The sequence below is a fragment of the Lemur catta genome, chromosome 10 (assembly GCF_020740605.2).
Source record: "Lemur catta isolate mLemCat1 chromosome 10, mLemCat1.pri, whole genome shotgun sequence".
Classification (NCBI taxonomy): domain Eukaryota; kingdom Metazoa; phylum Chordata; class Mammalia; order Primates; family Lemuridae; genus Lemur; species Lemur catta.
In genome coordinates this window covers 83,647,303-83,719,391 of record NC_059137.1, presented here as the reverse complement: position 1 = coordinate 83,719,391, position 72,089 = coordinate 83,647,303, and the positions used below count along the sequence as shown (strand labels likewise).

General features: G+C 41.5%; 1 protein-coding gene across 1 annotated transcript; it reads right to left on the bottom strand.

Annotated features, from left to right (window-relative positions):
• Nucleotides 1–32,758: 32,758 nt before the first annotated feature.
• On the bottom strand, nucleotides 32,759–53,634 carry LOC123645721 (snRNA-activating protein complex subunit 3-like). The gene is given in 8 exon segments (XM_045562152.1): nucleotides 32,759–33,901; nucleotides 35,611–35,775; nucleotides 36,659–36,672; nucleotides 36,674–36,742; nucleotides 41,856–42,002; nucleotides 43,439–43,562; nucleotides 53,298–53,442; nucleotides 53,445–53,634. Coding segments are annotated over 8 exon segments (1,104 nt in total). The 3' UTR covers nucleotides 32,759–33,651.
• Nucleotides 53,635–72,089: the final 18,455 nt, after the last annotated feature.

Genomic DNA, 72,089 nt, shown 5'->3' with positions numbered 1-72,089 from the left:
GTGTAGTCCCCAATTCCATGTCCCCTGTAAGAATGACAGGATTCTCACGCTGGCTTTCTCTATAGAAGCTGGAAACTATTCCTTTTATTATATTTTCATTAAGTTTTTCTTAACTTTTAGAAGTTTTCTGGTTTTTTAAGGTTACTTAAAAGGATAGGGCGTGGGGGAGGTGTACAGTGTTTCGGTTTGTGCTCCAAACTCCAGCGCGATGTTACGCCCTGTCTACACCTACAGCCCCGAGCCTCAGCTGGCACACGGTATTTGTCAGATCCTCCTGCATGAACCTTCCATGTCACTGGCTATAAATTTCAAAATGCTCCACAGAAAACTTCAGTAAACCAGGGTCACATTCTCAGAACAGAAGCACCCTCCTAGCAGTCACATGAAATGAACATCAAAGTCCCAGATGCTCCTACGCACCCCTGAGTCACTTTCTATTAGAGGAATAATCACCATTTGCCTTCCTTGATGTCTGAATTCATTTATATTATAATGTCACTTATCTACTCACTTCACAGGTGTGGATGAGTCACAAATGGCAGTTAGGATCTCAACTGACTGCTTCCCACTGATGAATAACATGGCAAGCTTTCGTAGGTTGAGCAAGGATATTTGCGAGAGAAGTAACTTGTTTCTGTATGAGAGAAATGCATGCAGTTCTTCCCGCCTAAGAGAAATTGAGGAAACCAAACATTTAGCTCCAAAGCAGAGGAAATAATTATGAATTATTAGTTAATTCTGGTATGAAAACCTCATTTAGCTTATTATATAGGTGTCATCATTATGACAGCAGACTCAGTTTTAAAAGTCTTTATAGCAATTTTATTCAAAAGAGCCCAAAACTGCAAACAACCCAAATATCTATCAAACTTGGATGGAATACTATACAGACATGAAAAATAATGGGTTATTGCTATACACAAGAATATGGATGAGTCTCACAGACATAATGCTGAGCAAAATAATACAGACCTAAAGAGCACATGCAATTACCTCTGCATACAGGATGAGAAAGCGGGTCACACATGCAAAGGGACCGTAGGGAATTCCTAGGTGCTAGAAATGCTCCATGTCTTCATCTGGGAGGTGGTTACATGCTGTGCATATATGTAAAAATTCACTGGGTTGTGCACTTAAGATTGGTATACTCTTCACCCTTTGTGTCTGTTCTACCTCAGTGATAATAATAATAATGCCAATCCTTGAGGAAATGGATAATCAAGGTCTGGACAATGAAAGTGGAAGGTAAACAGTTAATTTGTTGTGCCAGAAATCAAGGCAGCACTGAAAGACAAAGGGGGTCATGCCAGAACAACATGGGAGGGGTTCACACCAGTTACATATGGGACACTCAAAAATCAATACTCAAAATTACCTTAATTAAAAACAGGTTGAATCAATAAAAAGCCATGAGCTCATGGATTTTTCTCAGAGAGCAAGGGAGAGGGATAACTATCCTTTACAGAAAATACTAGGCCCTCTGAGAGGTCTTCCCTGACACCCACAATCACCTACCACTCTCCATCCTGTCACCCAGCCTCCGTTTCCCTCACAGCACTGGCCACTGGTGTTATGCTAATATCTACTTTTGTTAGTGTCCTAATTTGTCTTAATTGTCTCTCTCTCCAAATAGAATACGAGCTCCATGACGGCAGGGACTTTGTCCAGTTCTCCAATGCATCCATGACACAATAAGCACTTGATAAATATTTGCTCAATTGATAACAGCACAAAAGAAAAAGAAGCCAAAGCCACAGCACCACATGCACAAGATGTTTACCTAAAAGTTGACCCTTGCACGATTTGCAATTTACATCCGATCCTAGATTATTTGCTACTGTCTGTGTTCTCGTTTCCCTTCATCTCCTCTGCCCAGTGAGTCTATCAGCTCCGGAGAGCAGGCCCCAGCACTGCAATTATCCCGCACCCTGCACTGCGCCTGGCAAAGTGGTTCTAAACCAGGGGCAGTTTTGCTCCAGGGGAACATGTGGCAATGTCTGGAGACCTTTTCTGTTGTCCCAGCTGGAGGTGGAGGTTGCTCCCGGTCCTAGGTAGGTGAGGCCACAGATGCTACAAAGCACCTGCGACCAACAGGGCAGTGCCCTGCAGCCCAGTATTCCCCAGCCCAAAACGGAAACAGTGCTGAGCCTGAGAAACCTGCTCCCAGACCAACACAAGACCATGTGGACACGTAAGTAGCTGCTAATCGCCTAATAGAGTCTACTTTAATATCTTTAACTTAACAATTTTCCTTTCATCTTTCGAAATAAGCAGCAATGTATTCAAGAGTCATGAATCTGATGTTCTTTGCAGAACCAGAGTCCTAAAACTGTATGTTTCATTTGGAACATCAGAGAAACTAAAACACTACCTATTAGGCCTCATGATTTCATCTTACATGTGTTCAAATAACAAGTTTATTACTTCTTGGAATGCACCCTGATATTTTCCAACTCCAACAGTAACTACCACCTCCTTACTTGCTCCTCCAGGGCCGAAACCTAATTCCCCGCGGGTGAAACATGCCCCGGTCACATCCGGCCAATTGTTTCCACAGGTCTGGGGGCAGCATAAGGATTAATTGTGCTTTTAAAATTCTGGATTAATTTTTATTTTAAAATATTTCCAGTAATTCTCTATTTTACCTGAATGGCATGAAAATAATAGTGATTGACCAAAGGAGGTAGAAGCACTGCCCACCGCTTTTCTAATCTGCTTGATACAAAATCTTAATTTCCCTCACAATGAGGACAAGGGCAGGTTGTCTGTCATTTTCTATAATTTTCACTCCTCCACTCCGCACCCCTAGCCTTGGATTGCTTTACAGCTGTGAAGCAAAGTTTAAAAAAATATATTGAAGAGCAGAAATAATTTGCAGCCCCTACAAGTGTGTTGTGCTATTTCAAGTGTGTTATGCTATTTCATTGAACTAAGTGTGTTGAAAAGTAAAATAATTTGCTTATAGCTAACGGCCAAATTCCGCTTCTGTGAACGGTGCTTGCTTACTCAAATGCTTGGTAAACAAGGCCCAGGCCCTGGGGGGGTGACTAGAAGCGGTGCTTGCTTACTCAAATGCTTGGTAAACAAGGCCCAGGCCCTGGGGGGGGTGACTACAAACAACTTACTGATAAAGGGGCCGAGGCATGATCAGCACGTAAACAGCCTAACAGCCAGGACAACGTTCCTAATCGCACGTAGACGGCTTGTGCAGGGGGTGTGTGTGTGGGTTTGGGCAATCAATATTGGACAATCTTTTGTAACAAGCTATAGCAAAAGTATAAAAGGGCATATGTCCCACTGAGCGGGGTCCTAGTTCGTAAAGAGACCACTGCGTTGGTGCTCTGGGACTTGGACCCTGGCTCGAGCCAGCCAATAAACTCCTTTGCCTTTTGCAGCCTTGGACTCTGCCATTCTGTTCCTGGGGCGGAACGGGGAACCGGTTCTAACAATATAACCTGAACCACTTTGTGAAAATTTAGCTGCGAAACAAAACATAGCTGAAAACCCTCTGGCTACTCCTGTGTTTATCTCTCTTGCTTTACTAGCAGACAGCCTCTGCAGCTGAGGCCTTCCCCTTTTATTTAGAGTCTCTCAGAGTTTACTCCTTCTCCGCCAGGAGAGGATCCTGACCTGAATTAACGTGGTGTGAAATGAGAGGGGAGAACCCGATTAGAATGCATTCGGAACTATTCATTCTAGTTGCCCACAGGAACTTTCTGTTAGGAAAGGATGAAGATATATTCAAAAAATTCCAGGCTAATAACTCCGGTGGCACCCAAGGAGCGCTGAAGATCAACTACTAAAAGCATTACAGAAAACAGCATTTCCCAAAATGATTCTAAGAACATTTCTGTTTATATACTATGATACCAATAAACAAAAATGCTACGCAGAGTGTCTTCGCCTGGGCCACTCAGCAGAATTTAAGGCAAAGGTTTATGTGTGGGTATTTTGTAACAGTGTGCAATCCTAGGCTGCAGAAGTCGGGGGTAAGGAGAGAGGGGGAAGGAAGGGGCCGTGCAAGGAGGACCCAGTCCTGAGCTGACCACCGCTCAGTGCCAGGGATGGATTCCTTGACCACGTGGGGCCTTTTCCTGAGAAGCCAATAAGCCCTGTGGGAACAGTGAGGAGAAGACAAGGGGAAGAGCACATTTGGCACCTTGCCCCTCGCGCAGGGTAAAGTCTTTGCTTAGGGGCTTTATCTCCCCCATGCTCCTAGATGACTCCCGCAGGGACACCGGGGGCCCTGCAGCATACAGGCCCCCAGCCAAGGGGGTGGCCGGTGTGGGCATTTGCTGGCGTGGACATTTTCAGTGATTCTCAGCGTACCTGGGTTTGCCCTCCCTCCACACCCCCTACCTCTCCCCACACTCCCTACCTTTCCCCACACACGGTACTGCAACCACATTTTAACTAGAAAATTTTCAAGCTGTCAAATGTCTGAAAAATCATCTACTCTGAACTTTCATTGTAGAAATGAGGAAACTCAGGCCCAGGCAAGATCTGTATCTGCAGATTCTAGATTTGCTGTTCAAGTAACTAAACATAATTTAGAAATCTTTGGAGAACTGGTTTTAAAAATATGCTATTATAATACAATAGTCATAATGCCGGGAAAAAAATAAGGAAAATGTATATATTCTGATTTTGAAAATACCATTAATAATGACAATAAAGGGATGGCATTTTTTAGTGCTTGCCATGGCTGGGGAACTCTTCTAAATGCTTTATGTGTATTCATTTAATTTTCGTGACAATCCACTTAGACAAGGACCCTCACAGGGAAGACAATGAGACTGCATGGTGTGCCCAAGGCCACACGTCTGGTAAGGGGAACAGCCGGAACAGGGACCCACGTCCATGTGATTAAAAACAATGCAAAGCAGAGAGTAATGAGTGTAGGATTATATTGTTTTTTGGAAAAAAAGTCAACAATTGTATTTATTAATAAATATATTATTGTTTGCTATGGACATAGAAATATATATTGGCATATAGATATATTTGGGTGAATTTACAATATTATTCTGAAGTTATACCCAAGAAACTGTGAACAGTTTCCAGTGAAGAGTGTCATAGGGGAGATTACATTTTCACTTTACAACTTTATGTAAGGTTTGAATTTGTTACCATGCACACGTACTAAATCTATGGAAATGACATCATGCCTATGAGAGTAACTTTAAGTCACCTTTTTAATACTCACAACCCAGTGAGGATGTACTATTTTTACTATCAATTCCACTTTCCAGATGAGGAAACTGAGGAACAGAGAGATTTAATAACCTGCTCGAGGTAATGAGATTCATCTCATTGGCCCTCCGAGGTTACATTCATTCCTGCCCTTCCTCTGGGGGAGATAAGAAATATTTTAGGCTTTGCAGACTGTACAGTCTCTGTACAATTACTCACCTCTGTCACTGTATGGCGAAGGCAGCCACAGACAAATATGTAAACAAATGATCCTCCGGGCCTTCTACCCACAAATTGTGAGATGGAGCTATAAAACTTACTTCTTTTCTTATACTACATCTGGATAGGCCAACATGAAGAATAACTTTGTATTCTCTTGTTAAAAGGAAGAAATGAACAACATAAATCATAAAATGAGGGAAAGTCTTCAAATTTCATATGTCAAAATGACAACTGGCAAAAATGAGCTCGACAAGGGCTTAACAATATACAGGAACAGTATTTTTAAAAATAAGAACGAAAACAACAAAAATGTTTAAGAACATCTTTCTTTCTTTTTTTTTTTTTTTGAGACAGAGTCTCACTCTGTTGCCCGGGCTAGAGTGAGTGCCGTGGCGTCAGCCTAGCTCACAGCAACCTCAAACTCCTGAGCTCAAGCAATCCTACTGCCTCAGCCTCCCGAGTAGCTGGGACTACAGGCATGCACCACCATGCCCGGCTCATTTTTTCTATATATATTTTTAGTTGTCCAGATAATTTATTTCTATTTTTTTAGTAGAGACAGGGTCTCGCTCTTGCTCAGGCTGGTCTCCAACTCCTGACCTCGAGCTATCCACCCGCCTGGGCCTCCCAGAGGGCTAGGATTACAGGCGTGAGCCACCGCGCCCAGCCAAGAACATCTTTCTACACTACAAGCAGTTAATGCTAGACCCTAGGAGGAGCAAGGGCTAGTTTCTACTTAGTTTGGCAAGAGGCCAGCTCCCTAGGGGCAGCAATGCGGGAAGCTGTTTGCGCAGTGTCTGCCCAACAGCACATCACTGTGCGGCCTACCACAGGAAGGTGCCAAGAAATTCCGGTAAGGAGATGTTAAATAGGTGTTTTGGCAGCTTCAGAATTCTCATAGCTAAAACAGCCTAATATATGAACAAATTGAGTTGAATCTCTCAGATGGGTCTAGATGGGTCTATCTTTACAAAATCTGGGACTTCCTAAAATAGGATTCAGTTATATACATCAGAACTGGTTTTTTATCTAACATGTTGGTTTTTAGTGGCAGTGAGTCCATGGCTAGATAAAATGGCATATTTTTTTCAAAGGCATTACAATTAATTACCAGCAGAACAGACATTTTTTTTTTAAGGGAGACTTTGGTTTCAGCGGCAACACATAAAGAGCTTGGAAGTCCTCACTCCTGTCCTTACAATAAGAAAAAAGCTGAACAAACTGGAAATCAATTACTTTTCTTAGACCCATCGGAGAACTGAGGTCACAAGACAAACCATAACCCCAGAATCTGGAGAGACCACGTCACCAAACCCCACCACAGAAAGGTGCCCAGAAATTCCGCCAGGTTTTCAGCTCCCAAGGAGCCATAAACTAACTGGTAGGAACACTGAAATGGTAACTTCGACAAACTGCTATCGGCCTATTGTAGACTAGAGAGGAAGGAAACCCTGAGGGCTGTAGCACTGAGGGGGCCTCACACTCTTGTGGGTTTCGCCTCCAGGAACCCACCGGGTTTTCACAGTGAAGAGCAAAGAAAAATCACATCCTGCCTCTGCCAGCGGGAGGAGAAAAGCAATAGTTTTGAAATATACCCCGGGGGTAGGAGGAGTGAACCCACAACTAATAGAGGTGGAGCGCACTGTATGGGGAGGGACACACTTGTAGCCCTGGCTTGGGCAAGACAAACGCATCACTTGCAACCAAAATGTTTGCACCCCCATGATATCCTGAGTAAATAAAAAAAAAAAAAAAAAGAAAGAAACATACCCAGAGCATTCTCCATAACAAAGGCCTCATCTCCAGCAACAAAAGATCACCAGAGCCTTATCTCATCCAGGAGGAAAGGCATTTCCCACGCCAGCCCCCTCTAGCTTGCTGTAGCTCCAATGCCCAGAGCCGGGAAACACTTGAAGGCCACACAGATCCTATGACACTTTCCCTTTCCCACGCTTCACCACCATCAACAAGGCTTCATTATAATAGTAGTGAATTCCAGCTGAAAAAGCTGCAAAGCACAATTCTTAGGAAAAACTAAAGACAACGGGGGAGAAAAACAACACCAAAAAAATTTGAAGCCTCAGCTGCAGGCACAGCAAGCATTAAGTCAGACAGCTCTTAGCCAGATTAATATAAAACCTCACACGAAGGCCTGTTTCCTTTAGTTCTTTTTACCCAATACATCAGATTTGGCTTTCAACAAAAAATTACACAGCATAGTAACAGTCAAGAAAAAATACGGTCTGAAGAGACAGAGTAAGCATCAGAACCAGACTCAGGAGACAAACTTTGAGATTATCAGACAGGGAATTCAAATCAACTGTGACTAATATGTTAAAGGCTCTGATGGGAAAAGTAGGCAACATACAAAAAAAGATGGGTATGTAATCAGAGAGGTGAAAAAGAGATTCTAGAAATAAAAATAACCACTAATAGAAAATGAAAATGCCTTTTGAGAAATAAAGATAAAATCCTAAACCCCTCAACCAACTGAATGGATCTCCTCTTGGCCAAAGGGACCCCAGAGACACCTTAAAAACTGAGTCCTCAAATTGGTACTAACTGATCAACACTATGGTGCTCACATGGTAGTAATATTCTCCAGGGATTAGGGGGTTGGGGGAGATAAACTCACAACTAAGGGTCACAGACACGGTGAGCATTGTAGAGGGGAAGGGCATGACTCTAAACCTCGCTTGGGTGAGGCAAAGACATAAAATGTAACCAGAAGATATTTGCACTTCAGTGTTTATTGCAGCATTATTCACAATGGCTAAAATATGGAATCAGCTTAAGGGTCTATCAAGGGACGAATGGATAAAAAAGATGTGGTGTATGTACACAAAGGAATATTATTTAGCCATGAAAAAGACGGAAATTTTGTCATTTGCAGAAACATGGGTAGATCTGGAGGACATTATTTTAAGTGAAATAAACCAGGCACAGAAAGACAAATATTTCATTTTCACACTCATATATGGGACCTAAAAAAAAAAATTGATCTCAAGGAAGTAGCAAGTAGAATGGTGGCTACTAGAGATTGGTAAGCATGGTGGGAAGGGGTAATGAAGAGATGTTGGTAAAGGGGTAATTCTGTTCAATAGAAGGAAGAAGTTCTGATGTTCAGTGGTACAATGGGGCAACTATAGTTGATGATAGTTTATTGTATTTCAGAATAGCTAGAAGTTTTCAAATGCACCCAACATAAAACAAAGATGAATGTTTCAGGTGAATCATGTCCTGGTTACCCTGTTTTGCTCATTGTATGTTGTGTGCTTGTATCAAGATGTAACATGTACTCCATGAATATGTACAATTATTATGTATCAATAAAAAAATTTTTTAAAAAACTGAGTCCTGTCTCAGAATCACAGTTGGGATAAACAACAAAAAAACCTGAGTTCCTGGCCAGGACATGAGGGAGGTCAGACATGCCTGATTATACCCTATTCCTCACTAACTGCCATTAGACTGTCTTTCCTAAGAGTTAATCAGAAACCAGCTACCTCAAAAGACTTACTCCACTTCTGATTTCAACCAACCGCCTGATGCTGCAGTTGCACTCCCCTCCCTTTCTGAGGCATAACACAAGTGGCCAGCATTCCTTCCTGTTAAGAAACCACTGATCATGGGCTGGTTCTGGCCAGTCTACAGAGGGTGCGTACACGGTGTCTCTGTGTTCTCTACTTCACCTTTTGACATATAGAGTCTAATTTTAATGCATTTAAATGTTAAACCTCCACCTCAGAGTGAACATGAGATGTATATGACATGCATGTTTGCTTAATATACATGTGAGCCCCCTAATGAATATTCATAGCTCCTCCTATAACCTGCTGAATATATACGCTTAACGAACCCATTCAGCATAAATTCCTGTCTCACTCTTCCTCTTTCCAAGTGTTTGCTTTTGGTCTCTGCCAGAGGCTATGCTTCCCAGCCTGCAGTGTGACCCCTGCAGGTTCAACCCTTTATAAGAAAGAAAGCTCTCATTTCCAAATTTGTAGATCTTGTGACTTTTAAGTTGACATTTTAGTGGGCACATCAGTAGACTGGACGTGGCCGAAGATAGACAGCTTGAAGATATGTCAATAAAAACTTCCCAAACTAAAATGAAAAGAGGAAAAAGAATGAAAAACAAAAAACAAAAAAAAAAGAAAAGAAAATGATATTTAAGAAGTATGAGACAATTTCAAAGGGTATAACATATGCATAATTAAAATAATAGGGCCAGGCATCATGGCTCATGCCTGTAATCCTTGCACTTTGGGAGGCTGAGGTAGGAGGATCACTTGAGGTCAGGAGTTTGAGATCAGCCTGAGCAATAGCAAGACCCCGTCTCTACAAAAAATAGAAAAATTAGCCAGGCATGGTGGTGCACGCCTATAGACCCAGCCACTCAGGAGGCTGAGGCAGAAGGATTGCTTGAGCCCAGGAGTGTGAGGTTGCAGTGAGCTATGACGATGCCACTTCACTCTAGCCAGGGTGACACAGCAACACTCTGTCTCAAAATAATAATAATAATAATACAAGAAGAAGAAAAAGAGAACATTTTCCAAACTTAATGACAGACACTAAATCATAGATCCAGGAAGGTCAGAGAACACTGAGCAGGGTAAATAATAACTTTAAAAAATTAGACCTAGGTATATCATATTCAAACTGAACTGCAGAAAACCAAACAGAGAAAATATTGAAAGATGCCAGAGGAAAAAACACCTGACCTATAGAAACACAGGATAAAAATTAGAGTGAACTCCTGCTCAAAAATCACGGTCAAAAAAAGAGTGGAGGTGAAATATTTAAATGGAAAAAGAAAAGAAAAGAAAACAATCTATAATTGTGTAGTTAGTGAAATTATCTTTTAACAGTGAAGGAGAAATAAAGACTTCCCCAGACAAGCAAAAACTAGGAGAATTTGTTTCCAGTAGATTTGCTTCACAAAAAGTGTTGGAACAAATTCTTTAGAGAGACTAAAATTAATATAGGTCAGAAACTTGGACTAACATAAAGAAAAGAAGAGTGTTAGAATGTATACATGAAGATAAAATAAAATCTTTTTTCTTATACTTTGTTTACATCATAGACAACTATTTATTCAAAGTAATAATAGTAACACTGTATTGGGTGACTATAGCATATACATAACATATATAAATGACAGGGAGAGAGTAACTGGGAATACTCTGTTATAAATTATACTATACATATTACCTGTAAAGCAGTATAGTGTTATTTGAAAGTAGATTTAGACTACTTATAAGTATATATTGCAAATTCTGGGGAAACCACTAAAAACTCTTTAAAAGAAGTGACACTGGTATGTTAAGAGAGGAGAGAAAATGAAATCATATGAAATGCCCAATTAAAGCCAAATATGGCGGAAAAAGGGGGGGAACAAGGACCAAATTCAATAAATAGAGAACAATTACAAACATGGTAGATATCAAACCAATTATATCAATAATGACTGTAAATGTGCATGATAAAAATACACCAATTTAAAAACACAGATACCCAACTATATGTCATCTACAACTGCACACCCCAAACCCTGGGCAACAGATCAGTATGGATCTGTGGTCTGTTAGAAACTTGGCCACACAGCAGGAGGAGAGTGGCAGGCAACAAGCGAAGCTTCATCTGTATTTGCAGCCGCTTCTCATCGCTCACATCACTGCCTGAGCTCCGCCTCCTGTCAGATCAGCGGCATTAGATTCTCATAGGAGCATGCACCCTACTGTAAACCACACGTGAAGGGTCTAGGTTGTGTGCTCTTTATGAGAATCTAATGCCTGATGATCTGAGGTAGAGCTGAAGCAGTGATGCTAGCACTGGGGAACAGCTGTAAATGTAATAAATATAATGCACTTGAATCATTCCAAAACCATCCCTCCTCCCCGCATGGAAGACAAGAAAAATTGTCTTCCATGAAACCAGTCCCAGGGGCCAGAAAGGTTGAGGACTGCTGATCTATAAGAAGCCCACTTTAAATATAAAGACAGATAAAGTAAAAGTAAAAAGATGGAAGACATATACCATGATAACACTAATCAAGAGAAAGCTGGAGCACCTATGTTAACTTCAGACAAAGCAGACTTTAGAATAAGAAAAATTATCAGGTTTAAAGAGAAGCATTACAAAACAATAAATGGATCAATCCCCCAAGGAGGCATACCAATGCTTAATTCATCTGCACCTAAAAACAAAATATAGAACAAATGAGTCAAAATATAGTAGAAACAACCAAATCCATTATTACAGTCAGAGACTTCAACAGCCCTCATTCAGTAATTGACAGATCCAGCACACAGGAAATCAGTAAGAATATAGTTGACCTGAACAGTATTATCAATAAATTTGGCCTAATTGACATTTATACAATAATCTATCCAACAACAGCAAAATACACAATCTTTTCAAGCTCATGTGGAACATTCACCAAGAACATTATCCATAAAACACATCTCAACAAATTTTAAAAAATAGAAATCATACAGTGTTTTTTCTCAGGCCACAATGGAATTAAACTAAAAATCAATTAACAGAAACATAGCTGGAATTCCCAAATACTTAGATATTGAACAACATGCTTTTAAAGAAAACAAAGGTCAAAGAAGAAATTTCAAGAGAAATCCAAAAATATTTTGAACTAAATGAAAATATAACATCAAAATTTGTGAGATACAATTAAAGCAATTTTAGAGGGAAATTTATAGCATTTTGATGCATGTTTCAGAAAAGAAGAAAGATCTAAAATCAAAAATCTAAGCATCCACTGTAGGAAACTAGAGAAAGAAGAGTAACTTAAGCCAGAAGAAAGGAAATAATCAAAATTGGAGCAGAAATCAATAAACTTGAAAACAGAAAAATAATAGAGAAAGATCAAAGCCAAAAGTTGTTCTTTGAAAAGAATAATAAAATTGATAAACCTTTAGCTAGGCTATAAAGAAAAAAGAGAGAAGACACAAATTACTAATATTAGAAATGAAAGAGGAATTATCACTACTTATCAAATGAACATTAAAAGGCCCAGAAAGGAATATTATGAACAACTCTATACCCACAACTGTGTTAACTTAGGTAAACTGGTCCAGTTCCTTGAAAGACAGAAACTACCAAGACTCACATACTAGAAACAGATAATCTGAATAGGACTATTTATATTAAAGAATTTGAATTCATAATAATAACCTTCCAAAGACAAAGAATCAGGGCTAGACGGTACCACCAGTGAATTTTACCAAACATTTAAGGAAGAAGTTACACCAATTCTCTACAATCTCTTCCAGAAAATAGAAGCAAAGGGAACATTTCCTAGCTCATTCTATGAGGTTAGTATTACCCGAACACCAAAACCAAATAAATAAATTACAAGAAGGGAAAACCTTAGACTATCTCTCAAAAACATAGATGCAAAAAGCCTCAACAAAATATTAGAAAATTGAATCCAACAATGTACAAAGACAATTATATTTTATGACCAAGCAGAATTTATTCCAGGTATGCAAGGCTGGTTCTATATTCAAAACTCAATTAAGGTAATTAACTTCATCAACAGGCTAAAGAAGGAAAACTACATGATTATATCAATTCATGCAGAAAAAGCTTTTGACAAAATGGAACAACTAGTCATGACAAAAAAAGAGAATCCTCAGCAAACTAGAAATAGAAAGGAACCTCTTCAATTTGATAAAGAACATCTACAAAAACTCTACAGCTAACATCATTTTTAGTGGTGACAAACTGAATGATTCCCCCCTAAGATAAGGAACAAAACAAAGACATCTCCTCATACCACTCTTATTCAACATCATACTGGAAGCCCTAACCAATGCAATAAAACAAGAAAAGGAAATAAGGTATATACAAGTTAAGAGAAAGAAATAAAACTGTCTTTGTTCATAGATGACATAATTTTCTATGTATAAAATCCAAAATAATTGACAAAAAAACCTCTGTAACTAATAAGCAATTATAGCAAGATCACAGGATAATATATAAGTCAATTTCTTTCATATATACCAGCAAAACAAAATTGAAATTTGAAATTAAAAACAATAATATCATTTTCAGGAGCACCACCACCACCACCACCAACAACAGAAATACTTAGGTATGAAGCCAACAAAATATGCACAAGATCTATATGTGGAAAACTAGAAAACTCTGATGAAAGAAATTAAAGAAAACCTTAATAAATGGAGAGACATTCCCTGTTCATGGAATGGAAGGCTCAACATTGTTGAGATGTCAATTCTTCCCAACTTGATGTATACATTCAAATACTAGCAAGCTACTCTGTAGATATAAACAAACTGATTCTAAAGCTTATATGGAAAGGCAAAAGAACTAGAATAGCCAACACATTCTTGAAAAACAAGAACAAAGAATGACACACCCAACTTCAAAATTTACCATAAAGCTATAGTAATCAAAGCAGTGTGGTTGTGGTGAAAGAATAGATACATGAATCAATGAATGAGAATAGAGCCAAAAATATACCCACACAAATATAGTCAACTGATCTTTAACAAAGAAGCAAAGGCAATTCCACGGAGAAAGAATAGCTTTTTTAACAAATGGTGCTAGGACAAATGGACCTCCTTATGCAAAAAGGAAAAAATAAAAAAGAATTAAGATACAGACTTTAAACCTTTCACAAAAAGCAACTCAAAATAAATCATGCACCTTAAAGTAAAATTTGAAACTATAAAACTCTAGGAGAAAATATAAGAGAAAATCTGGGTGTCCTAAGGGTTGGCTATGAGCTTTTAGATACAATATTAAAATTATAATCCATGAATGAAAAAAAAATGAATAAGTTGGACTTTATTAAAATCTTCTGATTTGTGAAAGACACTGTTAAAGAAAGCCATAGACCTGTAGCTGCCATTAACTTCAAAATGAAGATTAGCTCAGTTTTTAAAAACTGTCATAGATTCATGATACCATTAAATTTGAATCCATTTAGACAACAGATCAAATACCCATGGCCACAACAGTCTTTTCATATCTCAATGAAATACTTTCTAAAATTATAATTCTTTCCTCATTAGAGAGAATTTTGGCTACAGCTTTTACATTTTTCTCTCACTTTTAGAAAGACTTGATTAATACTAATATTTTTATGAAAAATTCTAAGCATTTTTGTGAGCCCTTGGTGAGAAAAGAACACTGGAAAGACAGTGAAATAACCCGAATTCAAATCCCACTCTATCACTTTCCATCTGTGTGACTCCGAGAGACTCATTTCTTCCCACTGGTCTTTGCTCCTCACTTATAAAATGGTGGTGAGAATTCTGTGATCATGAAGGTCTCCTCTATCTCAAACACTCTGTGATTCCATTCTTAACATCATCTGGATACATGCAATGGACAGGGGACCCGTATGGGCTGTTCAGAGGTGGTTACTCATCATTAGAAAGATCACTCCGGCTGACTAGAGAAATTCATCTCCACATAAAAATAAAGAAATATGTATGTAGAGACTCACTGTGAATAAGTTATTGTTCTGAGCATTGAAGGAAGGGAATAATATTCAGGAAGATTTGTTCCCTGACCCCATAGAGCTTACACTCTTTTGGGCATAAAGATATACACATACTTGAGTAATGAAAACACAAGACCAGACACGGGGTGTGAAAACGGCTGCAGGTACAACAGGGGCAGAGAGAGAAGAGTCAGTTCTAACTGGATGGAGGATGTGGGGATGGGTGAACAGAGAAACCCATTTCTTCTAATACTAAATATTTGTGATATGACTTATGAGCACTATATTAATAAAACTGCATACACAGTAAGAATTTTAACTTGTTAAAATACTTACCTGTACTAATTGTTCCCCCATAACAGTGCTATAAGATAGATAAAGCAGCCATTCCCAGCACCACTTGAAATAGGCAGAAACTGAGACCTAAGGAAGGTAAATACATGACTTAATGATTTCACAACTTACTGGCTAAAGTGAGGTCTGAAATTTAAGATCCACCTATGGCAAAACTTCTGCTAGCCCTGTCCTCCTGCAGAGAGACATCGTCCCAGATTTCACTCGGTTCTGTTGGGAGCTGAGATTAGGTGAAATGATGAACTTGAGCACACTTGACCCTTTTACCCACACTAATGACTAAACCATCCTTACTGTAGCTATAATTTAATGAGACCCTAATACGTAATTTACCCCTTACAACTATCATGCAAAGTCAGCTTTATGGTTGCCATTTTAAACACGAAAGACCTAGAGCTTAGGTAAGTGAAACAACTGCCCAAAGCCCCTCATCCAGTGTGGAGCGGAGCTGGCTCCATCGCTCTCTGCATCTCATTGCTCTCTAGTGCCCCTGCCAGGTCACCACAGGCACTCTGCCTTACAGGCCCTCAGCACACCCACTGGATCCACGAGCAGGAATTCAGGGGTGGAGGAGGATTGGGGAAGAACATTCCCAAGGACAGGCCCAAAGCTGACTCCAGCCCTGCATGCTGAACAGAAAAGATACAGAGAGGTGTTTGGACACATGCTGTCTTAAAATAATTTGGATGCTGATAGGAACAAACTGTGCTAGTCAGAAGCAATTACACTTTCCTGGACAGTATTTTGAATTCTAAGGACATATAAATTAATGAGTTGGATTTATTACATGAATGTATGTATATAACACTTTTTCTTTGTCCATTCATCAGTCAATGGGCATTTAGTTTGTTTCTGCATCTTGGCTGTTATCTCATGTTAAATGAAAGAAGAACTAATGTAATATAATTTAACATTGTGTTACTTTTAAAGAGGATTCATTTAAATTGTTGTCAATGAAGCAATAAGATCCGTGCTGCTCACCTTAAATATCGCTCAGTGGCTCTGACATGAATGATAGGATCGTGACAGATAAGTAATGGAGAAAAGATCCCATCATCCTCAGGAAAATTAATGTAAAAGTCAGGGCTTGATTTATCAAAGCTGGTGCTGTTCAAAAGTCTTACAGATGTTCAGCCTTTCTATAACCAACTTTTTTCCCTTTTGATATGGATCATCTCATTCTGAACTCCATTTTCACACTAGGTGAGTGTTACAATGTCATCCATCTTGTGTATTTGTCAGTTTATAACAGCTTTGCAAAGAGCATGTGAATTGCCTCAAGGCTGGTAATGAAAAATCTTTCCAACTTCCTGTGGATTTTGATATGTGCCTCACAGTTCCCTATACAAAGTAATTGGGGGAAAATCTTCCGTGTTCAAAACCAGTCTTTAACTTGCTTCTTTTTCCTTCTTTTGTTCATTCACTTCTCATTTCTCTTAGCTTTACTGCAGTCATCAAATACAAAAGCCATGATCTTATTCTTCAAATGTGAGATTTTGAAAAAGTTCATTTCAGCTGGCTATTAGTTCAGCCTAAAGGAAGATTTACCGATGGGCTGTCAGGTGGAGTTTTACTACCTATTTTTTTTCTAAAGAATCTTTCATTTAAGTTCCAACCTGCTCTTTGAACCAGAGAGATCAATAAGGTCTGGGAACACAGGCAGTTACTTAGCTGAGTTCCCATAAAAATGGAATCTAAATGGTCAACACGTAGGTGACCTATGAATTCTCCAGTTCAATTATGCCAGCCATGTGGAAGTGCCAATGTGTCTTTGAAAGACTTCATTTTATCTTCTGTTATTGGAAATACCGGGGGACAATGGAGATTTTGCCAAGATGAAATGTCCCAGCCTCTGCCCCAGAACTCTAATGTCACTCGTGGATCCATGTCTACTTGCGGTTTAGCCGTGTATCACTTCCACTTCCACTTCCATCTTCCTATTTTTCTGTAATCTTTGGCCGATCTGCTTAGGTGAACAGGAAATTGATAAACTACTCTCTGACAAATATTTTCAACATATCCCCAGGTTTTTTCTTTCTCAGGAACTGGCTATATTAATGTTTAATCTATAGACAGTCCTTGATTATCTGGCACTCCAAGGGAAAAATCAGTATCTTATTTCCAAGAAAAAGAAGTACTGTATAATAAGACAAAATCTATATTTTGCTTTAGTTATTTAATACATGTTTGTCTGAATGGAGAGGCCGGGGAAATGGCCAAATATAGATTTGCTTGATGTTCTGGAAACATGTAGCTTTTAGGCTGTGGAAGGTCACCTGGTACAGGAGCACTATTGTCTGTCTTGGTCTCTGCCTCACACCCTCAGTGCCACTCCTTGAGGACAGCGTCACCTTTCTCCACAGGCACAGCACTGGCTTGAGCCAAGCACTCCCCTCCCTTGAGGGTGACATCTCTCTGCTCACATTTCCCTTGAGATCAGGAGAAATACAGGGATCCCTAGATCCTACCAGCCTATCACTCTATACCTGAAAACATAAATTTAAGAGGTTAGTAAATGATAGGAAAGAAGCTGGGTTGTAAAATGAAAAGTTAACATTTAGAAAAGGAGTTAAAAATAGAGCAACCCAGCTGAAAATTGTGGGCAGATGGGGGAGGGCGATATATCCACTGGCAATTTCTGTTTGTCCAGTTTGATATGAAATACTGTGTATACCAAGTCAGAACAAATAGCTAACTTTTAAATAACCAGACCAAAAGCTAAGACATACGGGGTGGGAGGCAGGAGGTCCCCTTCCATGGGCTGCGTTGTGCTTTGTGTGCCCTGGGAGCTCAGAGCTGCACGCAGAGATGGGAGCTCCTGACCGGTTAGATTCCAGAGAGGCACTGAGAAGAATATTTGATGCCAGGGAAAATCAAGGCCACGGACTCCATGGAAACAGAAAGAAAATTGAGCCTGGATTTTACTGTCCCATGATGCCATTTTTGATGCAAATGACAGTGACCTGCAGTAGCTGGAGTTACCCCCCTGGAGTAGGGCACTCCTAACCTCTGTAGTGACCCCCCAAACCCTGCCCTTTCCCCACCCATCCAATGGGCCTTTTTGCATGTCAGGCAGGGGAAAAGATCAAAAGTAGAGAATTTAGTATATTTCAGACATATTTTGGATTAAGCAGGTTTCTGATCCTTAACAACTATTTATTATATCATTTCACTGGGGAAATGTGTTCCAGATTTTATACAAAATGCTAATAAATCAGGGACTTCTGCACTGAGAAAACTGGCACTATAAAAACATCCACAGACACAGTCATTTGTCAGCCACACATTGTGAAAGTTTATTTCTATGAATAAGCCAGTTATTCATAAATCTTAAGTTACATCCAGCTGGTAGAGAGCTCGTTACTCCTTAGTACATCGTCACTGTTTAGAATCTTACCACTGTTTGTCTAACGTGCTGTTATTCAGCTTTTCCCATTTAGGGCTCATCTGCTCATGTAGATCCTGAGCACATGAAGGCACTGGACCACAACCTCACCCCAACATCCCTGCAGCTGTCAGGACAGTGCCTGGCCCCTAGTGAACCGTCCCTCTACTTACAGATTAATTTCTTATTTGAAGCCTTTAACTAGTCCATGTTAAAACATGATGCAAAAAATAGAATTCCAGGCAGCTCCCCTTCTAGGCTTCCAAGGCTCCCAGGCACATGCCCTGCATGTCGGGACCTAAGGCAGTGGCCCCCATGGCATAGAGCCCAGGTGCAGGCCAAGCTTACATGCGCGTCCCAGACCCAGGTAATCCCAACTCCAGAACTGTGCACCTGCAGCAAACCTGGAGACAAGTTAGAACCAACCTGCACATACACCAACAGGGTTCCTATACCTGTGTGGCAGCCAGGGCAGCACAAAATGCTAAAGACACCAGTGGTAGGGTCATTCTGAGCCTGGAAGTTCTAGCCATTAGCCGAGGCCATCTGAGTAGGACTGAGGAAAGGGTACACCAGAACAACACTCAGGATACTACACAGCAATGCTGAGGGACTCTGGGGGGGTCTGGAGTGGTGTGACGGGAGTAGGTCATGGTGACGGGACAAGGACAACCTCTGAGAATGTGGGCAGGTGGGAAGCACGGTGCAGGAAGCCCCAGTAACTGAAGATATCTAAGGATTTAAAGCTATAATGCTCATTTTTTAAATCCAAGTAAAATGATTCATAGTCTAAATCTTTCACTGAATAAAACATTTGTTGATTTATAACTGTGGTCCCCAACCCCCAGGCCACAGACTGTTAGGAACCAGGCCACACAACAGGTGGTGAGCGCAGGTGAGCAAGTGAAGCTTCGTCTGCATTTACAGCCGCTCCCCTCCCCATCACTCGCATCACCACCTGAGCTCCGTCTCCCCACACCACCCCCCCCACCCTCCGTCCATGGAAAAATTGTCTTCCATGAAGCCGGTCCCCTGGTGCCAAAGAGGTTGGGGACTGCTGGTAACAGCACGGCTAGGACACAATTTAATGTCAATATTGTCAATATTCAGGAATAAGAAATCCAGAATCCTTGCCCAAGGGAGCTGATTTTGGGACTTCTGACTCTCTGAGCAGGGGAGGAGCAGGTGAGAGCAGAGGGGGTGTCAGGGACTCGCAATAATTTCCTAATGCCTGGCACATCTTACAAACAGTATCAACATATTTAAATATATACATATAAAGTCCTCCTTTTAAACATATAAAATGTAGAATTTTTTTTCTGTGAGTTTAGAGAAGCTGTGGGAATTTGGGACAAGTCTAGGGAGGATGAAAAATAGGAAGACAAAGTCAACAATTCAGTGTAATAAAAAATCTATTCAGTAACACGAAGTAGAAGATAAATATATCTGCGAGTCCGTACTGATATAAATAAACAAATGGGGGAGAACAGGCAGATCTCCCAGGCAGAAGAATTCCAAATGATTTATATAGCTGTTCTACCCTCAAGAAGAGCAAGCATAACTCTCCGCTTCTTAAGTGTGGGATGTGCATAGTAACTTCCTTCCAAAGAGTACAGTACGGAAAGGAAAAAAAAAAAATACTAACTTTACTGCAAAGAAACTAACAATACTACCTCAGCAGGTGATCAAGGTTACATCAGTAGTGATAGGTCATGTTGATAGTAGTTGCCCTTAAATGACATGATGAGAATGGCACTTCTCTCTGTTGTCTTCCTTCCCAAACTAATCTAATAATGGAAAAAACACCAGACGAATTCCAATAGGGAGGCATCCTACAAAACACCTAACTTGTATTCCTCAGAACTGTGACAGTCTTCAGAAACAAGGAGTGTCTAAGAACTGTCACAGTCAAAAAGTCTTAAATGTGAGGTGATATCCTGTCTAGATCCTGGAACAGGACAAGGACATTAGGTAAAGCTAAGGACATCAGAATAAAGTGTGGGCTCCAGTAGTAACAATGTACCAATGCTGATTCATTAACTGTGGCAAATGTATTGTCCTGATGTCAGGTGTTAATAACAGGGGAAAATTGGTATAGGGCAGGTAGGAACTGTATACCATCTAAACAACTCTTCTGTAAATCTAAAATTATTCTAAAATTAAGTTTAACTTTAAAAATATATTCAGCATATGGCATGTGCTCATCTTGTTCCACTTCTCTCGTCCCATCGACTCATGAACTCAGTGTTTCCAGAGTAAGTCAACTGTACCCGTGTCACTCTGGAAACAAAGGTAGCCACTCAAGGAAGCACAGAGCATGACCGGGAGGGGAGGGTGGCCAGGTGCACAGAGCACACAGGGAGAATGTGGCCAGGGTTATAACCACCTGCGTGTTCCCGCGGGGACATGGAGAGAAAGAGAAGAAGCCTACCATGGGGCCAGGGGGCAGCTCAGGGAGAAGGTGACCACACTCCCACTGCAGCTGGAAAAATTGCTAGGATTTCAGCAGGCAGAGTGGGGCATCTGAAGGTCATTTAACTTAAGGAATAGTTGAAGAAACTAGGGCCAGTAGATAAGAATGAAGACCTCAAACTGAGCCAAGATCTAAGAGCTGGCTTTGAATATTTACAGGCTGCTCAAATGGAGGAAGGAGCACATCTGTGTGTCTCTGAATTAGAGGATGATAGAACGCACCAGAAAGTAATTCCAGAAGGCAGATTTGAGCTCCACAAACGAAAGACATTTACAACAATTTAGCACCAAACTAACTTTTGCTTGAAAGGAAAAAGAAACCCTCCTCCTGAGAAGTCATCATGGATCTGACAGACCAAGGAGAAACATAGGATGTCCACACTCGCTGGAGCTCTATGTTCACACTCCTTAAAAACATGATAAATGTTTTAATGAATATTTTAGTTATAAAAATATTAAACACAAATAGCCCATGATAGTCTATAAGAGCAATATATGGTTTCTCCTCAATGAACAAGTGAAACATAGGGAAGAGAAATTCAGCCAAAATGTATTCAGATGGCCATCAATCAGTTGTGAAGTCTCATGAAAGGATAATGAGAAGGAAACCAAAGTTGGATGAATAACAACGGATCAGCCCACTGCTTTGGTGACAAACTCAATAGAAGCATGTCATGTAGTCAGAGAGAGTCCTGAGGGCAAGTCTGACAGAGCAATTTAATGTCCATGTAAGCCAGTGCCTTCTGCAGAGATCTTGGGGACAATATCTCATGGTCATCCAGTTAAGTACCGTTGACAGGTATATTTCATAAGGATGGCAAAGGCATTGATATTGAGGCAAAATATATTGCATCTTATCCACCGTGTCACAGTAAGGACGTGATATATGCTAAGCACAGGCCTTGCCATCATTCGCGCACAAAGGCACTAATTCATTTTTCCAATGATTAATACAGAGCCCCTCTCCAAGAAAAAGCATAAATCAGCTGGCTTTTATATCTAATGTGTTCATCTCCTCCCCTTTCCTACAAGGAGGAAGGGGAAGAGTTAGACACTGGTCAACAGGCCAACTGCCTTGGGCCTTGAAGTCCAGTGACAGCCCCATGAGGTTATAAGTTTCAAGGAGCAGGTAAACACAAATCAAGGTCCAGTCATGGTGTGTTGGAGAGCAAGATGCTATTGTTTTTTAGAAAATGTTTGAAGAAAGGAAACATGATTCCAGGATTGTCTATGCCCACATAATTTGCAGAAAATTAGTTTCCAGCAGAGGTTCTCAACCAGAGGTGATTTTGCCCTGGCCCCGGGACGTTTAGGAATGTTTGGGTTGTTGCACCTGGAGGGAAGGAGGGTCAGTGCTGGCATCTAGTGAGTCGAGGCCAGGGGTGCTGCACAACATCCCACCGTGCGCAGGACACCCCCTACCACAATTATCCAACCCATGACTTCCATGGTGCTGAGGCTGCGGAACCCTGTGTACAGGAAATAGCTGGCTTGTATCTTATTCCAACCTTTGAAAGCCAAACAAAAAAATACATTTTCACTGAACACCTACCACCTGCAAGTCACATGCTAAGCAGCTGCTCATTGTTACATTGTGCGTTTCCTCATTCCTCAAATTCAGGAAAGCTCTTTCCTGGGGGCGACTTTGATTCCCTTTAGCCACATTTTCCTCCAGCAGGCAGCTCCTCCACAAACCTGGACAGTGTCCCTCCAAGTGCAGCCTGACTCAAAGAGACACAGCCCACCCAAGCACACTTCCACCTGCCGCATTTCCGGCCCGTGGGGGCAACAGGATCCCGTAGGGAAAAAAGCACAGGAACATCAGAAATGAAAGGAGTCAGTAAGTCAGCTCCTGTCTCCAGAAAGCAGTATACTCTCGCATTAAGTCCTGGAGACAAGGTGGAAAAAATGAGTTTCAAATGCCAGACCAACAAGCTTATGCTGCATCATGTAAACACGGGGAAGCCACGAGTCATTTCTAACATTTGTAAAATGTCAATTTTACAAAAAGTAAAATAGAGTTATACTCTTTGGGGCCACACTTCCCTGCACCCACCCACCCCCATTAACAATATCCCAGGAAGAAATGTGCATTATGTCTTTTCTTCAGTAACACTGGAACCTCAAATTTTTAGAAGTTAAGAAAGAACAGGAAGTGATTTTTCTTTTCTGTTCTCATCAATGAGAATTTATTAAAACAAATATATTTTCTTCTCTATATAGTTCATCATTGGTATAATAACTAAATGAGAATTTTCCCTGGTATCCAATTTAATAAAACTGCAATTAGGAAACTCAACATATGAAACAGTGCCACTGGAGTTGTATTGATTAAATCAGCCGTAGTGCAAATAAAATAGCCTTGCCTCGGGGAAAAACTCATAGTCATCGAGCCCTGGTGATAAATAGACCAGTTTTTTCCCATTTGATGTGAGATCCTCATTTCTAGCCAACGTTCAGCTACTTCTCTAATTTCTCCCTCTTAAATGGTCTTATTTAACTCAGTTAAAATTATGCTCTTTATCACTATTATAATTTTTAATGTTGCTATCTACTTCACAGATCAATTGTGAGAAGAAAAAGTTAACAATACATACATTACAACTGAAAGAGCATAAAAGTATTTTAAAATGAAAGGAGGGCTGGGCGCGGTGGCTCACGCCTGTTATCCTAGCACTCTGGGAGGCCAAGGCGGGTGGATCCTTTGAGCTCAGGAGTTCGAGACCAGCCTGAGAAAGAGCGAGACCCTGTCTCTACTAAAAATAGAAAGAAATTATATGGACAACTAAAAATATATATAGAAAAAAATAGCCAGGCATGGTGGTACATGCCTGTAGTCCCAGCTACTTGGGAGGCTGAGGCAGGAGGATCACTTGAGCCCAGGAGTTTGAGGTTGCCGTGAGCAAAGCTGATGCCACGGCACTCTAGCCTGGGCAACAGAGTGAGACTCTGTCTCAAAAAAAAAAAAAAAAATGAAAGGAGGATCAGAGCAACCTAAAAGTTTTGATTTATATAACAAACTCCTATTCAACTAGTTGTCCAAGCATTCATCAGTTTTTCAATACATTAACATAGGAAAAAATCTTCAGAATCTAGTATTCTCATTATAATAATTGAGTTTTAAGCCAGGCATGGTGGTACATGCCTATAGTTCCAGCTACTTGGGAGGCTGAGGCAAAAGGATTGCTTGACCCCAGGAGTTCAAGTGTAGCCTGGGCAACATAGCAAGACTGCATTTCCCCCAAAAAATAATCTCCATAATAATGATGAGTTCTATTCAGGAATCATCTGGTGAAAGATAACATTCATGGTCTTAACATTCACCATGCCAGGGCATCCGTCATCCCCAGGCTATCTACGTGGAGGGAGAGAAATCTCAAATTACCTGTCAAGTCATGGAAGCAGAGCCAGGTGGGAATCTCATGTATTAAATCAGGATGGCACCTTATTTACCTTCTATCCACTGTGCTATGCACCAGTGTCTGAAATAGAGCAGTTCCTCACTAAGTGCAGATATATCATGAAAATGAATTACTTATGACTTAAGAAATAACTTGTGTATGTACCTATTTTTCCCTCAAATTATAAATCCCTCAAGGCTATGTGGCCAACTCCCATAGTATAATATTTGCTGAATTGATCTGAATTTCAACCAAAAACTAATCTTTAAATACAATAGATTCTCTTTCATAAGGGTAACCTCTTGCAATAGAGCTGAAACCTCAATAAACCAGAAGCTTACACCACCAGTGGGTATTATGATTTCTTACTACCTGAGATAGCACCAGAAAAGTCACTTTTTAAATCCTGGTTGAAACTATTTCTAAATGTGCACTTGTGCTCTTTGTCCAGATTTAAGTCTGGAGGAGCCTAATTGTGTTTTTCTTTGGTAATAAATCTGTACAATTATTTGCTTCGAGAGAGATCAGAGATTTCTCCATTCTCCCCCACCCTCTCTCCTCAGTCTAGCTGACACAAGATGATGAAAACTTTAACTAGGAAATGGAAAGAAACAGATGGATGGGAAATTGTATGAATTCAGGTGAAACACAGAAAATTAGTAGAGCTTTACAGTTACTACCAAATCAGTTTGTGCTTGGCATTTTTCAAACTAAAATCAGGGTAGCCTGTTGGACGGCATTTGTGCTTGGTGGGCAGAGCAAATCCCATTCATTATTCATGGAAGTGGCTCCGGATCTGTGCATTGAAGTGAAGTAAGATTTTTCTCAGCCTAAATTTGAGACTCATGATCTGAAATATTAAGTATAAATATGAAAATGTTGGTGAGTACAGAAGCATTCTCAAACCTATACATATATAGATTTATAAATATCTAAATCCAAACCAAAAAAAAAAAAAGTTTCCCTACACCTTGGAATTTTTTTAGTGTTTCTTTTCTGTCACCTACCTATACACTTTCTGGAAGAGGAGTCTAGTTCAGAGGTTTGCATATTCCCTAAGAGAATTTCCAACTATGATCTCTCTCATGTGGTTTTAAGTTAACATTTAAACATTTTCATCATAAACTAAAATAGTAAAAAGGAATATAATTTCTCATGTGTCATAAATATTGACATTTGGAAATAAAACTGTATATCATCCTTTTAAATATATTCAATCAAACATAAATACCATATAGAATTCATACCTACCTTCATCCATCTAAAAAATGGCATGAACAGGCTATTTAATAATTGAAATACCAATTCTTTTTTATTGATACATAATAGCTGTACATATTTTTGAGGTACATGTGATAATCTGATACATTCACATAATGAAATCAGGGTTATTGGGATATCCATCGCCTTAAATATTTATCTTTCTTTACCCTAGGAACATTTGAACTATCTTGTAGCTATTTTGAAATGTACAATTGATTAATGTTAACTTTAGTCACAGTACTCATCTAAAATTGTATTTTCATTACACTTCCTACATGACATTTAATACTTATGTAATTTACCTTTATCCTTGAAATTTTTTTATTTATAGCCCTATCACACTCTCAACAACAGAATATATAAAGAAGATACAAGTTGAAATTTATCAATTTTATTTTCAGTGACCATGGAAAGTAAGTGTTAAATTTTTTTTCTTATGAATTGCATTACTATTACCATATTAGTAGACCATAATTAATTGGTCTAAACAACATAAACACAATCTACATTGCAAGAAGTAATCTTTAATCATAAACAGTGAGTATTTATTGGAAATGCATCTCTTAATGAAGTGAATGGTGACTGCATTAAAGGAGTTGTTGAACTGCTCTTTAATTACCAGCAAGATTTTGTAGGCGGGGACAGTGCTTCACCAGAGGACTCTGGGTGGATAAGAGGTGTGCCTTTCACTTGTAAGGAGGGTGAAGGGTGATTGTGAAAGTTTTTTATTAGGAAAGGAGAACCTCCAACCAGTAGTACCTTCTCATACAGGTAACTATTAAGAGCTGTCAGAACCTGCAGAAGTTGAGGACAGGGAAGTTAATTTCCATCAAAATATCTATCCCTGTGTATCTCATGAGAAGTCTTTGCATATCCCCAGGGGATGTACATCTCAGTTTGAAGACTGCTGGTCCAAACCAGGGAATTTCTAAAGGCATTAGATTTTCAATCCAATGTGTTCTAGAAACACACATTAAAACTTTTATTTGAATTTATTTTTATCAAAAAATGAGAAGGTAATTTTGCTTTACTAATATTTAATATGGATTGACACTTGCTCCATAAGTCAGAAGGACCCTGGGTTTCTGGAGAGAAGAGTGGAATTCCCATCACTTGTTCACTTTTAGCATTTTAACCTAGTTTACCTGTGTCCAACTGAGTGGATTAATATACCTTATTATTTAGTTATAATTAAATAAATTCACACAAACAAACCTCAATAGATACTTGAAAAGAAACCAAGGATTGAAGATAATTCTACTAAGGCAAGCATAAGCAACTAACAGAAGGGTGAAGCACTGACAGTTCACTGCCCTTGAAGCCCTGAGACTGTGCCAAGCCCAATTTCCCATCCATCTGCTCCTCTCCATTTCCCAGCCCAAGAGCTCATCGTCTGCTGTCAGGCTAATGGGGAAGCATCCTAACTGATCTACCTTCACATCCCCACCAGCCCCCCTCCAGCCATAACACCAGACTCGGAAGCCTGACACTGACCAGTCACCTAAAGCATTCAGTGGCTCCTAGGCGCATAAAATGCTTCACCTTCTAACCCCATATCCAGGAGCCTTTGCAATCTGGTCACGGCCTATGTTCTTAGAAGGTGGTCCCTTCAAGCTGCCTAGGAATCATACTACTGGGCCCAAGTGCACCTGCTGGCCGCTCTGCTAGATGGGCATTTTACCCTTTCTCCTCTCTCTGCAAACCTCCAACTCTTCCTGCTCCATCCTCACTCTTAGCTCCTGGCCTTACTTTCTAGTCACTCAGAAAACTGAAATAATCAAAAGAGGATGTTCACATGTCCTCAGCACCCCACTGCACTCATTAGTGCTGCCTTCCCGCTCGTTATGCAAATGGACTAAACAAGCCACTATCCAAGGCCAGCCCCTGCCCCTGTGCACGAGATCCCATTCATTCTTGCCTACTCAAGTACACTCATGGGCCACATGAGGATGGTGCAGTCAACAACTGACTGCATATACGATGGCAGTCCCATAAGATTATAATACTGTATTTTTACTGTACCTTTTCTACATTTGGATATGTTCAGATACACAAACACTTAGCACTGTGTTATAGTTGCCTACAGTACTCTGTACAGTAATATGCTGGATAGGTTTGTAGCTTAGGAGAAATAGGCAATACCAGAGTGGAGAATTTTTTCATGTCGGAAGGCTGCATTAATGTAGCTCTAATCAAATAAGGCCACATTCAAGAAACTTCAATTAGATATACTTAAAAATGTACATTATTTTGTAAAAATCTAACTACTATGCACTTAATAATTTCAAAAAATGAAAACTATTTGTTAATTTTAAAGTTAAGTAACATTTTAATGACTTTGTTGTATCTGCTTTATGTTGGAAAGCATTTGACTATTTGGTTGCAGCATGGAGGTCTGCAGTTCCAGTTGATCCTCTAGATGGGTGTCAGTCATTTGTGACCTTAAGGGCATCTTAATTTGGGTGAGGTAGGAGAATGCAGATTTGCAGCAATCAGTGGGTGAAAAGCAAGAAAGCATTTTTGGGGCATGTTGCTGAAGGTGTGGGTATTCTACTGCATTTTTCCATATTGCAACTGGATCTTTCTTAGAATCAAACAAAAACTTTAAAATGTCATCTACTGAGAGCTCAATCAACTCCATCTATAGTTCTTTGGTGCCTTGGTGATATCAAACAGGTGAGGCTGAAATGCTAATTTGAGTGTGATATCTTGATTCTCAAAGTCAGTGAACATTTCATTGTATTCTCCAATTAATAGGTCTATATCAGCTGCATATTCTTCAAATGATTCACATATATCATCCTGCTCATCAATGACCTTTGCTAGCTGAGGAAAATGTTCATCTAAAATTTCCTTTTGAAGAAGTGTTTTGAAAAAAAGATAGTTTTTTTGAAATCCTTGGATTTTTTTGTCACACATCATACATAGACTTAGTTTTACCTTGCAAGAAAATATTCAAGTCATTTTGATTTGACATGATATCACACAGAAATGCTGCATTCCTATAGAAGTCTTTCAATAATTCACATTGCTGATTGTGTTCTTCAGAAATTTTTTTTTTTTTTTTTTTTTTTGAGACAGAGTCTCACTCTATTGCATGGTCTAGAGTGCCATAGCATCAGCCTAGCTCACAGCAACCTCAAACTCCTGGGGTTAAGCAATCCTTCTGCCTCAGCCTCCCGAGTAGCTGGGACTACAGACATGTGCCACCATGCCCGGCTAATTTTTTCTATATATTTTTAGTTGTCCAGCTAATTTCTTTCTATTTTTAGTAAAGATGAGGTCTTGCTCTTGCTCAGGCTGGTCTCGAACTCCTGACCTTGAGCTATCCTCCGGCCTCGGCCTCTCAGAGTGCTAGGATTACAGGCGTGAGCCACCGCACCCGGCCCTGTTCTTCATAAAATTTAATGATCTGATCTCACAGAGATAAAATTTTGGCCAACAAATCTCTTTGCAATAGCCAACACATTTTAGAATGATATGGCAAATCCACACTGAACACCTAATTGTTCAACTTTAGTACGTTACAAAACTGACAATGCCATGTTATGTTTGCATGAATATAGTTAGCAACACTTACTGACTGATCTGAAGAGTTGGAGGGTCCGGCAGAATCAGCTCATTATGGGAAGTTCTGGCCATTGTACACGGGACGTCTCACTGGACATGCAGTTAGTTTCTACCAGGGCCCAAAGGCACATCAGGCCTGCTTTTTGAATGATCTCTAGTTCTCTGGTGCATAAGGCACAGACTTTCTCCATAACCCCAGGGGTCTTCACTGTGACTCTCCTACCAGGGCTCAGCAGAAGCTCCACACAGCATCTTTCCCAGCCACAGACACGTCTAGTTTGTTGCATCTGCAGAGTGGAATGGCACAAGCAGCATGGCTCCTGTACCGCAACCTGGACAGCTGCAGAGCTCTTTTTGCTCTTAGCTCAATTCAAACCTAGCAATCTTCCATGTGACCTGATAAATGGATCAGATGCCCATTCCCAAGTGAGGAATATGCTGCTTCCAAAACCCACAGAGGCCTAGCAAGCACAGGGCTTCCTCCTGGCGGTTGGGGGTGCCGGCTGCAATCACTTACCTTTTACTCTGGGAAGGATTTCCTGGCATGCCAGGTCCCTGGACCCATAAAGACATATTCATGTGGAGGTTCCTGATTCTTTGCAGAGGTTTTCCCCAAGCCTCTGGCGTGCATGTGTCTTCACAAGCATCGCCCTTGCTCATCTGCTCTGATTGACACATGCTCAGCATGGTGGGCCCGTGTGCTACTGTGCAGAATGTCTAGGTGGTTCAGGGGAGGAGGAAGATGATGAGTTTCAGGTATAGCTTCGGCACATCTGCAGCAGCCAGGGAGGGTGTGGTTCTTTCCTCTAAGCCTCCTCTTGTAAGCAGCTCTAGAACATGTGGCCAACAGAACCCCGGAGAAGCTGGGCCTGGCAGGGCCACATGCCGTGAAAAGTGAGTGGGTCTGAGCAGGGCAGAGACGGGACCTGCCCCAGATGCTACCGAACAGCACTGTGCACTTCCCTCCAGACTCCTTTTAGGGGAGGGACACAAACATCTATCTCGTTTTGCATATTTTTTCCTTATATGTGCAGCTCAATCTAGTCCAAACTGATACAAACAGGAAGATAAATACCCTCACGTGAGATGGGAAGTGTCAGGGAATTCTCCCACCTGACATCAGAGCAAACAGAAGGCCGAATCAAAGCCGCCTGAACTAACCACGAACAACATGAAAATCAACCACTTGGCAGTTATGCAAGCATAATTCAAGGGCACTAAAAGGAAGCAAAAATGCCATGTCATGAAGGACAAAAAAAAAAAAGTTGAAGAAGGCTTCTAGGTTAGAGGAGGCTGCTGTGGACTGTAGTGTGTCCTCCCCAAAATTCCTATGTTGAAGCCCTAACCCCCCATGTGATGGTACTTGGAGATGGGGACTTTGGGAGGTGATTAGGGTTAGATGAGGTCACAAGGGTGGAGCCCTCATGATGGGATTACTGTCCTTATACAAAGTGATGCCAGAAACCACTTGCACTCCCTCTGCCATGTGAGGACACGGGAAGGTGGCAAGCCAGGAAGAGGGCACTCACCGGGAACTGACCATGCTGGCACCCTGATCTTGGGTTTTCCAGCCTCCAGAACTATAAGAAAATAAACTTCTGTTGTTTAAGCCACCCAGTCTATGGGATTTTGTTATGGCAAGTGAAGTTGACTAAATGCAACGTGTGATCCTTGATAGGATCCTGAATTTCTTTTTAATCTGCAACGGAAGATACGGGCAATGTTAAAAGAACAAAACAAAAAAGACAAGTATAAAAACAAGTATGGAGGAAGCTCTGTCCAAGGCAGAGAAGCAGTCTTTCCCAGATGCTTCTCCCTGTGGAAGCACTTACAAAACCGTGGCTCAGTGAGGCAGTGACTCCAAGAGAGCATGGTAAAACGGTAGCTCAAGATGGGACGGTAACAAACTGAGAACCGAGACATTAACATGGCACATCTAATGCATTATGAAACAGCAAGAAATGGAACCAATGCAGCTGAAGATGAAATTGATGACATGAAGGAAATCTGTGAGATAATCACAGTGCACATGAAAGGAGAGGACAAAGACTTACAGAAGACAAAAACAATAGTGCAAAAATATTCTTCACATCGAAATCCAACAGGGAAAAAAATTCAAACACAAAATCTTGGAGAATTTCCCTAAAATTAAAGAAAATTAATTTTAATAGATTTTTAAAAACATACCAGGTACAAAGCAACCAAAGAAAGAAAGAAAAAACATGACAAGAAAATCTGATATAGAGCAATAGGCAATGAGACCCATTCTGGCTAAATTACTTAACTTTGAGGATGAAGAAAGATGTTTTCAGGTATCCAATCAGAAAAAACAAATCATCTGTAAAAACAGGGCTGGCCTCAGACTCCTCCACAATAGCATTTCATGTCAGCAGGCATCGACTAATCAATGTTCATGCACTTTTAAGAAGAACAGTGACCCCACACTACCAGACCCAGAAAAGTCATCATTTGAGTATAAAGGCAACAGAGAGATCTCAGATGTGAACTGTCTCAAGGTATAGCGCAGCCATGAGTCTCCTGGGAAAAACCACTTAACGATGAAATGTAACCAGTCAAGAGATTAATCAAAATAATAAACTCCAGAATGGGGAAAGTATAGCCCTGAGCACTGAATTGATCCACTTAAATATCGAAGCACAATTAAATATCTGGAAAAACTATGGTTGCATAACAGAATGGAAACATTACCTACCCTGAGTAAAATATGACCCAGGGAGGAGCACGAGGGGGCTTCTGATAATGGCCTCTCTTTACACCTGTGGGCACCATAGCCCTGGAGTTGGAGGCAATAGGTTTTTGAGACAGTGGCTGTGACCCATGGAGCATGAAGCTGAGCCTGTCTCAGAAGTCTCTGCCGATTTGAGCGCTACTAGTATCTCAGGATGAGGAGCCTGGAAGCTCCTACAGGAATCTGATGAAGACATCAGGGGTAAGTGTAGGCCTTATTAGGGTTTTTCTGTGATTCCCCAGAAAATGCCGAGGAAGAGACACAGGAAGGAAAATTCACGTGGCCCAGTCTTGGACCCTAAAGCCCTTTGTGGAGAAAGACGGCTGCACCTCCCGCGGTTACTGACAGTGTCCTGGGCCTGAGCACACCCTCCAGCCCACGGTCTGGACAGGCCACGGCTCAAGCACTGGGGTGGCCAGAGGGCAGGGCACCACCTCTGACAAAAACCATAGACTGTCCTAAATTGGTATTTTCTGGAACAAAACTCCTGCCCTAGGAAAGAGGCATTTGACTTTTGTCTAGTATGGTGGTTCTCTAACTTTTAGAGAACTAAAGACCCCCTTATGCTCTCTGAAGACCCCCTATGCTCTTAAAACTACGGAGGACTCCAAAGAGCTTTTGTATATGTGGGTTATTATTAGAAACGAAAACTGAAAAACTGTAGAAATATTTATTAACATTTAAAAATGACAATAAAAGCATTACATGTTAACGTAAATGATGTATTTCCATCAAAAATCACTACACAGTCGGCCCCTGTACCCACGGGTCTGCACCCCACAAACGCCGTGTATTTGATCTGCAGTTGGCTGACTCACAGGACAGACGGTGGAACTTTAGCATCTGGGGATTCTGGTGTCCTCGAGGTGGAGGGGGTCCTGGAACCAACCCCTCGAGCATACCAAGGGAAGACTATATTTTCCAAAAAACTTACAATTTTGTAAATCTCTTTAATGTGTAGCTTGTAGAATACAGCAAGATTCTCTTGTCTGCTTCTGTGTTTGATCTGGTTTTTTGTTCTGGCTTCGCTGAAGCCTACAGAGGAATTCTGGCCTCGCACAGGTACGTGGTTGGGAAGGGAAGTAACATTTTGATCGCTTTACATAATTATGGATGTTCCTCTTTGATACCATACCAAAACTTCACAAGAGGTAATTTCTTAAAGGTTAGTTGCAATAAGGAATTTGAAACAGTATCAATGAACATTGTGTACTCTGTGAGAGAATGAGAGTGACAAGGCAAATACCACCTTAGCGTTATCAGGAAAGTAATTTGACCTTGGGGACCCCAGCTTTGAGAACCACGTGTCCTGGGGTGTGGCTCCCTGCAGAGGGCTGCAACTCTGGAAGGAAGACTTCAGGCAGGGAGATCTGCGGGGCGGTGGCAGATGCTGGAGTGCTTCAGAACGGGCATCTGGACTTACTCTAAACCCCAAGAACCTTCCAGGTCAGCCGTTTGCACCGGGAGAAGGATGGCTGCAGTCCCAGCCTCAGAACGGAGTGGGTGGAGCTGGGAAGGGAGACACGGTTGGTGCCCCCACCCTCCAGCTCTACAGCAAGTCAGGGCACCCCCTCCCTCTGTGCCCTACGTTACACCGCCCACACCCCTGGGCTCCCGGCTGTTGCGAGGAGAGAATGCCTGGGGGAGACAGTGCTGAGCAAGCAGGTACCAGACAGGACACCCTGAAGTCTGAGGTGAGGCTCCAGCCCATCTGGGGAAGGGCACCTTGGATCGCAGTCTTCATTCCCAGCTTAGTGCTGCCAAGTTCATTGCTGGCTGCCAACATCCCTGCCTCCTGCCTGCAGTGGGAAAGAAATGGAAAGAGGAGGTCACCTTCATGGGCAAAGGATGGGGACAGGTGCAGGGGTGAGGTGGGGGGTATGTTAAAGTGATCAAGACACAGCCCAGACCCCACAAATCAGGGCCACAGAAACTTATTGGTTGTCACTGGGCCCCCATTGCTGCTTCTAGGCCTCCAGGACATATGAAGTGGGGACCATCTCTCCCATAGCAGCAGGGCAGGTGGGACTCCACCACAGAGACCCAGGGGAGGACCGAGGAGGGGCCCCATGCCCCGCCACATGGCACGAGGTGGCCTAGGCAAGAGCTGTGAGTCTGCGGCTGGAGCCTGGGTGCTGAGGGGATTGGCAGCTGGCAGCTGGTGGACCCCTGGGGTCAGAGGAACATTGCAGGCCCTGCAAGAGCAATGACAGCGTGCAGGAGCGACAATTAGGGGCACCCGACCAAGCAGCCCTTGAATGGATTGTGATGACTCTCCACGTCTTGAGGCCCAGCCAAGTGACCTTGGCCTGGAGAAGCCGTGGCTGGAGTGAGGATGCCAGGGACGGTGAGGTGGGCAAAGTGTGCTTTTGGCCTCTCAGTAATCTGGGTGGCTGGGGCTTGAGCCAGCTCGACTTTGGTTTAGAAGATTAAAAAAGCGGGCATGACCAGCACCCCACTGTCTTGGAATAAGCACACTCATCACCCCGTGGGCTGCCAGGGCCCTGCAGAGCATCTCACTTTGTTTTGCCATCAGCTGTGCTGCTCAAGGCTAACAACTCGTTCTGTGCATGAAGATGCTAAAAAGAGCACCTGGAGAGGGCCTTGAACTTCACAGAGGCGGGTTCCTGGCTGCAGGCTGAGGCAGGAGCGCGGGCCGCTGTGCGCTCAGGCCCAGCAGCGACAGGAGGAAAGGACCCTCAGAGCGTTGAGCCCACCACGCACTGCTGGTGTGGGCTCTGAATCCTCTGTGCTCCTGGCTCCAGTCTCTGGACTAAGGCTCTCTAGGTCTGGTGGGCAGCTCTCATGCTAGGATTCCCTTTCCCGTCATCCTCAGAACTCCTCTCATGTCTATTCTGTGTGGTGTCCCACGACTTTCTTGTTCACGGTTTACTCTTTGTGTGAAGTGCTTCCACTTCCTCTGGTAGCTCTCTGAGAAGCGGTGTGTGGGACATAACATTCTGGAGACTGGTCACTAACTAATCCACAAATCTTATTTTAGACTATTTTAGCTCCTTCCCAGTTTAAAGCTCTCTATCAAAGTATTAAGACTTCACATTGGTCAAATATTAGAATTACTCTTCTCTTTCCCTAGTTCTTTGTTACCTCCTTCAAATTTTGCCAAAAAAGACAAGAAACCTAAATAAAGTTGCAAATACACAAAACAAAAAACCTGTATTATACACACAATGGGTGACTAGTACCTGAATAACAGCTGTTTAATATAAAAAAGGGAGATACTTTTAAAAGTATTTACAGATTTTAACCCTCTAATAAATAGTAAAGTATTTCTTAAAGATGTTCAAAAAAATCAACAATAGAGGATGCAAATGGATACAGAGAGTTGCTAATGGCATGGAAAGGAGACAGGTATTTTTGCTGTTCCCAAGCCAAGTTGCAATGGTGATTGCTTTTACTCCTTTTTTTTTTTTTTAAAATACCTGTGCTTTTATATGGTGAAATAAAGAGAAGGAAAAGAGTAAAAAACGTTCTGAGTGCTGCCACCTACTTTATGTCAGTAATGACGACAACATGCTCAGAGTCTCCCTGGTGCCAGCGTAAGTAAGGAAAGCCTAGTTTAATATGCAGGTCACTGAAGGTGAAATCTTCCACTCTCACAGTCTGAAACTTTCTGCAGCCTCTATCATGGCACTCTGACCACTCAATGATAATCCTGCAGGAGGAAAAAGGCAAGGATATAACACTGCCCCACAAAAACTTAAAAACTACAGAAAAGGGTTTGTGATTCACACGACCTGGCTCACCCAACTAACTGGACAGCTGCCATCTTGAGATGAAGACCATAGTGTCTGAGAAGGGGACACTGAATTTTTCTTCATCTATTAGAGTGATAATTCTCAAAGTGTGCTCCCTGGGGTCAAAATTACCTTCATAATAATACTAAGCTATTACCTGCCTTGTTCAATTCTCATATTCTCATAAGCGACCGGTTTTCTGCAGGCAACATGATGTTTATCACTTCAGCTTGAATGCAAAATGCATAACAATTTCTCACCTGTTTTGGAAAACAGGTATTTTTCACAAAAACATTAACATGTAATGAGATTATTTAAATTAATACTTCAAATATTCCTTAATTTCAATCTCTAATATGATAAATATCAATAGCTACAACCCACATATGCAATAGTTCTTTGAGGCCCTCAATTATTTACAGTATAAGGGAGAGCTGAAACCAATAAGTTTGAGAACTGCTGTATTAGAATATAGATTAAAATTTTTATATTTTTTATTTTATTTATCTTTCTAGAGACAGGGTCTCACTATGTTGCCTGGACTAGAATGCAGTGGCTATTCACAGGCATGAACAAACAGCCTCAAACTCCTGGCCTCAAAAGATCCTCCTGAGTAGCTGGGATTATAGGCATGCGCCACTATGTCCAGCTTAATTTTTGTTAGATGTATATAATGCTCAGTACAAGATCCACAAAAAATTCCTTGCAAAGATCCTTAAAAGACCAATAATAGGATTTGTGGAGATATCACTACTTTGAGAAGTAGAAATAGGAATTTAAGAAGATTTTTGGAAACTATACCTGCTCAAATCTCTGTATTTCCACATATCTGTTATCACTGTAAAATGTTCCTTCTAAATAAAAGAAGGCTGATTTATATAGGTCCTACAAGAAAACAGATGTTGAGAAAAAGCCTATAATTAACAATTATAAAAAGTATTAATTAAAATTTATACATCATAAAATCACAGTAACATGTTCCAAATACCTTTATGAAACTTCATAGAATATGCTCAGCATATTAAATCTGTTTAAAATTTGATGGGAACCTACTATGTGACAAGTACTATGTTAGTTACCAGGGATGAAGGTATAAAGACACGTTCCCTGCTACTATTTTCAATTTGATCCTATTGCTGTTTTAGTCGCTAGCTTTGATTTAAATTTGTATATTGTCCTGTGATTCATAAAAGGAACCCAATTAGAAATGAAATAAACTTCAGTGTTATTTCATTGTATGCACAGACAGCAATGATAGCTATTTTGGATACTAGAACTAAAAACTAAACAAAATCTTATCTTTGATGTCTCCCCTGTGAAAATAACATTGATTGAGTTATATTTTTCTGGCATTTTTTAATATTTTCAATGTTTCCTAAAAAAAATTCTCTCCTTGTATTTTCAAAACTCTTAGACAGACAGAATATTAATTTCTATTTTTACGCAAGCAATCGTACCCCAAGTACCACAGTAGTAGCTCAACTGGTCTAAGCCCTCAGGTTTCTTAACTTTTGTTCTTCCAGAGTTTCTAACAAAGGGGTGGCTCTTAATCCTGACTGTAAAGTAGAATCACAGGAACACCCAAGACCAAGTCTCACCTCAGACTCTTTAAATGAGAATCCTTGAGGATGCGGCCCAGACATCAGTATTTTTCCAAAGTTCTCTAGGAAAAATAATGCAAGCAGAGTTGAGAACCACTGCTAGAACTGCCCTCCACCCTATGCTTAGAAATAGGCTCCTGGAAGAGAGTCAGAAGACCTGAGTTTTTTTCCTTAACCTACTGCTGACTGTAATAGCTTTGTGACTCTGGGCATGTATCTCTCCTCAGCCCTCAGTGTCTCACCTGTAAAGTGAGAATAATCTCTGCCATAGTATCTGACAGGATTGTGGTGAGGATCAAAAGCAATTTATGACCTGTGGAAGATATGTAAGTTTCAGGTACTAAAATAATTTTACCCTAATGTTACTATTTATCTCCTACTTCTTGGAAGCTTCTACTTTTCTTTCGTAACTGTCTTCGATCCTCCATTTACAGATCATGTGGCACTGGGGTCAGATACTCCTGCCGAGACCGGTTGTGCTGTTTCTCCTTGGACCTGTCACTACATCTCACTGACCCTCTGGACCCTCATGAAAAATATGAGTAAAGCCATTACTTTCCTCACAGGTCGATGTGGAGATATAAAGACACTTCATACCAAACAGAAAATATGACACTTTATATACTTCTAAACCCTCAAAGAGGTGAGCCAGGGTCCAAACTAAGGTTCAATGTGTATAAAATTTTGTTCATTACAAAACACTTCTACTGAACTTCATCTTCAGTGATTTAAGCAACTTAAATCACTTTTGCTATTAATTACTCATTACCAGGTAGACCTGAAACAACAAAAATGTTTTCCATCTAAATCATAAGGCATCCATTAATAACCTCTCCTTATCTCAGTATATAAATGGCAAGCATGGAAGATGTGAGTAATCTCAATACCAGTGAATTTTTATTCTTAACCGTAACCAAAAGATAATCACTCAAAATAGGTTTCCCTATTTTGTCAGTACCTCGGGTAGATGAACTGACCAAATTCCAGGTGGGGGGACTTGGGGAATCACCAACCAATATGCAAAAACCAGTGTCAGAAGTTACTTCTGTTAGTAACCGAATGTACACTGTCCATTTTACAAAGTAACTACTGATAACTAGTATAGCCATTTGAACAAAGTCATGATTTATATATAATTTTAAGCACTTATTAGTTACTCTCCTGCAAATATTCAAATCAGCTATAGTAGCACTTCAGAAATATTCCTAGGATCCTCTGCGAGGGAAATGGTACTGGGAGAGAAACACTAGGGAGACTTGGTTAAGGAAATCTGTACAACTTACATTTATGCTACCATTTTCCTTTACAAAAAAGTTATAATAAGGAACAGAATAATACGTGTGTAATGTATGTTCTTAGAGCTCCTCTAAGAAAGACCTTTAAGAAGCTCATGTCTGTAATCCCAGCACTTTGAGAGGCCAAGGTGAAAGGACTGCTTGAGGCCAGAAGTTGGAGACCAGCCTGGGCAACATAGCGAGACTTCAAAAAATTTAATAAATTAAAAAAAAGAAATACCTTCAAGTCCTGCTTAGTAGTTGGAATAAAGATTCTCACTTCCTTAGCTATAAGACCCACAACTCCCTCATTCGTTCCACGATTTCCAATGGAATACACCTAAATATATCCTTATCAATAAAAGCCTTAGGACTCAAGGACTTATTTTCAACTTTGTTTGGTGTGACAATGACATGAGATGAACAGATGAGATAATTCTGGCAAAATGCTGAGAAATGTTGAAGGTAGGCAATAGGTACATTAGAGGTTCATTATACTAGTCTCCTGTTTGTTTGAAATTTTCCAAAACAAAACTGTTTTTTCTTAAACAACATAAAATACAACTGCCAATCAAGGAAAGAAAAATTTCCAAGGGTCAGGAAATTGTTAGCATCGGCAAAATCTCACATGTTCACCTTTCCAAAACATAGCTGGAGAACAAGGAAGCAAACAAAACAGATCTCTGAATGAAGATACTAGAAGCTTGCTGTCATGCATATTTTAATTACAGCATCGCTGAAGTTTTCACTCAATGCCTATTTGCCACATAAACAAAATGGTAGAGAAAGACATCTAAAGCCAAGTTTAATGCCAGCAATATAGAAAAGAAGAAAGAATGTGGACTTTCAAAGTGAAATGAGATAGATCTAAATACAGCCCCCATCACTGCTTACTGAACTTGGGCAATTCACGACGGTGCTCTGAAATCATTCTTTCTCATACCTGTAAAATAGTGATAATTCATTCCAAAGGTAGCATACATGTGGCATATGGTAAGTGCTCACAGAGGGAAGAGGCAGAAAGAGCATAACAGTAAATGTGTAAATATTTTTAATGGGACTATAGGTCATTTAGTCCCTGCTTAGAAAATTTCTAAAGACATCAGCATCTACGTACAAACACAATAAATTGAATGAGCCTTGTTAAAAACATTCTCCAGGGTCTCCTGAAGGTAAGAATTAGCCCCTAATCTGACTCAAAATGGTTTGAGGGCCAGGCGCAGTCACTCACGCCTACAATCCTGGCACTCTGGGAGGCAGAGGCGCGAGGATCGCCTGAGCTCAGGAATTTGAGACCAGCCTGAGCAAGAATAAGACCCCATCTCTACAAAAATTAGAAAAAATAGCCAGACATCACAGCATACACCTGTAGTCCCAGCTACTTGGGAGGCTGAGGCAGGAGGATCACTTGTGCCCAAGAGTACGATATTGCAGCGAGCTACAATGAAACCACTGCACTCTACCCAGAGCAACAGACTGAGACTATATCTCAAAGGAAAAAAAAAACTGCTTTGAGCAATGACACAGTTGGAATGAAGAGGGTAAATTCAGGTTTTTCTTATTAGATTGATCTTATTAATCTACTGTTACACCTTGTGGTTTTTTGGTAAGGTTAAGAAACTGCAGAAGATTGTTGTTTCTCCTTTAAAGAAAAGACAAATCTCTTATTTCCTGGTTTATATATAGTTTTGAAATTCTACTTTTTCTCTTTATCCTAGTGTTTAGCTCCCAAAGCACTGAGATGGCAACCCTGAAAAACCTAAATATCCTAAAACCGTTTGCAACATAACAAAAAAATACTCAAGTGTAATCTCCATGTGACCCATGATGCTAGTCTCCACGCCAGTCACCAAAAAGACTGGAACACAGCCTGGGGGCAGACAGCCCCTATCCAATAGGATCAGCACACTGTAATACGCACTGCAATGGACAAATGGACAGGCACCAGGGTGGCAAAGAAAGGACAGTCAGGAAAAATTTTATGTAATGGGTAAGTTTTGAATGGGGTTTAAAAATTTGAGTATGAACGCACCAGACAGATGGAAGGAGGGAAAGGGTTTCCTACCATATTCAAATACCCAGAGGCGTGAAAAAGTATAGGACGCTTCAGGAAGGTACACAACCCACCGTGGCCAAAGCATAAGATGTAAAGGTAGAGGGTGAGTAATGTGGAAAGTTAATTTGGGAATCAACATTTTGAAGCCCTTACGCACCAGTCTAAGAAGAAAAGAAAGAAGATGAAACCTGAGCTAGACCAACGTTTATGTGGCTCGTGAAACAAGAACCAGCAAAAAAAGCAGATTGTGTTGGTTACTGTCCAAACTCTTATCTCCACCCTAGTTGTTCCTTATTTATCTACAGGAAATGCTGCCCCTCTCCTAAAATGTGGGGTTCTCTGCTAGAGTTGTACCAGGTAACAGAATTAGTTCCCTCTTGCCCTGTGATGAAATCCAGAGGGATGAGGCCCTTCTGCTTTGGTAGGTAAATGAACCCTTCTGAAAACTTTGTGAGCAGCCAGTCTACCACTTTGCTCCTTTCCATCCTTATCCAGTGGGTACAAGGGGTTTCTCTGTCCTTTTCAGAGCACCATACTGAGAAACACCAACAGGGACCAACTTCATACGCTCTCTCCCTCTTGGAGACTGGTCCTTGCACTGACAGGTCCTTCTATGGGCAGTGAAAGGTGAAGAAAGGGTGTAAACTACCGAGGCTCTCAGTTGACTCTAACCTTTTGCTGGGGGCCATCATGACAGACTGAAGCTCCCACAGAGTTTGAAACAAGAGCAAGCAAACAGCAAAGTCAAATACTACAGCCAGGTCAAGTTGTATGAAAATGGGAAAGTGACCGATTGTTTATACAATCAGGTGGTCACTATTACCCTGGAAGGAAAAGTATCGATAGAATTATTTAAAAACAAATGAAAGGTAAGGAAATCAAACTGAGTAGAGCCTCCTCTTTGGAAAAGTTCTGGTGATAAGGGAAGGAAAGAGGGTAGGAGCTTAATGGAATCACATGGGAGAAGGAAGCATTTACTGGGATGTTTACAAGCCTGCCAGAGTAATCATTATTCCCTTAGCTTCTTGCCATTATTTCCTTGTTTTATGGGAGGAAAATCATCTTACTTTGCTGATGTGCTCAGGGGCTTGGTCAGGAGTGTTGCTGAATTCTCCACCAATCTGGAGGTCACCAACACAGCAAATTGAATCCCTTAGCTCTGTGAGCTTCTGACTGCCCAGTACCAGCATGGCAAACCAATAAAACCACAAATCCTGTCACAACCAGATCTAAATTAAGTTACTGATTTTCTTAAATTTAAATTGTCGCCATAACTTGGTTCTGTTTTCTTAGATTCTATATTTGTCTATTTCACATCCATTAATTATAGGGCCAAACTAACATTCAAAACTATTTCCATCTCCCCTGTGATCCAGAGCCCATACTCTGAAACCACCTTCTTTATCTAACTCTCACACACCAAACGGGTATTTCCCCTGCCACCCCATCAACTGAAATCAACCCAGGACCGGGTACCAGGCAACAAGGGACAGAGCCTATGCCCCAAAGCCTGCTGGAATTATTCAATCTAGCCCATCCTAAATTGTTTACTCTTCCCCACCTGGCCTTTCCCACAGAAACCCCAGTAAAAACAGGGGCCGATGCATTCCCCTCTCTCCTTTCAGCCTCCTGGCTGAGAAGAGTGCTTCTCTCTATGGCCCTGTGTGGCAAGCCCCCTCCTCTCAAGAAATGTAATAAGGATCTTCCTTCAATGGCATTGGCCTCTCTGTGTCATCACTTGGTTACCTCCATAAACTAAAATCCCGTCGGTACAATTGAGATACTTGGCAACAGAACTTTTCCAGTTGAAGCTAAAGTATATAATGAAGATGCTACCAAACTGACGTTAGCATTGACAGCCTTGGGATTAAAACTTCATCTACCAGCATGGACTTTTAAAATTTCCTAAAAGCTTCTTCATTGAAGTCAGGCAATTTATACCCTAACCTCAGGTGATAAATCCAAAGATTCATTTTTTTTGGTTTTGTTTTTTATTTTCTTATGAGTAATTTGAGATCTTAATCAAACAAGGTAATTAGTATAACTACAGTCCAGATGCTTCATAAATGCCTATTTATTCATAAGTGCAATTTATGTATAATAATATTGCAATTAAACTTCATTAGAGTTTATGACACATCTATTTAGGGAACCAAGAGTATATACCCTCTAGGCAAGGACAGACTTCTGAAAAATTCCTGGATACCCCTGACTTGTTAACTTTCCACATTTTCATCAAGACCTGTCTTTAGTTAGTTCAGTAACTTCCCAAGTATTCTGAATTCATGAACAAAGGTTACTCTCTACTCTTCCATTAACCAACTATTCTGCAAAAAAGGCTCAAGAACTCATTGAATTAGAATTATTGTGGATTCAAATATACTTTCAGTTGCTTCTAGCGCAGAAATCAGGTACACATTTCAATATTGTAACTATAATCCTACTGATCAAGAGAGTGTTTGAAATTTGACCATATTTCCAATATTCCCTATTAAAAGAACCCAAGAATACAAACTGCCGGCTCTAAAAATAAGATGTCAGATAGGCAGCATACGCTTGCATTTATTTTGAATAGGAATGTGACTCTTCAGATCACTAAACCCTTGACAACTCAGATTATACACGAAACCCAAAAGGTTTTACTACTGACCTTATGAAATTTAACAGGGTACAGGATATCCACAGATTGGATAAGCTCCCCTTCTTCAATCACGTCAGCTGGATTTGCAGGTTTTTCCCGATGGCAAGTGACTCCTGAAGACAGAGAAAGAGACCTTGAAATCAGATATTGTAACTCAGATAAGAGGCAGTGTGGAACAATGGCCATTAGCAAGGACTTCAGTCTGACAGCTCTGGGTTTGATGCCTAATTCTACTTCAGGAAAATTGTTAAACATCACTAAGCTTTGGTTTCTTCTTCCGTAAGAAAGAAAAAAAACAAACCCAAATACCAGAAAATATTTATTTCACAAAACTATTGCTGGGAATATGTACATAAAGCATCTAATAAGATGGTTGGCACTAAGTGCTTAGCAACTGATAATCAAACAGGAACAGGAACTAATGTTGGCATAACACTGCCATTTCTAGTTACTTTACACCAGAGAGTTAGAATGCAAACACAGATCTGTTTGGCTCTAAATCCCTTGTGCTTTTTACAATACCATCATATCTCTAATATATCATATTCCCTTTTATATGTTCAATAACTGTAAAATAGGGGCCACCAGGGTGGACTGGTTAAGTAAAGATGTAAAATGTTTTAAAAAATAAGCAGGGGTGATGTCACACAAAATGGCAGAGTAGGAAGCCCTACAGCTCAGTCCCTCTAAAGAATCAACTACTAAGCTGGAAAGACAACACTGGAATCCCCTGGTTTGGAATTCCAGAACTACATGCGACACTTATAACAACCAGAGGAGTGTTTGATGAAGGGAGAGGCTACTCATCTTTTATAAGCAAGCAGCGTATGTAAACCAACTACCACCCCCCACATTCCTCAGTCCCACTGCAGATGAGATAGCAACTTGAGTTCCTGGAGCAGCTGGCTGGTGCCAGGGCAGGCAGCAGAGACTGACCCTCCAAAAATTGGGGGCTGTGTATTTCAGTTGGTCTGGTGATGCTCTGAGTGCCTGGCCCAGATGTTTGTCTTGGGTTTGACCCTCCTGGTAGTAGTAGCTTCCCCCAGCACCATCTATTGGAAGATTTAGAGAAAGGCACCTTTATTCTTTTTATTTTCTTTCTTTTTTTCTTTTATGGAGCCATATATTTAAAGAAATCTTTGTCAGATCACTGACTGACTACAGAGATAATGGAATAGATATGTCAATGACCACTACACTAAAAGTAATACAAATACTGCAAAAATAGTTTGGAAAAGTCACAGGCAGCTTCAGCCTTCAGCAAGAAAAAACATACTCAGAATGTTCTCAGCAAACACTTAAAAAACAGATGAAAGAGGGAAGTATGGCACAGTCATAGGAAAATAAGAATTTGACAGGAACCAAGCCTGAGGAAGCCCACACACTAAAATTACTAGTCAAAGATGTCAACTAATTGTTCCTACAGGCAAAAGCTAGATTCACACATAAATAAAAGCCCACTAAACAAACAAAAAAATGATGTTAAACTAACTTCCTTAAATGTGCTAAATGAGTACCCCAGAAATTTGTATAATTCATTATGTACCAATTTTAAAAAAGGTGTTGAATGAGCTAAAGGAAACCACAAATTACTAAAGAAAATCAGGTTTCTCAATAAGATTAACAGTAGATTTCTCATCAGAAACCAGGGAAATTAGAAACCAGTAGGATGACTGACTTAGTCATTTAGAGATGGGGTCTTGCTGTGTAGCCCAGGCTGGCCTCGAACTCCTGGGCTCACATGATCTTCCCACCTCAGCCTGTCACGTAGCTGGGACTATAGGCATGTACTACCATAACCACCTTTTTTTAATTTTAAATTTTATTTTTTGGATGACGTATTTAAAGCCATGAAAGATAAAACTATCAGTCAAAAATTCTGTATCTGCCAAAACTATCCATCAGGAATGATGGAGGAATTAAGACATTTTCAGATAAACAAAAGCTAAGGAAGTTCATTACCACTAGACCTGACCTATGAGAAATGCTAAAGAGAGGTTTTCTGGCTGAAATGAAAGACACTAGACAGCAACTTGAAGCCATAAGAAAAAATAAAGAGCTGGGTACGGTGGCTCATACCTGTAATCCTAGCAGTCTGGGAGGCAGAGGCAGGAGAATCGCTTGAGGTCAGAAATTTGAGACCAGCCTGAGCAAGAGCGAGACCCCGTCTCTATAAAATATGGAAAAATTATCTGGGCATGGTGGTGCACACCTATAGTCCCAGCTACTCGGGAGGCTGAGACAGGTGGATCGCTTGAGCCCAGGAGTTTGAGGTTACAGTGAGCTGTGACACCACTGCACTCCAGCCACAGCAATAGAGGGAGACTCTGTGTCAAAATAAAAAAAAAAAAAAGAAAAGAATAGAAATAAAGAACACTGGTAAAGGTAACTACATAGGTAAATATTGAAGACAATGTTACTGTACTATTTTTCCTGTATGATTCCAAAACAAATGGATTAAACAATATTTATGTTTATAAAGATATAATCTGTGGCAATAACAATATAAAAAGGGAAAGACAAAATCTAGGGACAGAATGTTTGTATAGTATGGAAATAAAATTGGTACAGACGTTCAACTTACAATAAGGTTATGCCCTAAAAAACTCATCATGAATCAAAAATATTGCAAGTTGAAATAATTTAATACCCTGATAAGCCCATGATAAAGTGAAAAAATCATAAGGTGAACCACTGTAAGTTGGGGACTATCTGTATTACTAAAAGTAAGTTAGCATGGGCAACATAGTGAGACCCTGTCTCTACAAAAAATAAAAAAATTAGCCAGGCATGGTGGCACATGCCCATAGCCCTAGCTACTCAGGAGCCTGAGGTCAGAGGATTGCTTGAGCACAAGAATTCAAGGTTACAGTGAGCTATTATCACACCATTGCACTCCAGCCTGGTGACAGAGCAAGACCCTGTTTCACAAAACACAAAACCAAAAAAGGGAGGTTGTTATAAGATTGAATTATAATCTGTAAGATAACTGCTAGGAAAATACCTAGAATATGTACATTAAAGGAAGAAGGGAATAAAACTGGACCAGCACAAAACTTCAGCTACTGCATATATAAAATAAGGCAGTAATGGAGGAAATTAAGGAATTAAAAAATATAAAACATGCAAATAGCATAATGGCAGAAGAAAACCCTTCCTTATCAGTAATTACTTTAAATGTAAATGGATTAAACTCTCTTATTAAAAAGGCAGATTGGCAAATTGGATAAAAAAAAACCTGATACATCTATGCTGTCTAAAAAAGACTCGCTTTAGATGCAAAGACACAAACAAGTTCAAAAGATATTCCATTCGAACAGTAACCAGAGGAAAGCTGGAATGGCTTTATTATTGTGAGACAAAACATATTAAGTCAAAAAAAAATTACAAGAAACCAAGTACAGTAGTGCATGTCTGTAGTCCCAGCTACTCAGGGGGCTGAAGTGGGAGGACCACTTGAGCCCAGGAGCGGAGGCCAGCCTGGATAACACAGCAAGACCCTGTCTCTAAAAAAAAAATTTTTTCAAAAGTTACTAAGAGACAAAAAAAATACATCATATACTGATAAAAAGTGCCACCCAGCATGCATTATACAGATGTATATACCTATATATTGCAAACTTATATGCAGCCAACAACAAAACTCTACAATATATGAAGCAAAAACAGAATTGAAGAAAGAAATAGACAGCTCTACAATAATAGTTGGAGAATTTAATATCCCACTTTCAATAATGGGTAGAACAACCAGATACAAGATTAATAACGAAACAGAAGACTTGAGCAACGGTATAAAACAATTAGACCTAACAGACATATACAGAACTCTCCATCCAACAATAGCTGAATATAGATTCTTCTCAAGTGCATATGGACAGTTCTCCAGGACAGACCACCAAATCTTAAATTTACAAAAACCAAAATCACAAGGCTGGGTATGGCAGCTCACACCTGTAATCCTAGCACTCTGGGAGGCCAAGGCAGGGGGATTGCTTGAGCTCAGGAGTTCGAGACCAGCCCAGTCAAGAGTGAGATCCCCCTATCTCTACTAACAATAGAAAAAAACATTAGCTGGGCAACTAAAAATAGAAAAAATTAGCCGGGCGTGGTGATGCATGCCTATAGTCCCAGCTACTCGGGAGGCTGAGGCAGGAGGATCACCTGAGCCCAGGAATTTGAGGTTGCTGTAAGCTAGGGTGATGCCACTGCACTCTAGCCTGGGCAACAGAGCAAGACTCTGTCTCAAAAAAAAAAAAAAAAAAAAAAAAAACCAAAATCACAAAAAGTATCTTTTCTAATCACAAGTGAATGATACTAGAAATCAGTAACAGAAGGAAAATTGGAAAATTCACAAATATGTGGAAACCAAACACACTCTTAAAACAACCAATGGGTCAAAGAAAAAAACACAAGTGAAATGAGAAAATACTTTGAGACAAATGAAAAGCAAAACAATATATGAAACCTAGGAGATGTAGCAAAAGCAACAATAATAAGGAAATTTATAGCTGTAAATACCTACATTAAAAAGAACAATAATCTCAACCAATAACTGTACACATTAAGGAACTAAAAAGAAGAATAAACTAAACTTAAACCTAGCAGAAAAATTGAAATAATAAAGATTAGAGTGGAGATAAATGAAACGGAAAAACAATATAAATAAATCAATGAAAACAAAAGTTGGTTCTTTGAAAACATCATCAAATTTGACAAACTTTTGCTGCAATTAAGGAAAAAAGGTTCAAATTACAAAAAAAAATCAGAAACAAAAAGGATGATAAGAGAAAACTATCAACTACTGTATGCCAACAAACTGGATAACCTAGATAAAAAGGACAAATTCCTGGAAACACACAAACTATCAAAACTGACTTAAGAAGAAATAAAAAAATCTAAGTAGACCTATAACAAATAAGGAGATTGAATCAGTAACAAAAAACCTCCCAAAAAAGAAAAGCCCAGGACTAGATGACTTCACTGGTGAATTCTACCAAACACTTAAAGAGGAATTAACAACAATGTTTTTCAAACTCTTCCAAAAAGTCTGAAAAGGAGTAAACACTTCCTAACTCATTCTGTGAAGCCAGCACTATCCTGATACCACAGCCAAAGACACTACAAGAAAAGAAAACTACAGGCCAATATCACTCATGAATAGGAATGCAATAATCCTCAACAAAATACTAGCAAACCAAATTCAGCACCATACTGAAAGGATTATACACCACAACCAAGTGGGATTTATCCCTTGAATGCATAGGTAATTTAACATTAGCAAATCAGGCTGGGCATGCTGGCTCAGGTCTGTAATCCCTCCTGCACTTTGGGGGCCAAAGCAGGAGGATCACTTGAGGCCAGGAGTCTGAGACCAGCCTGGGCAACCTAGTGAGACCCTGTCTCTAAAAATAAACAAACAAATAAATAAACAAAATTAGCGAGGCATCATGGCATGCACCTGTAGTCCCAGCTACTCAGGAGGCAGACACAGGAGGATTGCTTGAGTCCAGGAGTTCAACGTTGCAGTGAATTATGTTGATGCCACTGTACTCCAACCTGGGCAACAGAACAAGACACTGTCTCTTAAAAAAAAAGAAAAAAAACAAGAGCAAATCAATCAATGCATGCAATACACTACACTAATAGAATGATGGGGAAAAAACAGATCATATCTCAATTGATACAGAAAAGCATTTGACAAAACGCAACACCATTTTGTGATAAAAATACTAAATAAACTAGGAACAGAAGGGAACTTCCTCAACATGATAAAGGCCATATATGAAAAACCCACAGCTGACATCATACTCAACAGGTAAAGACTGAAAACTTTTCCCCTAATATCAGCAACAAGATATGGATGTGTACTTTGGCCACTCCTATATAACATGGTACTGGAAGTTCTAGATAGAGAACAGAGGGAGTAAGGGAGGGAGGGAAGAAGGAGAGAGAGAAAGAGGAAGGAAGAAAGAAGGGAAAAGAAGGGAGGGAAGCTGGGAGGGAAAGAGGGAGAGAGGAAGGGCAACCAAACTGGAAAGGAAGAAATTATCTTTGTTTACAGATAACATGCTCTTACGCATACAAAATCCTAAAGAATCCAAACACACACACACATACACACAAACAGAGCTAATGAACAAATTAAGCAAACGTGCAGAATACAAAATCAACGCACAAAAACAAATGGTATTTCTATACACTAGCAATGAACAATCTAAAGAAATTAAGAAAGCAATTCCATTTGCAACAGCATCAAAAATAATAAAATACTTAGGGATAAATTTAACCAAGGAGGTGAAAGGCTTGTATACTTAAAAACTACAAAACAAGCCGGGCACAGTGGTGAGTGCCAGCAGTCCCAGCTACTGGGGAGACTGAGGTGGGAATATCACTTGAGCTCAAGAGTTCAAGACCAGCCTAGGCAACATAGTGAGACCCTGTCTCCAAAATTTCAAAAAAAAAAACAACAAAAAACAAAACTATAGTTGTAGGGGGTGGGGAGGAAAATGTAGCTGAAAAAAAATAAAGACCTAAATAAATGGAAAGACATCTCTTGTTCATGGATTGAAAGACTTAATATTGTTGAAATGTCAATACTCCCCAAAGTAATCTACAGATTCCATGCAATTCCCATCAAAATCCCAATGGTGTTTTTTCCAGAAATAGAAAAACTTATCCTAAAACTCAAATGGAATTCTGACAGACCAGAATAGCCAAAACAATCTTGAAAAAGAACAAATTTGGAAGAGTCACATTTCATGCTTTTAAAATTTACAACAAAGCCACAGCAATCAAAACAGTACAGTTCTAGGATAAGGAAATATAGACCAATGGAATAGAACAGAGGAACTTATATGGTCAATTGACTTTGGACAAACATGCTAAGATCACTCAATAGGGAAAGGACAGTCTGGGAAAAACAAATGTCTATATGCAAAAGAATGAAGTCAAACCATTAACTCATACGTAAAAATTAACTCAAAATGAATCAAAGACCTAAACTTACACACTGAAGCTATAAACTCTTCAAAGAAAGCATAGGGGAAAATCTTCATGATGCTGGATTTGGCATTTTCTAAAGTATGACGCCAAAACACAGATGACAAAAGAAAAAACAGATAAATATAACTTGATCAAATTTAGAAACTTTTGTACATCAAAGGACATTATCAAGAAAGTAAAAAGACAACCCATAGAATGAGAGAAAATATTTTCAAATTATATGTATGGTAAGGATCTAGCATTCAGAATATACAAAGAACTCTTACAATGAGACAAACAACCTAATTTAAAAATGGGCAAAAAACTTAAGTAGACCTTTTTCAAAGAAAATATACAAATTGCCAAAAATCAAATAAAAAGATGTTTAGCATGATCAGTTATTAGGGAAATACAAATCAAAACCACAATGAGATACCACTTCACACCCACTAGGATGGCCAGTAGGATAGACATTATAAAAAAAACAAAACAGAAAGTGCTGACAAGGATATGCAGAACTTAGAACCATCATTTATTGCTGAGGGGAAAGTTGCTATGGAAAAGTTTAGTGGTTCTTCAAAATTTTAAACACAAAATTAACCATATGACCCAGCAACTCCACTCCTAGTTACATACCCCAAATAAGTAAATACAAAGACTTAAACAGACACTTGCACACCAATTTTAATAGCAGCATTATTCACGACAGCCAAAAGGTGGAAACTATCCAAACGTCCATCAAAAGATGAATGAATAAACAAAATGTGCTATATCCAATACGATAGACTACTATTGAGCCATAAAAAGGAATGACGTTCTAATGCCATAACATGGATGAATGAACCTTTAAAACATTATGCTAAGTAATAAGAAGCCATACACAAAAGGACAAATATTGTATGACTCCACTTATATGAGGTATCTAGAATAGGTAAATTCACAGAGACAGAAGGCAGAATAGAGGGTAGAGACTGCAGGAGGGGATACTGGTGAGTTACTGCTTAATGGGTACAGAATTTGTTTGGGAAGATTAGAAAGTTTTGGAAATAACAGTGATGGTTACACAGCACTGTGAATGTACTTAATGCCACTTAAACACTTCAAAATAGTTAAAATGGTAAATTTTATGTCACATAAGTTTTACCACAATAAAAATAAAGTCAGTGGGAGAGATGACAGATGCCATTATGCACCATTCAGTGCCCAGTACAGTGTCGGACTCATAGTACGTTCTGAACCCATCATGTCTACTAACTCCTAATTCCTCAACACTCATCACCTTAAATTTTTCTTAGAATTTTACACAAGAGATAACAGATTAGGATTAAGAATGTGGTTCAAGGCTGGGCGTGGTGGCTCAAGCCTATAATCCTAGCACTCTGGGAGGCTGAAGCAGAATTGCTTGAGCTCAGGAGTTCGAGCCCAGCCTGAGCAAGAGGGAGACCCCATCTCTACTAAAAATAGAAAAATTAGCCAGATGTCCTGGTGTGTGCCTGCAGTTCCAGATCCTCAGAGGCAGAAGCAAGAGGATCACTTGAGCCCAGGAGTCTGAGGTTGCTGTAACCTACAATGATGCTGCTGCATTCTACCCAGTGTGACAGAGTGAGACTCCCCCTTCAAAAAACAAAAAAAAAAAACAATGTGCTTAAACCAAAATTAGGAGTTAGGAGTTGAACAAAAAGACGAGAAATAGGGTGATGATAAGGCAAACATTTAGCCTAATACTGAGAGAAGGACCAAACTCGGAGCAAAAATAAAGGCAGAGATCTCAAAGAGGCAAATATGCAGTCACTTGAGTTCTGCGTGTCCTTTTTTCTCACTAGTTCCCAGTCCCAGTGGAGTTTCTCTAGTTTGTTTCCAATTAAGCATATCCAACATCAAATGACCACACAGTCTACACTAACACTCAGCCAATGACAGTGTACTGATTCATGAGAAAAGGGTGAAAAAGATGAGAATCTTACCATGTCATAAGCAAATGTTTCTTGTCTGCAGACACAATCTATCTTAGTTAATCCTGTTGTAAATACAAGAAAAATCAAAGTTCAGCATTCTTTATTGGGCTTCTTTAATATTTAACTTTTTATTTTGAACTAATCTAAAAATTAAAGTGGCAAAAATAGTACAAAGAATCCCTTTATATCTCCTATTCAGCTTCCGCTAAGTTAACTTAACACCTTATATTATCATAGAAAAGTGATCAAGAACAGAAAATTAACACTTACACAATATTATTAGCTACATTTTTCAAATTTCACACAATTTTTAATTCAATGCCTTTCTTTTCAGTTTCAGATTCCTACCCAGTACCCTACATGATATCAGTTATACTTCCTTAGTGCACTCAAGTCTGTTAATAGTCCCTCATGGTCTCCCTGTCTTTCATGATCTTGACACGGTCAGGGATCACTAATCAGTTATTTTGTACAATGTCCTTCAATTTGGGTTTGGTTCCTGTTTCCTAATAATTGAAATAAACTTAGCATTTTTGGCAAGAATACAAGAATGATGTCCTTCTCAGTACATCAAATCAAGAGGTTCATGATATTAATATGCCGTATTACTGCTGATGTTTACCTTGGTTAACTTCCTGTCTGTCACATTCCATTGCTTGTCTTTATGAACACGCACTTGTAAAATTAGCCAATAGAAAAACTAGCCTTTGATGAAGCTGTCTTGTTGCTTTACTCAAACTCGCAGAAATTGTGCATCAGGGTCCTGGGACTTCTCCCGGTGTTCCGGGAAGGCTCCAGCCGGTTGAAGGCTTCCAAAGCGCGATCCTCCTACCTCAGGCCCCCCCTCCAAGAGCCGAATCCCAGAGGACATCAGGAGCAGGACTGAACCTCGGGTGGCGCCAAACTGCAAGAGCCCCTCGGCCCGCACTCACCCGCACATCGCCCTGAGCCCGGCCGCCGCCTGCAGGCTGCAGCCCGGATCCCGCGCCGCCGCGGCATCCTCCCGGTCCGAGTCCGCGACCTCTCCACGCCCGGGCAGCGCGGGTGCTGGCGGCTCCCTCAGCGACAGGTCCCCGGCCCGCGCAGCCGGCCACGCCACAGCTCCCCAAAGGCGCCCACGTGGAAAGTGGGTGTGCTCAGCTCGGGCAGCTGGTGTTCCGGAAAGTTGCAGCCGCCAGTGCTGGCGACCCGGTCCTGCCTGCCGAGAACCCCACTGCACGTGGAGCCGCACCGGCCGCTTTCCGCCACGTTCGCGCCACTCCCTCCCATCTCTGCAACAGCCGGGCCAGCAAGGCCTCCCGGGACCTGATGGGACTTGTAGTCGCCTGCGGCGCCCAGCGTACCGCGCGGACGGGGCTGCACGCACTACATTTCCCGGCGTTACGCACTACATTGCCGGTGCCGGGCGCTGCGGAGAGCGGTGGCTGCTCTAGCCCAATGCAGTGTGTCGGGCTGAGCTCCCGGGGCTGGCTGGGTTCCGAGGATGCAGGACTTTTCTTTGACTCCAGGGTTAGCAGGCTGCTCTACCTCACTGCCCTAGAGTCTGAGAGACAAGTGGGCCGAGGGCAGACACCAGGGACACGACCAGCCCTCCAGATCCGGTCCTTTCAGAACCTCCCCAACGGCCCCAATTTGGCATGCATGTATATACGTGTGCATTGGTGTGTGTGTAGTGTTTCAGAGCCTCTACTCTGATCACACACTGTGCATTAACCCCAATGCGTACTTTTAAAAATCACAGCAACCTTTCCGAGTAGGGATTATCATCCCCATGTTGCTGTTGAAGGAGTTAACTGCTAGGGAAAGAAACAGCACTGGCTCTGATCTCAATTGTTCTAGCTTCAAAGGGAGCACTGCATCTCTCAGAGGCCCCAAAGGACATGGTAGCACTTACAGAAGAAGCCTATTTATTAGGACATAGTCTTATACCATGTAATTCACTCACTTGTGTTCATTCAATGGTTTTTAGTATATTCACAGAGTTGGGTAACCATCACCACAATGTATTTGAGAATTTTTTTCCCACTCCAAAAAAGAAATCTGGATAGGGCTTGGTGGCCCACCTGTAATCCTAGCACTTCAGGAGGCCATGGGTTAAGCCCGGGAGTTCGAGGCTGCAGTGAGCTACGTTTGCACTACTGCAACCAATCACCCAGGTCAGTGACTATATTTATGGTAACTCTGCTGAACCATTTGAAGAACTGCCAGACTGTTTTTCAAAGTGGCTGCTCCATTTTACACTCCTACCCTGCAGAGTTCTGGTTTCTCCACATCCTTGCCAACACCTGTTATTATCTGAAATTTTTATTATAACACTTGTAATCTTTTAAGTGTCATATACATTAAAAGAGAAATGAAGATGTGCACAAAAAGTTGTAAAGTAAGGAAATATTTTAAATGTTTACATTAAAAAGTTTGACACCTTTAATTACAGGAATGCTATGCAATAAAGCTATGCTATTCAGAAGATTAAAAACAAATCTTAGTTGATATGAAATGGTATCTCATTGTGGGTTTGATTTGCACTTCCCTGGTGATATTGAGCATGTTTTCACATGTTTATTGATTATCTGCACATTCCTTTAGAGTAATGTCTATTCAAGTCCTCTCCCCATTTTTCAAGAAGGTTATTTGTCTTGTTGTAGGGGCCCTGTTTTTTATCAGTGCTCTATTGTAGGAGACATCTGCTGTTTTTGTCCACCTAGCATTCTGTTTCTTAGCTCTGACCTTCCCTACTCATTTTGGTCCTCCTGGGGTTACCAATCATAGAATCCTTACCACTCTGGCTACAGTGATTGGTCCAAGGATGAGCAAGTGACTCAATTAGAACCAACCAGAATCTTCCTGTGGGATTTTATCTATCAACTAAGAAGCTTTTTATCAGTTCTGAGGGCTTAAGGATGTGTCCTAGACACAGACTGTACCTGCCAGTGGAAAAGTTAGAAGGAATAGAGGCAAGAGTTTGAGTAAGCAAAGGCAGAAAATAGAGAAAAGGGAAGCCATGTGACTTGTTACTATTGGGACTGAGGCCAATTCTCCCCTATACTTGCCATTATGTAAGAGAAGCAAAATTTTCCCTCTACCCTCATAGGTTTTTCAGCTGGGCCTGAAAGTTAAATTGACATAAGACAGATCAACAGGATAAAAGCATACAAATTTATTTAATACAAGTTTTATGTGGTATAGGATCCTTCATCAAAAAATGAAGACCCTAAGATGCAGTTAGAATTGAATACTTATTTGCTGAATTGGATAGTAGCTTTAGCACAGAGATTTTGCTGATGCAAGATACAATGGAAAGAAATGAGAACATCTGGATCTGTTAATATTTATCTGTGCAATAAACTTCTGGTGTCTTCCTGTCATGGAAGGTGCCCCATCTGTACATGTACTCACTAAATTTACCAAATTCAGTCCAATTTCACAACATTTATCTTGAAAGTTGTTGAAGATTATCTATTTCCCATGTTCTGTTCACAAGAGTGCCCAGAGCAAGTAAATCTTTGTAGGAAAGAAAATCTTCTGTTATGATCCAAATGAAGTATAACACCTGCACTGAGTCAGTAGTATGAGCTGATTCATCCAAAGTGATTGAATAATATATATTTTTCTTTTGAAGTATTGCATGAAGTTGTTCTGGTAAGTTGAAGGCTAGCTCATGCTGCCAATCAGTTATGGTTCTCCTGGAAAGAGGCAGTTGTTTGTACTCTGAAATGTTATTGGGGTCTAAGCATCCTACAACTTTGACAATACATTTTTCCACAATTTCTACATCACTGAATGGCTTTGCATTTTTCCTAAGTATATAAACTACTTTATAAGTTGCCTCAGTGCAGCATCTTGTTACAGGTCACACACCTGGGTAGGAACAGAGCAGATCCACTACAGCCCCAGTCGTCTGAGTGCCCGGCTGGAATCCCTGCCTCCTGTCTCCTCTGGGATTGTCTGGAAAAAGAAAATGTCTAATTTAATATGTGTTGTATTATGTGTTTATTTATCTTTCATACACTGAAACCTATTTTCCTTTGGTTTTGAATGGCAATGTCCAATTCACACAAATTAATTCTAATGAGGTTTTTCCCACTAAGTTTTTGAGAGCTGTGGGCTGCAGAGAGATGAACAGATTTTCTTCCAGAGTCCCCTCTATTTTGAAAATGAACTTCTGATTTTTAGAGATTGGTGTCATTAGGAAAACATATTCTTTGTTTTTGCTGTTGTTGTTTTGTCATTTGATGGCATCTATACTCAAGCTCTAGGCAGCACGCACAAGCTTAGTTGTTCTTGAGAGATTAAAAACCCATGTATGGCAAAATCCAAACTCTTGCTTTACCACATGGTGTAAAAGAATTGCAGAAATGTCCCAGCTGCCACCTCTGAAACACATCAGCGTTTTCCTTCCCATGTTTTTGGAAAGCCCAATATTAGGAGCCAAATTTAAAATGCTCCTTACATCTCAAACAAATTTAAAGGTATCACAGATCCAGAACTTGGAAAAACCAGGAAATTATTTATAACATTAAATACCCCCAAATCAAACATTTTAAATGTCCATTCAGAATATATGTTTGATTAAGTAAAATAGAAATAAAATATTTATAACTTACTTAAAATATGTATTTCCACAAAGATGAGGCCTGTAGATAATGATGCATCTTGAAAACAGTTGCATTCCAAGTGATTTTTCTTTTGCTTTCAAAAAACTGTGTTCTCCAGAAAACTGTGATCTCTTTTCCTGCAATAGAGAATACAGTGTGCATTCATTTCAAAGGGTCTTTTAAATATACATACATACATATATATATATATATATTTTTTTTTGAGACAGCGTCTCACTCTGTTGCCCTGGCTAGAGTGCAGTGGTGTCAGAGCAGATGATGATCTCTCACAGCACCCTCAACTCCTGGGCTCAAGTGATCCTCCTGCCTCAGCCTCCCAAGTAGCTGGGACTACAGGTGTGTGCCACAATGTCCAGCTAATTTTTATGTTTTCAGTAGAGACAGGATCTTGCTGTTGCTCAGGCTGGTCTCAAACTCCTGAGCTGAAGTGATCCTCTCACCTCAGCCTCCCAAAGTGTTAGGATTACAGGTGTGAGCCACCACACCTGACCTGTTTTTTTATTTGTTCGTTTTTTTGTTTTTTACTGATGTCTAATTTCCTTTCCCTTTTGTGTTTGGATTTTAACTAATTTTAAAGTAATTGAATTAGCATGAGTTCTTGGTAATTTTCAAGCCACAGACTGGGAGACAATATTTTAAAAACATATTTCTGACAAAGGATTATTTCTAAAATATATAAAAGATTCCTACAAATCAGTAATAAAAAGACAAACAATTCAATAGAAAATGGTTTAAGGAGACACTTCACAAAAGAAAATATACAAGTGGCCAACAGCACATGAAAAATTGTCCAACATCATTAACCATTAAAGAAGTATAAATTAAAATCACAAAAAGATGCCATTACACATTTATTAGAATGACTACAATTAGAATGCCTGACAACAACAAATGTTGGCAAGGATTGGAGAAACTGGAATCCTCAGATTTTATTGTTAGGAGTGTAAAATGGTGCTATCACTACAAAAAAATTCTATCAGTTTCTTATGAAACTAAGCATGAACCTCTCTATAACCCAGTAATTTCACTCTTATTTACTCAAGAAGAATTAAAATAAATGTTTCATAAAAAGACTTGTACAGACCAGGTGCGGTGGCTCATGCCTGTAATCCTAGCACTCTGGGAGGCCGAGGAGGGTGGATCGCTCAAGCTCAGGAGTTCGAGACCAGCCTGAGCAAGAGCAAGACCCTGTCTCTACTGAAAATAGAAATTATCTGGCCGACTAAAAATATATAGAAAAAATTAGCCAGGCATGGTGGCGCATTCCTGTAGTCCCAGCTACCTAGGAGGCTGAGGCAGTAGGATCGCTTAAGCCGAGGAGTTTGAGGTTGCTGTGAGCTAGGCTGACGCCACGGCACTTTAGCCCAGGCAACAAACCAAGACCCTGTCTCAAAAAAAAAAAAAAAAAGACTCATACAAAAATGTTGTAGCAGCTTTAGTCATAATAATCAAAAATTGCAAACAACTTAAATGTTTAACAGGAAACTGTGGTACAGTAGTATACTGCTCAGCAATAAAAAAGGAATGAATTACTGATATCCGCCAACAGAGCTGAATCTCATGGATTTTATTCTTAGGGAAAAAAGCCAGACACAAAAGAGAACATACTGAATGATTGAATTTACATGAAGTCCTACAGCAGGTAAAAGCAATCTATGGAGGAAGGTTGAGTTGGGAGGGGCGCAAGAAAACTTTCTGGGGTGATGAAAATATTCTGCATCTTGATGGAGATGTCATGACATGAACACATGCATTTGTCAAAACTCGTAGAATTAAGCATTTCAGTTTTTGCATTGCATTGTGTGTAAATTTTACCTTAAAAATAGCTGTAATAAATATTAAACAACAGTGGTTTTGCTTTTCACAGTGGTATAGAAAGAAATTCTCAAGTTACTTCCCGTGTATTCTAAAGTTCTGTAATGTGTAAATAAATATATTGAAGATAAGGCACCCCAGGTTTCTCACTGTTGGAGAAGGAAGTTACAAATATAAAAAAGAGAAAGTCTAAATTATCAATCTAACTATGGTCGTTTAGACCAATAATGATAGGTAGGTAGACATACAAATGCATAGACACATCAATACATAAATAGATGTAGATATGGAGAGAAATAGAAATAAATGTATGTGTATACACACACGTCTCCTAATTCTGTTTTCTTGAGAAGGCCTACAAAGTATGCCAAACCGTCAGCAAGGAACACTGTTAATGCTCAGACGTTGATTTCTCCATGAAATGAACGAGGGGCCCCATGGAAAAAAAGGCCAATTCAAGGCCTGGGAAAGGTAAGTACAAGATAAGTCTAGACATTTGGTTTACTAGTGTTTTGGGAAAAACTCCCAAAGCATGCTTTTTCTCTGCTCTCACACTACCACAGCAATCACCAACATAAGGAAATGTCTGTGACCAAATGTGGGGATTTTTCTCCACACATCAAACAGGGTACATCAGCTGGATGTCCTCTAACTTAATTCCAGCAATGGAGATGGCCTCAGATCCCCCAGGATGAGGGCTCAGTCCCTGAGACTGCTCCCTCTCCTTCAGACACAGTCCCAAGTCTGGCCTCTGGAACTCCTGACCGGCTTCAAGTTGGGGTTCCCACAACCCCCTCTTTGGGTCGATTAATTTGCTAGAGCAGCTCACAGAACTCAGGGAAAGACCTAGGGACGTCACAAAGGATGCAGATGAAGAGATCCCTACTGCCTGGTGTGGGGGAAGGGGCATGGAGCTTCCATGTCCTCCCTGGGTGTGCCACCCTCTGGGGACCTCCACATGGTCAGCCACCAGGAAGCTCACCAAACCCAGTCTGCTTGGGTTTTTATGGACAAACGTGGAAATGTGATTAGCCTCTAGGGTGTGCGGCGGGACCTTCTCTGGAATGAGGGTCTTATGACCAACAATCAGAAAGGTAGGGAAGATCAGCATTGGGGCAGGTGAAACGAGGGCAGGAGAAGGTCAGAGAGATTCTGTTTCCTGAGGCTGCTCCTGAGCTTAACGCACCCAGCGTTATAACAGGAGACTGTCTCAAGAGCTGTGGGAATTATGAGCCAGGAACAGTGAATGAGTATATAAAATATTATTTATATGTATATAAAATATTACAACGAGAAAGTAAATACTTCAAGAAAGACAGTGACCTCTCAAAAGGACATAGGAGCCAGCTTGGAGGGCTACCACTGGCCAAATCTGGGACAATTTGTGTATCAAAATAATGATAGTAATGGATTACAATTCATGGGATAAAATAAGAATCTATATGTTCATATTGATATTAATCTGATATAAAATTATTAAAGAAAAAATACATGGGAAAGAAGAGATAGCTGCTTAAACAGCGGTTAGGACAGCAGTACTAGCAGTATGAATGTGCTTAGGGGCAGAGGGGCGTTATGCCTGCAACTTATTCTCAACTGACTCAGGAAAATATGCAGAGAAATAGTGACAAAGCAAATGGGTTAAAGCTTAAACAGCGGGTCATTCTGGGTACAAATAATATGTGGGAGATCCCTGTAGTATCACTGCAACTTTTCTCCAAGTTTGAAAGTACATGAAAGTAACAAGTAAACAAAAGAACAAAGAGAAAGAGGAGGTGGAGAAGGCGTGGCTTCAGAGCATGGGGAAGGGGAAAAGTAGAAAGGAAAAAAGCATAAAACACACACAGGAAAGGGACAGAAAATGTTTGTAAAGACAAGTTTTCTCAATACAATGCTCTAAGAAAAAGAATAGAGGAAAATGTCTTTCCTTTTTGGCAACAGGGAAAAGTCTGATCTTTTTTTTACCCTTATAGAACCATCAGATGAGTTGCGTGAGAGGACAGTTTTGACTGCCTGGGTGACAAGGCTGATGTGGCACATGAGAACCCTTTTCCTACACTCATGTATTCAATGTACAAGGCGAGTGGATAGATTCCCCATGGTTAGCTTCTGGAACTGGAGATGCCTTGCTGGGAGTTAAAAATGCAAAATGGAAAATATGCACTAATATGCAGAAGAGTTTGCTGGAGAATAAATTTCTCTCTTTAAGTAGGTGTAATTTTTTTTTAACTCTAACAAAAAGTACAAATGGCAGCACTGCTTCAGAATATGCCAAGGGAATTGTAGATGTCTTCAGTGTGCAGGAGAGGCAGAAATGTCACCAGATTGCTGACCTCAAAACCTGAGCCAGAGAAGGAAGTAACATTGATCGAGTCCGTCCAATGCACCGGGAACTTTGCTAGGGACTCAACACGTGTTACCTCACTGGATCCATATAGCAGCATCCACGAGGCAGCTCTGATCTACACTGAACAGACAAGGAAACGGAGCCTCTTGCTAGTTAGGGAAGTGACGCAACTTCGAAAGCTGCTGAGCAGCAGGGATCAAGCGCAGGTTAGTCTAAGTTGTGATTTCAAGATGCCAAAATGTAAAAATAAGCAAATATGAATAGCAAAAAGTTTTTCAAACCAGATCTTAAAACCAAGTATGATGGCTAAGAAATTTTTTTCTATCGCCTCACGGTGGAGCCTGCCAGACTGAAGAAGGAGTGTGTCAGCTGAACAGCAGGCGCAGCTTGGAGCCTAAAGACTGGAACCCAGAGCGCAGGGCCCTGATGGGTCTGCCCCGCCTTTGTGAGGCAGGGACACTGGAAGGATGGCATTGCAAATAAACTTTCTAACAGAGAAAAATAAACTAATAAAAAAAGAGCGAAAGACCAGAGCACACAACTGCCCCTCTGTTTGATTAGCCACTTGTGGCTCTACTGGTCATCTTTAAGATTAACCACCTGTTAATCTGTTTTATCTGAGAGTTTTCACAGCATTTGAACTGAGAAGAAGAAGGAGAGTGACCCTTGCCCCCACACCGGCCATAACCACAGCCCAGGGCAGCTGACAAGCCAGCCTCACAGAGAAGAGGAAAAAGGAACCACAGACGAGGCTGCTTCACAGCTGCCCTTTGCCCTCGCTGGCGGCAATCACTGTTTTCTTCCCTGTGATCTCAGTCAAAGCCCCGAACCCCTAACCCTCGACACCAGTGATGCTTCTTTCCTTCTTTCGTGTACTCTCTCAGGGAAGGTAAAATAAACTTTTTACTTCTTCCTATCCTAATCTTTGTGTGAGAATTCTTGTCTGAGAACAGATAACTCATCATGCACACAGACGCCTGCACGATGCTGTCTTAGCACCAATGTTTCTCCAGCAAGCCACCTCTGGTTCATCCATCTGCAAAGCTTTTTCATCATAAACCGAAACTCTGAACCCATTCAACACTAACTCCTTGCATTAGTCCGTTTTGCATTGCTATAAAGGAAATGCCTGAGACTGGGTAATTTAGAAAGAAAAGAGGTTTATTTGGCTCATAGTCCTATACGCTATACAAGCATGGTGCCAGCATCTTCTGGTGAGGGCTTCAGGGAGCTTCCAATCCTAGCAGAAGGTGAAGGGGGACAGGTGTGTCACATGGAGAGACAGGGAGCAAGAGAGAGAGAGAGAGGAGGTGGTGCCAGGCTCTTTGAAACAACCAGCTCTTGTGTGAACTAATAAAGCAAGAACTCACTCATTATCATGGGGGGTCACCAAGCCATTCCTGAGGGATCTGCTGCCATGACCCACACACCTCCCACCAGGCCCCACCTGCAATAGGGGCATGGAATTTCAACATGAGACTTGGAGGGGACATGTATCCGAACTATGTCATTCCTCATGCCCCCTCCCGCCAGGCCCTGGCAACCACCGTTCTTTCTGTCCCTATGAATTTAACTATTCTAGGTAATTTAAATAAGCAGAATCATATACAGTATGTGTCCTTTGTGACTGGCTTATTTCATTCAGCATAACGTCTTCAAAGTCCCTCCACATTGTAGCATGTGGCAGAAATTCCTTTTATGACTGAATAATATTCTGACAAATGTATATACCACATTTTGTTTATCCATTTACTCACAGATGGAGACTGAGTTGCTTCCACCTTTTGGCTATTGTGAATAGTGCTGCTGTGAACACGGGTGAAAGTATCATCTGCTAATATCACCAAGGCAGGTAAGAGCCAATGAGCGTCCCACATTTCAGCTGGAGATATCACAGTAAGAGAAACACCTGATGGCCAAAGATGACATTTCAGATTGCAAAGACTGAGTGGTTTCTGTCGTCTCCATGGCTTCCTTTAGATGTCTCCACCCTTCCTCATATTGCGGCCTCCTGCACACACCCTGGTAACTGTCAGCTCCACATCTCCCTTTGGCGACCCTCAGGGCTTCTACCAGGACCAGTCCATTAGGAATCTGCATTTCTGAAACCAAGGAAGCCCTCAGCTCCAGAGCAGCCCCAAATGGTTGTGGGCAGCCGGGTGATGGGAAGTGCCCAGGACCTCTCTGTCACAGCTGAGCAATGATGCCCAGAGCTCCTGTGGCATCTGTCCCTGCCCAGCTCCAGACACTGAGTTACTTCTAGGTAACTGCAACTAACTAATGACATCTGGCGACTAGGAACAACCTGATCCCACAAGTGGGACGCTAAGCAAAGGTTGTGTTTATGCAGGAGAAAGCCAAGCCGTTGCCTGGAGAGAAAAAGCTACTGGGCAGCCGTGTCTGGGCTCCTGCCCTCCCATCCTGCTTCCTGATGCCTCAAGCCCAGAGCCTGGGGCAAGAGACGTCCAGACACAGTAACAGTCCATATGCAACTGCCTCGGAAAACTTGCCCCAAATGCACTGATGAGAGAAAGAAACCTCATATCTGCAGTGGCTGTGGGGAAATATATGCCCCGGAGCCACCGCAATATGTTAAGAACAGAGATCGTTCAGCTCACGGGAACCACGTGGCATTGAATGACTAGATTGCAACGCACTCGGCAATGATGCTTTCAATGAAAAAAAGGTACACTTTTCTCCTATCTCCTCGATAAATATTTCTAACACTTTTGACATTAAATAAAATCTACAAGTGATGAGTAGAGTGTGCTATTCAGTTAGTTTTAATATTTTTTGAAGATAATTTTTATGCCTTTGTGAATTGTTGGTAATATATTTATTTTAGGTTGTGAACTTCAGTCAGAAAAATACAATAAATATTTTTATTTTTCCAGGCTTCTTTTTATGATCAATTTGACATTCTAGAAGACCCACTGGGATATTTTATTTATACTTTTGTGGATACATTACATATTCTTAAAATATTTGGGTCCTCAATCATTTTCAGGCTCAATAATTTTTTTAATAGCATCAAAAAGAGAAATACAAAGGTGATAAAGGAAACTCAGTAAGGCCACAGCCCAAAAGCTCCCACAGAAAACCCCCATTTTGTGGTTGCTGATGTGAATGAGCCTGGGGGGTAGAAAGACACCCCCAGGCCTGAGGGCCAGGCACTGCCCACTGCGTAGAGAGGTCACGGTACAGCCCAGGGAAGCTGTCCCGTGAAGGCCGGTCAGTCTTCTCTGAGATCAGGATGTAAAAAGTTTATGGGTTTAAAGATAAAAATGAGAAACTGAATAGACAATATTTTGTTATTATTTTCAAATGGGCATAAGCTATGAAGATGAGTATATTACCTAGAGAAATTGAGGGGGAAAAACATTTTTTATTTCATGGTAGAAACATTTTATTTGTTCACAAATGTTTTTTCCCCCCCTGTAGGCCAAGCTAATATTGTGATTAAATTGTAATTTTTTTTTTTTTTTTTTTGAGACAGTCTTACTCGGTCACTTCAGGTAGAGGACAGTGGTGTCATCATAGCTCACTGCAACCTCCAACTCCTGGGCTCAAGCGATCCTCCTGCCTCAGTTTCCTGAGTAGCTGGGACTACAGGCACATGCTATAACGCCTGGCTAATTTATCTACTTTTAGTAGAGATGGGTCTCACTTTTGCTCTGGCTGGTCTTGAACTCCAGAGCTCAAGCAGTTCTCCCCCCGGGGCCTCCCAGAGTGCTAGGATTACAGGCATGAGCCACTGCACCCACCCTAAACTGTCATTTTTTAAAAACAGGCAAAACAATGACAATAGCAGATTCCTGTTTGGTTATAGTGTGCTTCCAAGTGAGAGAGACTGTCTTGTCATCGGTTACACATCATAACCCCTCACAATGCTTTTTCCTAATGAAATTAGCCCTTTAAAACACTTGGATCAAACATTTTGTTAAACCATCATTGTTGGAGTTAAAACCACATTTTGGGAAGAAAGAAGGAAGGGAGGGAGGGAGGAAGGAAGGTCCCTAACTATAAGCTTCAGAACTTTTCCCACAGTGTTTATTAAGGCTCACTTTGTGACCAGCCAGTTTCCCTGGTAGTTTGTCTTTTAATCTCTAAATAAACAAATGGGATTTAAGTGAGCAACGCTATTAACACTATTGGGCTCCAAGGACGATAAGATTATAGCCTCTAGGATCTCATGGCAGTTTAGAGATGATGACCAGGAGGCAACTGGGGGCTGAACATGGCTATTCTTGGTCACAGAGCCACTGACTGGGTCCTCGAAGATGCCAACAGCTGAGGGCTCTCTGCCCTTGGGCAGTTTCTAGTCTGCCCAGCCCACATCACCGGCCAGGGCCATGAGCACCGTGAGAGGCGAGATGAGAGAGGGAAGTTGTGAGCCTTTCTGGAGTGGGACACAGACGTGCTGGGCCCAGAACTAACGCCTGCATCCTCAGGAGCTGTAGGGTCTGTGTGCGCAGAGCCTGAGCCTACAGGGCTGTGACTCTAGAGATGTGCACAGGCCCCTGCACCACCTCCAGGCTGGCTGCGTAGCTCCTGGGCTCCGAGGACCCCCTGGGATTGGTATCCTTACCTGACAAACTCACGCCACAGTTTTATGTGCTATTTGCTCATTCAGCAAGTATTTACAGAGCACCTGTTAGGCAGTTAATAAAACAAAGCCCCTACCCTTGTGGAACCTTCACTAATGAAAGCATTATTCTATTTTTGAAGTTATTGTGATACCACTATGATTATTATTACTGAGATTTCCTAACTCTGAAATGCTGGTGTGAATTCTGTATCTGAGTGAGGCGCTCACGTGTCACACAGGTTAAGTCAGAACACCAGGAGCTCCAGCTCCCCCCATAAGTAGGGCCAAGCCTCAGAGACAGCGGCTTTTCTCCCAACCCACGGTAGCCCCATTTCCTGTCTACACTGGAGAGAGGGTCAGGGAGGCCCACAGCTCCCCTCTGGTTTGATGGCAGTGGCTGCCACAGGGCTGCACTTCCAGCTCCTGTGGTCCAATGTCCCTTGGACACGAGGACAGAGTGACCCTAGAGGACCATTCAGGTACTGTCTTCCGTGATTCTAGGGGAAACGTGTCACACATCAGGCACAAGCCCCAAATGTGAAAAGTCGGCGGAGAATTCATGAGGATTCAAAACACGATCATCAGCCTTGTACGCACACCAGTGACAGAAGTTCACTGATTCTCACCATTTACGAGGCAGCCTCTGAGCAACGCTCCCCCACAGCACCGAGTAAGGTTCGCTTTAACCACCCCGAGAGGAAGACAGAGTCACAGTGACAGAACAAGGCTGAGACTTCCCTACTCCGGCTTCAGTAAGGGCTAAGGATCAAGCGCAGCCCCTGGATGGAGAGGAGGACTTTCTCCCCGAGGGCGAGGGTGGGGCCCACTCTCACCCCTCAGCCCTAGCCCTCTTGGGAGGGGAGGTGGGGCCTTTAAACAGCATGATGCGGGTCACTCCCTCCTTTAGACATTACCCAGAGCTTCTCCCACTGGGTGGTCCGTGGGGTTGAGCCTATAATCCACTGGCTCCTGAGGTTGCTATTTTGCCCCCAAATACGGCAAAGTCAGAGCAGAACAAAGCCCCATACAGTGGAGAAGTCACTCTCTCTGTCGCCTGTTTCTTCCCCACAGCAAGAAGCAGCCAGAGCGCAGGTACAGCAGAGGTCATGGTTCTGTACTGAGAAGTGTGTGAACAAACCTCAGGGCTTCCCCAAGCTCAGCAAGATCCAGGCCTGGGACCGATGGGCCCCAAGATGCCTGGAGTCGGCAACACCCGGAACAGCTGCTCCAGACCCAGGGAGATCTGCAACCACTGTCCCAGCACCCTCCTCTGCCCCGCCTGCTGGTGTGGATGGTGCCCCCAGCCCAGTGACCCACGCAGTGCTGGTAGGTGGGGACGGCAGGGCAGGTGCTGCTGAGCACACTGACGACCATCACTTACTGGGTGCTTACCAGGGGTCACAACTTACACACCCAGCCGCTACCTTGCTTCTCAGGCAGGGCCTTGCGTGTAAAGGAGTATTTAATTGAAATCATGGCTTTTTGCACTGCTTAGTTTATCATAAATTAAGTGTTCCCAGGCAGTGGGGCTCATCAGTGGATGTCCATTAGAATCACCAACATAGTGAAACCCTGTCTCTACAAACAATAGAAAAATTAGCCAGGCTTTGTGGTGCGCACTGTAGTCCCAGCCACTCGGGAGGCTGAGGCAGGAGGATCACTTGACCCTGGGAGTTCGAAGCTGCTGTGAGCTGTGATTGTGCTCCAGCTGGGTGACAGAGGGAGACCCTGTCTCGCAAAAAATAAAAAATAAAAAAAAAAATCTACCCTTGCCTGGAGCCCATCCCCCTAGAGGTTATGGTTCAATTTGTCTGGGGATGGGACCCAGGAATGGGAATTTTAAAAGCTCCCCAAGCGTCCTGTGCAGCCAGGGCTGAGTCCCCTGCTCTGCGGCACACGCAGGTGGCTATGTTAAGGGCTATGGAATCAGATCTAAGGAGGGAGGCCCGCTGTCCACGTGACTTCAGTGTCAGCTTTATCACCTATGAAGGGGAAAAAATAGAAATGGTGGTGCTCAGACGCTAGGATTGTTGTGAGGTTTGCAGGAATAATTAGCACATGCACATTGCTGAACTCACTGTCCACCTTATAGGAAATGTTCAGTAAAGGCTTTGCAAATAAAATAATTACAAGTTCCCATGTAGGAACATCAGTTGTTTCTTTGGGGATAAGTTTAAGAAGGACATTCCTACTCATAGAAATGTTACTAGGACTAACTTAAGGGGAGATTGTTTGATCTTCCTAGAGACAGATAGTTCCCGAACGTGAGCTATCCTTTCTCAGGGCTGCCCACCGCTGATGGCCAAGCGATTGGCGTTGCTCCCTCTTTAAAGTACCGTGGTTCTCAGTCAAGGCTACACATTGGAATCAGCTTGAGAGTATTAAAAAAATATATAGTGAAGTGAGGACATCCCAGTGGTGGAGCAAAGAGCTCATCAAATTTACTCCCAGAAAAACAATAATAAAACTGGACAAAATTGTCAAAAACCTCAGCCATTTGAGGACTCTGGAAATTAGCCAAAAGCCTGGAACAAACTGAGAAGCGTTTACTCAAAAGAAACGACTAAAGCTGAGGAAAGAGCAGGCGGAATCTGTGATCTTCTCTAGCTCTACCAGGAGGATCAGCAACCTCTGTGCCACAGGGCGCTGCTTTGATTTCAAGTGGTGCTTGGAAAACTTCACGTTGTCGGCAACAGTAGCAATCCGGGTTGCAAATGAACAGGGAAGAACCAGCAGGGCAGCTATACTGAGACTGCAGTTCTGGGAGGGGCAAGCAATAGAATGGCATGCTGGGAAGAAACAGCAGTGGGATCTAGGGAATGAGCCAGCCATAGCAGATTTTGGTGAGCTCAGACGCAACCTTCGTGATCTGGAGGCAGGTGGGCAAGCTCAAGGGTGTAGGCACGCTCAAGGCTGGGCACGTGAGCAGAGACCAGAGAGAATCCTACTTGTTCACTCCACCCTGGCTCAAATGAAGGCCATGTGGATACACAAAATCAAAAATGTGCCAAAAATCAAAAGCCGGAGCAGACTTGTAAACTGCGTGAATTTTGAATGCATTCTTCAAATGCATAGATCCATCAGCAAACAGTGGAAGACTCAGCAGCTCAAGTTCTTTGACCATGAACTATGACCAGTCACTGGTTGACCACTAAGCTATGCAGACAGAAGAGCAACCCCTGCAAAGCCAGGCTTAAAAATAAAAACAAGAATAAAAATTAAAAACCGAGCAGAGGCATTAGCAGAGGCATCTCCCACACTATAAGAAAGAAAGACTCCACAGGTTGAGTCCTAGACAAGCAGCAAGAACACAGTCCTGTAACTCCCCTCCACTTACTTCTGTGCATCATTTCTCTGGATGTCGATGCTGGAGACAAAGACTCTGCATCCCCAGAACCTAGCAGTGCCCAGCATGACGTGGGTCTACAAAGGAAGCATTTGTTGAATAAAAATGAAATCCTAACCACTTTGCCCCTGATGTCCACTCTATCAGCCAGCAGTCCCAGGTAGGACTTGCCCACCCACCTCCCCCCTCCTCCAAGACAAGACCTGAGGACACTTTCCCTTGTCCAACATCTCTCTCTCCCACAAACACTCCTCTTTCAAATACTGATAATTTATGATTTTCATTTCCCTGCTTCTGTTAGATTTTCCCTGAGAGCATATGTCACTTCTGATTAATAATCCTTATTTGTCATCATTATTGCCCATCTTATAAGACACACTTCTCATCACCCTTCCCAAACCTCTTCATCATGTCCTCCTTGAGACACTCTCCTGATTTAAATGTCATTTACTTACAAGGTTTTTTTAAACAACTGTCTCCAGATGGGACAACGGGTGTATACACTCAGAGGATCTGCGTGTCTGGCAATGTCCATCTTTTGCCCTGGCGGGCACAGGGTTTCTAGATTCTGGTCCATCTCTCTCAGTGAGCTAAAAATGCTAGCAGATTTCCTTTCTTTCCTAAGTAAGCTGTTCTTTCTCTTTCGAACCTTAGTATATTTTTCCCTTGTCCTTATAATTCAGGAATTTCACCAGGATATTTCCAGGTGAATTTTGTTTGCTTTTGTTTTTCATTAATGCTGCCCTGGGATCAGTGGTTTTATTCAATCTAAAGATCAGGTTTTCTTTTCTTTTCTTTTTTTTTTTTTTTGAGACAGAGTCTTGCTCTGTTGCCCGGGCTAGAGTGAGTGCGGTGGCGTCAGCCCAGCTCACAGCAACCTCAAACTCCTGGGCTTCAGAGATCCTACTGCCTCAGCCTCCTGAGTAGCTGGGACTACAGGCATGTGCCACCATGCCTGGCTAATTTTTTTCTATATATATTTTAGTTGTCCATATAATTTCTTTCTATTTTTAGTAGAGACGGGGGTCTCGCTCTTGCTCAGGCTGATCTCGAACTCCTGACCTCGAGCGATCCACCCGCCGCGGCCTCCCAGAGTGCTGGGATTACAGGCGTGAGCCACCGCGCCCGGCCCAGGTTTTCTTCAGTTAGGAAATTTCCTCCTCATAAAGGCTGAACAATCACTTTTCTTCCATCGCTTCTTTTTCCACCTTCTGATTCTCCTATTATTTACACGTTATCACAGGATCTAACTTTTCACTCATGATTTCCTTTTTATCATTATTCAATTTCATCCTCCAGAATAGCTCTTTCTATCTCATCAGTAACCACTCTCTTTTTCAGTCTCTATACTAATTTCTTTAAGATTTCAGAAGTCACGTTTTTGTAAATGCCGTATTTTTTCTACAGTGGCGCCTCCTAGAGAATTTTCGCCACTCCCTTGCGCAGACCGTCTGCAGGCCGGGGAGCCCGCCCCTGCTCTGCCCGGGCGGCTTCGCAGCGCCCACGCCAGCAGTGACGCGGGGCAGCAGCTATTGGGACAGCAGCTACTGGGACGAACGGTCGGGATCCGTCCCGAAGCCGCATGTTCACGAGCAGCGCCCCGCTCCTCCTAGCTTGGGGGCCTGACGGAGGTAAGGGGAGTGGGCCGCAGCCAGGGCCACCGTGGCACGGTCACCGAGTGGGATCGTGTAGCTTAGTCTTTCTCCCACAAGCTCCCGAGTCCGCTGGAGTAGGCCGTCCTCCATTGGTAGTTTGTTTCTCCACAGCTGCAAACACCAGGCTGTTTGTGCCTCAGAACGTAGCGACCAAGCCGGAGCTGAGCCTGTGGTCTGGGCTGAGAGTAAACTGTTCCTCTCGGCTCAGGGGCAGGGCGGTGACTCTCTTTCCGGGACTCTCTGGGGCCAGAGCTGGCCTCTCCGACCTGGGGTCGTGGAGCGTCACAGCCCAGCAGTGCCGATGAGTCAGGTCCGCAAGCCTGGCAAGTGCCCCCTAGGACAGCGGGCAGGAGCAGGTCCTTCCTGCCTGGATTCACGGTTTGCTGTGCCTGGTCATTGCCCAGGCCTGGAGGAGAGGCCGCACTTCCCCTGTGCCCCCAGCCACTTCCCCCACGTGGTCCTTGGAGAATGAAGCACCAATCTGCTTTCTTCTGTGCAGCTCTCAGGAGAGCTGGCAGTTTTACACAGACCCTCCAGTTCTTGGGGTACTCCAAAAAGGGGGTTGAGACAGAGCAAGGGGCAGGAGAGCGCACTCAGCCTGCCATCGGTCCTCCCAGAACCTAGAGCTGCCTCCTGTGGCTCCATGGCCCTGGTGACCCCCTCACCGCAGCGTGACTGACCGACTCCTCTCCTGGGGTTGATGGGCTCCAGACACCTGGGAATATGTCATTTGCCCTTATTTTTTCTCACATGCCTTACAGGTATGTGAAATATGAGTGAAAACTGGACACATTCTATCATCTTTCTAAAAACCTTTTATTAAGTCATATTTTCACAGACTAATGTGGTAGTGTTTTCTATTTCCTCCTAGAGTCAAAGCTAGGGACATTCTTTCTCTTTCATTTTATCTTTGTTCCAACAACGGAAGCAATATATGCCTAGTGAAAGAAAAAACAATACTTCTATGTAAAGAAAAGAATAAAAGTCTCCTATTTGCCCACACCTTTGAGATAACCACTATTAACAAACCTGGTGTATAACTTTCCATTTTATGTATACATAAAGGGCTGTCCGGAAAGTACCCAGCCATTGTTAATATAATTTTTCACATTACATGGCTCAATACTTTCTGGACAGCCCTCACACACACACACACACACACCCCCACACACACATACATAAAATTTAGCAAACATATATATTGATATGCACATAAATACATGTTTATTTTACCAAAGCAAGTTTATATAATTCTTTTTTCTACTTACAATATTTATGGAACATACACACATAGATATTCCTCAGCCATTTTTTAATGGCTGCCTAGTAGAACCTGTTATGTTAGAAGAATTTGTGA